Genomic DNA, 72,089 nt, shown 5'->3' on the forward strand with positions numbered 1-72,089 from the left:
TTATTTGATTTAGATTATCTGTGAAGATAAAAAATTAACGTAGACGATTGATTATTTTCTTGAATTTTTTTTAATAGCAAACTAGCTGATACCCGCGATTTCGTCCGCTTGGAATTAGGTTTTTTAAAAATCCCGTGGGAACTCTTTGATTTTTCGAAATAAAAAGTAGTCTATGTCACTCTCCAGGTCTTTAACTACACCCATGCAAAAAACACGTCAATCCGTTGCAGCGTTGCAACGTGATTGAAGGACAAACCAACAAACCGACCAACAAACACGTTCGCATTTATATTTATAACGAGGGTACTGATACTTTTTTCGATAATAATAATTCATGTAACTGAATCGATCATGTTTTTAGAGATCTACAAAGTCTTTAGAAACTTGACTGATTTAGTTCAGTAGGTCTCTAAGTACCCAGATCGGATATGCGTGAAAAATCTATACGTGAGATATATCGTGAGAGTGATATCTACGTAAGATAATAATATGTCATGATAGTGATGTCTCGGCCTCTAGTGTTTATGCCTCTTGGGTAGTGTGAGAGTTATAGTATAAACAGATCGAAAGAAAGAAGACTAAAACACCGAATCAGAAAGCAAAATTGGGATGTTTGAGACAGTTAGTTTAATATTTATTGAAGTAGAAACACCGTATACCTAAAGAATTTTTTTCACTTGGATTTTAATAATATTCAGATATTTTATTTTATCGATGGCTTTACAAAGTCAAATTACCCAAAACAAAAACGCAACATGCTTCCAAAATACAGAACAATCAGATGAAAAGCCCTCCAGGCGACATGTGGCCCTTTAAGTGGCGGTGACACACTACAAATATAGTTACTCTTTTAAGCAAATTCATTTATTAATTTTACAAAAACGATTGTAGAATGACCCTACAAAAAACTTCCCAGTCACACAAATTTAAACTCTAAACTAATTTATCTAAAGTTTAAAATCGCTTGAAGATAATGGGGATGATAAAGGTGGGTTATTCTAAGTTAAGTCAATTGAAATAAAACCATATTCAAATATCGAAAGGGTGGCTATCGGTGAAAACGTATGTAATTATAGGATCGCGGGGTTTTAGAATAAGCCATGCGTGGTGAGTTTAATGAATTTTGCCTGAGTGGGAGGACAATGGTGAAGAAATCGCGTGAAATGATTTCTCTGGAGTGACACTGAGTGGTTAACGTCGTTAGATGATTGAAATTACGTCATTGTTTAATTTTGACTTATGAGTATCTATAGGTTTTGTTATAAGTGCTGCAAAAGCGGCCCGGCAAATAAAAGCAAAAATAATAGTTCGACCTTATTTCTCATTAGTCAAATTTAAGTGTTAAGTCTTGGATGTTCAGTTTTATTTTAGAATAAATATATTACTCGTCATTTAAAAAAATCGATGTCGTTTTGTTTGTGATTGAAAAAAAAACCCACTTATAGAAACGATCACAAAGTAAAGTAATCGGACCGAGTGACGAATATTCAGCGAAATATCAAATTATTATAATACCAGCTTTATCCAAAGCTTCTGCAGAGATTAAGCCGTTAAATTTACTGAACCATCCCAGGTTCAATTCCCAGTTTAGTAGTTTATTTTCAGTTTTTGTACAAAGCTGGCCATGGTTTAAAAATTGATAGTTTCTAACAATAAATGAATAATTATTACAATAACCGTGTTATAATATCATTACATACTAATATCAAATGACAAACTATCTCTCAAATAACATTCACACGGTATAAACACGATGTCACATGTTATAATGTAAATTTGACAGTCTATCAAAACAGCGCCACGCGTCTTCAAAACGAATCACCAAAAAATAGATAACACAACAAAAATATAACAACAAAATTGTTGCTAGTAAAAAAATAACAATACAATGTCACTTGCAAATCAAACCAAATAAAGCTTAGCGCACATCGTGTAAGACATAAAGAGTCACGCTTAACAAATTGTATAAAAACAATCGTCGGCCGTCGAATGTTTTACTATTCCTTTGACAAAATCAGCGTTGAATCAAACGCTCGAAATGGAATGCGCGGATGAAATTATTTTAAACAGGGAAAACTGTAGAGATGTACACCACTTTTTTGTTATTTAATTTTTAGATATTGAAGATATTGTGCTTATTGATCTGACTTTTTCTGTAAATATACAATACGACTAACTGAGGAAATTTTAAATTAATTATTCTTATATTATTGTTTTTGCTATAAATGTCCAAACTCTTTTAATTTATCAAGAGTTAAATATGTAGATACCTTATAAAAATCATAGCTGATTTAATGTTTAATTTAAAAAAATCAAAGATGAAAAGGAGCAGAATAAAATAAAGATTCTTATAAGATTAATAAAAATAGAGACAGTGTCAGAGCTTAACCCCAGAAAGCTCTAGAACTTTATAAAGACATAACACGTCTTTATTTTAATTCAATTTAATAAATTAGTGACAAAATAGATACATTGGCTTATGTATTGCATATCAAAGTACATATTGTAATATTTTGTTTTTTAAGAAACAGCAACTAGGTTTCTTGCCGGCTCTCAATAGAATCTCCATTTCGAACCTGTGGTAGAGTTTTATCAGAAGTGGCGCATGCTGTTCTATCACTACCCCTATTATAAATGCGAAAGTGTTTGTTTGTTGGTTTGTCCCTCAATCACGTCGCAACGGAGCAACGTACCAACGTGATTTTTTGCATGGGTATAGTTTAAGACCCGGAAAAGGACATAGGCTACTTTTTATCCCAGAAAGTCAAAGAGTTCCCACGGGATTTGTAAAACCTAAATTCATGCGTACGAAGTCGCAATCATCAGCTAGTATGAAATAAATTCATTTCATTTCTTTTTCAAATATCGTGTCCTCGTGATCATTAATGTAAAAAGAGACCGCTCTACAGTTTTCTGTCGCAGTCGCCTCCATCAATGCCCATCACTCGCCACGTGCAGGCCACGCGACCTGCACGTCGCGACGCGTCGTGTGTGCACCCCTTAAATGTATTGTTCTTTCATTTGGTACGGGGTGTCCGTGGTATAGAATGTTTTAGTTTTTTTCATCGTCTATTTATGATGACGAAAACTGGAATAATTTCTTGTATAAATCTTAAATAATATTATATTCTAGCTCTTCTAGTACTCTAAGATATTATACGAGTATTAGAAGAGCTATATAATATTTTAATCACAAAGAAAAAAATTCTAAGTGAGTGAAAATTTTGATTTTTGAATTTTCTTTTGCAGATTGATGGGGCTGGTAGGCAGCTACGCCAAGACAAGTTTTCCCATGAAAACTCGGGAAAACAGGCCAACGACACAGGATTTCTGCAGTTTTTCAATGCAAATTTTATTGATCCAAATGGAATGGGAATATTAGTCATCAGTGGCTAATATTCTTTAAAGAAAACATTCATAAATTAATCAACATGGATACAATTTGTTTGTTTTGAACTGGACTAGTCCAATGGGCGTTCTCATTTTCTAAACATATCTGAATCTACCAAGAATTCATCCTGAGTCATATCTACTTCGCCACAGGACAAAATTCGCTACTTATCAACCCAGGGAGTCATCTATTGTAATAATAACACACAATTACTTGCTCTATGCACGCGCCCTTAGGCTATTTGTGTGTTACTCCTATGTTTAAAGATACAAATATAAAAGGGAGAGGTTAGGGGAGACGTACTCATAATAGATGGATAAAGTTGCCAAATAGATATGGATTGAATTTTTTTATACACCCAAACATTATATTTAATTTCTTTCCTTCAGATCTAAACTAGAGTACAAATACATTGTCATCAAGGTATTTATTACAGGATCATTCTGTTATTATTTATTTACGCTTTTACATTTAAAAGTATGAATCAAAATAGAGAAAGATTGGCAGTCAGTGGGGAGTGCCAACAGAGGTGAAAACTTTGAACTATGAAATAATAATGTTTTTTTTTTTGATTTTCAAGTTAACTGTAGTAATTGGGATTTTCAAAAAAGGACGTTAAAATCATTGGCATTTAGTTTTTACATCTATTGGCACACCGAGAACTATTGACCCAAACGACGACATGCATCAAATAACAAATTCAACCTTTATGCAATGATTTTTTTTAACAATATTAGCCATGTTAAATGACTAATATTCCCCTTTCCTATCCAACTAAGGGTCAAGCTTGTGCTAGGATTAGGTACGACAATAGTGCAACGGGCGGGGTTTGAACCGTCGACCTTTCGGTTTTCAGTCCACTTCTTTACCCGTTGAGCTAGTGAGGCTTAACATTAAATATGACCCAATATGTCGTCTGAATGGTCTTCTAAAGAAGCCCCTATCTTGGTTATGAATTCCTGTGAAAAATCACGCAACGCGCTTAAAGAAGTTATCAATTCCCTCAATAGCTCAACCGGTAAAGGAGTGGACTGAAAACCGAAAGGTCGACGGTTCAAACCCCGCCCGTTGCACTATTGTCGTACCTACTCCTAGCACGAGCCTGACGCTTAGTTGGAGAGGAAACGGGAATATTAGTCATTTAACATGGCTAATATTCTTTAAAAAAAAAAATTTAAACATCTGTTAATCAATAACATCTCCCTTTTTATAAACTCCGCAAATATTGTTACGTGAATGTTATTCCATTATTCATGGGAGAGCCGTTTATGTGGGACGTGGCTTCAGGCTACGCGACAATGTTGGCGGAAGTTAACTGTTATTTTGTTTATATTTTTTTTGGAAGCAGATATGTTGCCTCAGGTAAAATATATCATAAAAGTCCAGAATTGCTTTTGAATATATTTTATAATAATCATCATCATCATCAACCGATAGACGTCTACTGCTGAACATAGGTCTCTTGTAGGGACTTGACTTCCACGCGCCACGGTTTTGCGCCGCCTGAACCCAGCGGCTCCCTGCGACTAGTCTGATGTCATCCGTCCACCTAGTGGGGGGTCTTCCAACGCTCCGTTTTCCGGTGGTGGCTATTCCAGAACCTTGGGACCCCAACATCTATCGGTTTTACGATTACCCATTGCCACTTCAGCTTCGCAACCCGTTGAGATGTGTCGGTTACTCTAGTTCTCCTACGGATCTCCTCATTTCTGATTCGATCATGTAGAGAAATATAGAGAAATAATAATCATAATGGAGACAGCATCAAGACCGGGAGCCGCAGCAGAAACAGCTGAAAACGGCAAGCGGCGCAAGTATGCCTCTCTTATCGAGAGTTACATTTTTGTTCCGCTTGCCGTGGAGACCCTGGGGCCATAGAGAGTTAGTGCTAAAAAAAATCGAGACATTTCACGGCGATTAATAGCCTCGTCTGGTGACAGAATGGCTGGCTCATTTTTTGCGCAACGGATCGGCCTAGCTGTCCAGCGCGGAAATGCAGCCAGTATTCTTGCCGTGCTTGGCACCATTCCACGTGGGCATGATTTGTATAGTAATTAGATAAGGCTAGCTTAAGGTTTCAATACAATACTTTAATGTCTGCACTTTTTTTAATTTTCATGGCGGCCATTTTGAATTTTTTATTATTAATTGATGTCATAGCGCGGACGGATGGGTGGACGGACAGCGGAGTCTTAGTAATAGAGTCCCGTTCGGGTACGGAACCCCAAAAACTACAGTATATGTAACAATTTCCCATGAAGCAAAAATAAATAATTGAACCCTCAATTGTGTTAATTTACAAATATTAGCGAGTAATTTGTTAAACACGAGGCCACGTGGTCGCCGCGGGCTTCTTCTGAAACTGTTAACAATAACTAACTTATAAGGGGGTATTGAATAAAACATTTTAATTTTAAGGGCTAACTTTTTAAAGTATTGTAAGTAACAAATTGTAAGCTAACTAAAAAAAATAAGGTGGGGTTTTATATAAATAAATCAATTTTATTGTAGAATAGACCAACTTGGTTAAAAATGGGTTAATCAATGTTTTTTTTAGAATTAACTAAATTCTACTGGATCACAATTTGAGTCAACCATAATTTATTCTAATAAATCAAGTAAAACGCGAGTGTCACATTTTAACATAAGAATAAATTTTAACTTTAGATGACATAAGCGAAAAAATGTTAGCTGTATTTTTATTTGCTTTTATTAATTTGTCAGTAGGCATATTTATTTCTTAAATATAATGTAAGCTGGCTATATACAGCTTGGAGAAGTGTAGTGTCTGAAATCTGCTCCCAAGGGGGGACATGATTCCCACTTCTACATCCTAGCATCCAATTTAAAGCACTGGTTCAACTAAAGCATAAACCTATCCAACCCTCTAATGAGCGCAGTGGTCGATACAGCCCCTGGACATCAAAACAAACAGCGGCACGTGGCCATCCGGAGAGCCGACAAATTGCCGCTCAAGTATATGAATAGTACGAAATATGTCAATTATAATTAATGGCAGATTATTGGAGTTGTATTGTCCAGTCAGATATAATGATCTTTGGGAACGTATTGTTATGATTGCATGGTTAGTTGATTGTTCTTCAGCTGTACTTGATGCTTGTAGGAAATTCGCAAATTGAGTAGGTACTTCTACTATTTTATTATTCTTATATTTAAATAATTATGCATTTTAGGTTTAAAATTTAAATTAATGAATTGCGTGTTCCAATTTCCAATCTATATACCATCAACATCATCATCAGCAACATCATCATCAGCAACCGATAGACGTCCACAGCTGGACATAGTGTTGGGACTTTCACGCCACGGTCTTGCGCCGCCGCCATCCAGCGGCTCCCTGCGACTCACCTGATGTCGTCCGTTCACCTAGTGGAGGGTCTTCCAACGCTGCGCTTTCCAGTGCAAGGTCGCCATTGCAGCCCCTTGGGACCCCAATGTCTATGGGTTTTATTTTAGCAGTACTCTACCCTAATCATTATTGTTTTAAAACCAGTCCATCAAAGAGTCATATGAAATTTAGATCCACTATGATTTCATCTCTATTAAAAATATATATTTATATAAAAATAAAAATGAAAAGAAATTAAAATAAACTACCTGTTTGGAAAATCACAAACATAAAAATATGCGTAAACAAAAATCTTACGAATATTATTAATCTGAAAGTTTGCAAGTTCGTTGCTTCTTCACGCGACAATTTGACTGAAATCGTTTAGGCTGATGGAGATAGCTCATATCCTGAATTATCACATGGGCTACATTTTACTCTCGGAAATCAGAATTTTCAAGGGATTTATCCTTCAAGGGACCTAAATCCACATGTTTGCAAAGTGAAGTAAAGTTACGGGTTTCATTAAACTATAAAAAAAACATTCTAAAATGTTTAATTTTTAACTATTCTCTATCTAAACTACAAACTTACAATACAATGATATAAACTTAACAAAACACAGCCTTTGATAACACAATTGTCACTAGCATTTACATGAATTGAATGTCAACACTCAACCCTTAAACAGTCAAGAGTGTCCTCAAATGTCCTCAAAGACAATATTTGTTGAGGACACGCCTTTCCCTCTTAGACCTCCATTGAACACACACGTGTCTGTAACGTGGGAATATATAATAGTTATTCGATTAATACGTTAGAATACGATAATTTGGGCACACTTTACAACGTGTGAGTTGTCCCTGAAGAGTTTAGACAGACACTTCTGACAGTTTCTTTGCAATATTATAATTATAATTTCTTTATTTTTAATTTCTATATAATTATAATTTATAATTATAATATTATAATTTCTTTCTTCGCTTGGTTTTGACATTTTATTTATTACTCGTACTTACTAAGTTTAATTTTATGATTTGCCTGTATTATAAAAAAATATCTAGTCACACTCAATAATGTCAACTGTTAACTATATTTGTACGCCGCCATGGCTAATGTGCTGGACTGTTTCTTAGATTTAACATCTTATGTACCACATTATGCAAATAAAGAATTATTCTATTCTATTCTAATAGAAAGATTATTATTCAAATTATAACTTTTACAAAGACGTGTTTTCGAATCGTCATTTGAGTCTATCACTGGTTTGGAATTAATAGTTAATAATAATTAATAGTTAATAAAATAAATATTTTTTTTGTTTCTGTTACTTTAATATTTTTTTTGTTTTTTCTGTTATTCTATCGTTCGTTGTTTCTGTTACTTTATATTTCTCTTGTTTGTTTTGTTGAATTTTCAAAAATCCTTTCTTGGCGGATGCCTACGCCATTAAAGCTAACTGCATCCTAAAATCAACCCGATCCGTCCAGTAGTTTGAGCTATACGTTGATAGATCAGTCAGTCAGTCGGTTAGCCAGTCAGTCAGTCACCTTTTTCTTTTATATATTTAGATATGAAATTATGCACATAATTAAGGCATATATGCACAAACTTGATCTGCTACCATCCCTACAGTTAAATACATGCTCAAATCGAGCATATCAAATATTAATTCCACATTCGATATACCTACTAGTGATGTAACGAATGTCATATTTTGGACATAATGCGAATATCTGCTGCCAACATTGCCACGAATGCAAATGCGAATATTCAGTTTTTGCGTAAATTTGGTGCCATTTGTCTATATATGGCTTGGTGACCTTGGCGGCAGTCCCGTTATCAATAATGATAAAGAGAGGACTGATAATGTAATTACGAGGTTAAGTTACTTTTTATTACATTAAAAAACATAAGAAATTAATGGATTTTGTTTTATTAACAAACTATTACATATTTGCAACACCAACCCGTGCTTTCGTGATTCCTTTCGTCAAAGGTTGCCTGGAAGAGATCGCTTTAGCGATAAGGCCGCCTTTACATGCTACAGCTGTTAGATTAAGATCCTTGTATGTTTTTTCAATGTTTACTCTGTGTTGTGTGCAATAAAGTATAAATAAAAATAAAAATAAAACATTCGCAGTAATTTCGCGAATGCGAATGCGAATATACAAAAATATGCAAATGCGAATATTCGTTACAACACTAATACCTACGCGTAATCCGAGGAGCTGTTCTACTCAACGCACAGACGGTACCGTGGTACGGCTAAGCCGATGATATTAGAGATTACTTCGCCCAGAAATTGACCTGGGCTTACGTTCGGAAATGGACAATGATTTACTAGGACTATTGTAGTCTTAGTGCTGGAAGGGACAATCTTGGAGGCAACATTTAAAAGTACGTAATTGGGTATTTTACTACTTTTGAATTTGATAAAATATTATTACTTTATTATAAACTAGGATAAAAATAATGACGTACGCTGAAAAAATATTAAATCCAACAAAGATTTACAAAGTTACAGGCATTTTAATTTTGGAGTGTGAGGGTCTTCTATCCCTTTCTCGCAAAACGAAAATTTGTATGAAACCGCACAAAGCTACTATGGCATAATTCTATATTGCTATCTCTGTCTAATCAGAAATATTTAAATGCGTATGACTTTTTTATTGTTAGATCGATTTAATTAGTTTTTCAGTTTACGTCATTATTTTTATCCTAGTTTATAATAAATTAATAAAAAATTGGAGTCAAATACCCAATTATGATATTCCTTTAGGATAAGTCTTGCGATTATAATGGTGCCCTTACTCAAGCAATTTTAAGCAATTGTTGCTCGACAATACGTATGGATCAATCTGGAGCAATTAGTGGATTTATTTTATTACTAGGTTTTGCAGTAAATTGCTACTTGTGGTCGTGACGTCATAAATTGACCAAATTGCCTGTAATTGCGTCAATTGCCCAACAACAACATCAACGCCCCGCACACCCGCACGTCACCCGCGCTATCCTACATCGGTTCAATGCGGGGGCCTTGCGAGTGTGCGGGACGTCCCCACCGCGATTGCCATCTCAACCTGTCGCGTACTACTAGGTAGTGAAATAATCTGTTTTAGGTTTTAGGCCACATCCAGTGTTAAGATCTTTCCTAGTATTAGCATAAACGCGTCACCCCGGGATTAGTATCCGGTACGTGGACGTCACCGCCCCGGGGCACGGGGATATTGTCCCGGGTTAGTAAGGCATGCATGTTTAATTTGTAGTGGCATCTATGTGAACGTGTATTGGACTATTCAAGGAAATTGAATTGAGATATTTACAATCCATACTCCATACTAATATTAGTAACTCCATACAAAAGCAAAACTGTGTCTGTCTATCTGCTAGCCTTTCACGGCCCATCCATCCAACCAATTTTGACGAAAATTGATACAGAGATAGCTAATATAAATGATTATTAAAAATCTAATCCATTCGAACGAAGTCGTGGGCCGGCTAGTTCGTCATAAAGCCGAAGTAGAGACAATGTCAAAAATGTACAGCAAAAAAAATAGAAAAAGAGAATAAATGAAAGGAAGGCAGGAAACAAATCACGAGATAAAAGTGTATATAATAATAATAATAACTAAAACGGCACGTAATTAAATAATTTTAAAAAAATTAACACAAAAAAAATTAACGGGACAAATAATAATTATGACAGATTGTGAAAATCATTTTTTTATTGCTAACTTTTATTGCTATTGTTAGATGTGAATGGTACAAAATATCGAGGCGAGGCATACAATAATATGAGTAAACATTATTGCTCATGCAAACAGTAGAGTGTAGAGTTGATTGTAGTTTAGAGACAAATTAAAAACATATTTGTAAGGTAAGAACTCTAAAGCAAACGTAACACAAATGTGACACAAAATTTAATGATCCGGTGAAACCTGAATCACCTCGAAAAGCTCGAAGTCGAACCCACTTGAAAAAAATATACATTTCACCACGATGTATTGAAAAATACAGCAAAAAGTCACCGATAGTTTTGCTGTAATACACGATCTGGAGTGCAGGGGGTTGTATAATAGATTTTCCCCGATAGGTACAACATGCATTTGCTCGATAGCCCATTCAACCCCTTCCCTGCGCGCGGCCGGTAATTGCGACCGGAGTTGTAAAAATTTACAACTCTGCTTCCGTACGCAACGTCTGCAACCATTGTGATGCTGATGCGGCTGCGATATTAAATTGTGACAAATTCGAATGCGATTTCCAAACTTCTGTACTGAAAATCTATTTCCACAGATAAAAGACTAAACTGACAGACTGAATAAATCAGCATACTTATATGTGTAAGCTGGGTTTAGAAACTTAAGATTTTGCACGTATGTTTTCTATCATTCAACTCTTCCCTGCGCGCGGCCGGTAATTGCGACCGGAGTTGTAAAAATTTACAACTCTGCTTCCGTACGCAACGTCTGCAACCATTGTGATGCTGATGCGGCTGCGATATTAAATTGCGACAAATTCGAATGCGATTCTCAAACTTGTACTGTATTTCTACTGAAATATCTATACAATCTAAAAGGTTAAACTGACAGGCTTAATCATGCTATCACACTTATATTACTTATCACGCTAGTTATCATCACACTAATATTTGCATGCCATTGCATGGCAAATGTGGTGATACCATTAAAAAGAATTATAAAAAATCTTTATTTACCCATATTCAAAGCAAATGTAAGATTGATTTGATTTGATTAATTGATAAGGTGAAAGTATGTGTGTATTTGTGTGTGTATGCTTGTTACTCCTTCACACAAAAACTACTAAACGGATTAGGCTCAAATTGGAATGGAGATAGACTATATCCTGGATTAGCACATAGGCTTTTTTGATCTCGGAAAAAAGAGTTCACACGGGATTTCGAAAAACCTAAATCCACGCGGACGAAGTCTTGACTAGCGCTTGGCTGCAATCAGACCTCCTAGGAAAATGTCTTTTAACTCTTGACTTGAAGGCCAGTGGTACCTGTATTAAAAGTGGAGAGAAAACTGAAGCTAGTACTACAAATATATTCATTAAAAAAATCACGTCGATCCGTTGCTCCGTTGCGGCGTGATTGATGGACAAACCAACAACAAGCATACTGTATAATTTATGATATATGGGCAGTGAACTAGTATTTTTTTATTGATCAAGTAACTTAAAACTAATTTTAAGATTGATAAAAATAGTAATTTTTTAAATCAAAAATACAATAAAATGTCGCAGATTCTTACCAAAGATCTAAGATCTAAGAAGAACTCTATAATAATATAAGTTTGAGAACCACAGCGCTCGACGCTTAAACTGTTTAAGCTCACATTAATGTCGCCGATAAATGCGACTGATGTTGTTTTTAACGAAGCTAGAATCAACAGAATTTTATAACTGGTACTAAATCGTCCCCAGACAGCAGTTGCAGGTTTAGCACATCTTCGTTTATTAACGAAAGTTATAGATCTTAACAGACATTATTAAGAAAACGTAAGGAAGAAAATTTATTGCTTTAAATTATGCTATGATTAACCAAATCAGTTAAATACTAGATTTCTGGATACAGGATACTGGGCTTGGATTCAAATATTGGAGTACTTAGGTTTGAAAACACAAGAAAAAATACACAAAAAAACCGGCCAAGTGCGAGTCAGGCTTGCGCAACGAGCGTTCCGTTTTACAGTCGTATTTTACCTGCCAAATTTCATGATTCTAGATCAACGGGAAGTACCCTGTAGGTTTCTTGACAGACCGACAGACAGACAGACAACAAAGTAATCCTTTAAGGGTTCAGTTTTTCCTTTTGAGGTATGGAACCCTAAAAATGAGATATTGACAATATCAACGTTGAAAAGAACGACTTACAGAGTGATTTTTATAAAAGCTGAAAGTTTCTCTGCGTTTTGTCCCCAATACAGGGAGGAACGATGAGCGGCTATGAAGTTTGGATCATGCGGTGGCTTTGGGTGATAACAGGTAATAAACGTGTTAAAAATCTTTCAGCTTTCATAAAATATCGTTATTTAAAAAAAAAATAGTTCTGGCACACGCTGGCTTTCTCTCTATAAAAAATCTAAACAAAATTAGATTTTGTTTACTGAAGTGGTCACTGAGTATGATTAGTTAATGATGATAATGATAAATTAATAATTGTGCTATATTATTTAGATCTGGAAACTATAATACCGTTGAAAAATATGACTGTAAATCTAGTAAATAAAGTAAAAAATCTCACTCTACAATTTCTTGTTAGATTTGATGCGAAAAATCGCTAGAGAAATTGCACTCTGATAATAAAAGGATTGGGACATCATACTTCAAGGCAATATGTCGTCAGAGTTGACGTTAATTCGTCGGAAGTCACTCGTAAACTTTTACGACATCGCCGATTGCCTTCCGAGACGACGCCGAGAAAGGATTCCGGTGTTTCGGACGTAGATACTTACATTCATACTCCACAGCGCTAATATTTGCATGCTTGCATTACTTGCAGAAATAATTTTATTTCGTTTGGTATTCACGTGTTTTTATTGTTTGTAAACCAGACGTTTCGTATTAGAAGTTATTGAAGGGTGTCCGCGACACCTATCTACGCAACGTTCATTGGTCTCTAGCGTTAGTCACATGTGTTAATAGTAACATTGCAAACTTTTTAATGTTGGATTTTTTAATTTTTTGCTTTTTTTTTCTGGTATTCTTCTAAATAATTATTAATTTATCAGTGCTATCACTTGTCTTCTTTCTTCCTTTCTTCGTTTTTGCTAGCTTCCTTTTTTGACGACTCGAACACCGAGATAGGGTTCGGGTGTGTCAGACGTAGATACCTATTATAATTATTATAATACTTCCCTTCCACTGATGAGCAATGTCCAAGAGCAACTTGCAGGCCTTCGTAGACCTTGCTATCTGAACGTGGTGCAGAGTTTATCACCAACGTATTGGGCCAACACTGGCAAAGTGGAAACAAAGATGGAGTAATAAAGTTAAAAAAAGTAATTTATATTTGTTGCAGAAAAGGAAAATATTATATTCAAAAGAACATTTGCACCTGAAGCTATTTTGCTAGATTGAGAAAAGGTGATAAATAATGCTTGAATACAACCAATCTCGTTAGAAAAACCAACTCCGATATAACAATAAAATAATAAAAGTGAAAAATTGTAAATAGAAAATCAGAGGTGCTTGACATCTAAACCTCCGACCCTTGGGTGAAGTTCTACATGATCTAAACACTAGGGCATCATCATTCGATGCAATAATTTCAAACAAAATAATGCAGTTGTGAATTACGATATTAGATCTTCTGGTATTGACATAAGATTATGAATACGGTATGGAACTGCATTTATAAAGTGGTTTTGTGTATAAAGTGGGTGGTGATACAATAAATTTTAAATCCATTAGTCGTTGTAAGCAAGTACACATGTTCTGGGTCGTGATCTCACTCCATTTAACATTACGAGGTTTAAATTCGGTGAATTGTTACCTCTCCGATTTGAAATGGTAGCCGCCCCTCGGAATTTTTTATTTTAGTAATTGATTTTAAAAATTCTCCACGCTTCAAAATTTGATAGCTATTGATAGGTGGGTATTGGTATTGTAAAATGGGAAAATATTTATTACTATTGTTTTGAGTAAAAATCTCTTGAAAGAAAATATGCAGCCAGATAAATAGCAGTCGCACTCCAAAAAGAGTTTTTGAGAAAAATAAAACGACTCCAACTAATACAGATTTCACATAATTTATTCTAAAGTAGCGGCTACCAGTGGTTTTGCTCAGCGAAAATATATAAATCCTTTTTATTCTCTTTCCCGTGGGAATTTAAAAATAATCTGGCCTTATGGAATAATTAATTTTAAATATTACAGGTACATTATAAAGAGTCAATCAGTGAGTCAGATTCAGAACTTTTCTTCTTATATATTTCTAGAAGATAATATTATATAAATAAAATGTATAAAAAAATTGTACATTTTTGTTAAAGATTATTATCAACAGATTTTCTCACATTCACACTCAATATACTTATTGAGTGTGAATGGAGGATATTTCAAATTAAATTAACACTTGCCTGCGACAGTGTTTTTTGGGGAAACATTTAAGTACGTAAACCCATTCATCCATTGTAATCGGATAAACACTTTTAACGGTTCCGCGCTCAATAATTTTGTTTCCCTTCGGTCATTCCAATTCCACTAATAACGTTGCGTCAAAATTCGATTTTCGTAAAAAATTGTGTTTTTTTTCCTCCCCTTGCGTATCCGTTCAAGCAGAGAACGCATTAGCGTCATTGCCACTGACTTAACCCTACACCACCCTTACTATTTCAATAATAACATCGAATTCCCATTTATCTTTTCGCCAATTGTCACATACCTTATTTATTTGTATTTTTGGTTATAGTTTTTTTTCTTTCTATGATTAATTGTTTGCTTAGGTTTTTTAAATCGCTTGTTGTGGTACGAATGCTTGGGTAGGTAATTTCAATAAATGTTTTGTTAAAATTTAAAACACCATAACCCTTTGTAATAGAATTGATTAATGGTGCTTAAACGACAAATATTAATATTTAAACCTACCACATTATCTATTATAATAATCGATCTTTTTATGAAGGTACTACCCAAATAACAATACTGCAAAATGGAACCAACATAATATAATTTTAAAAATATTAACGGTATTACCTAAGTAATTTTTGTCATAAGTATATCTATTTAAACATTAAATTTATTATCATTTAATGATATTACACCTAGGTACATACTACACCATTGTTAGTAAGGCAATAAATATGTCAATTTAAGAATGTCCAAAATAGAAAACTCTAAAATAACCCCTCTTGTGACACTGGAACGAATTTTATCGCATCTCCACTTGAACTGGACAAAAATTCCCTTAAAATACATTGCCCGTGAATTCTGGGGGTCATTTGTACCGGTCACACCTAATTTTGGTGTTAACAATGACATTGTGACTGCACTTGTTCTGTTCCTTGTTATTATAATGCTTTGCGGAGTTATGTGCATTTTGAGCAATTGCCTTAAGGCGTTCGCTATGCGTCCCAAAATACACATGTCGGATGTTCAAAAAAATCAAGTTTTGGCCTCAAAAACTACAAATTAGTTTATTTATGTTTTAATATACCGCACTAGATTTAACAACATAACATTTGTATGTTGTACAGAAGCAGGCGTTACTTTGCGGAAGTCCATGATATACAAGGTGCTAGTGTATTGTTTGTTTGGTGGCTGGCTTTTCCTGCATGTTTTAGCAGTGAGAGAGCGGGCGGGGCTTATTGCATGCTGCATGTTACACCAGATAGATATCGCTGTTTCTGCAGATTATAGCTTTTGGTTCCTTTTATATAACATAACATTTGAAAAATAAGAAACACAAAAATGCACAGTCCATAAATGCACATATCCATTGCAGTAAATAACAAAGTTATCTCTCTCTATCTTCGCTCGGATTCTGTAAACAAAGCCAATAACAGATTTTCTAAGTCGTAAAATACAATGTGGCCGATTCAGCATGCGGGATTAAAATTTAACTACCCATTTGCTAATGGACAGTCACGGCCATAAGATGTTATTGTTGCAATATTGACCACGTGACAATGTAAGTGGTCAGGGTGATTTGGGAAATTTTGAATTTGTGTTTCTAGAATGAAGGGAACTATAAAATTGGATACATTTAATTTTGCGTGAGCGTTGGCAATTGGCATCCCTAATACAATAAAAGTCGGTCAAGTGCGAGTTGGACTCTCACACGAAGGGTTCCGTACCATCGTACAAGAAATATCGCTTTTTTTAAGGTGGTCATTCTAAATTTTTTTATTATTTGTAGTTGTAGCAGCAATAGAAATACACATTCTGTGAAAAATTCAATTCTTTACCTATTGTGGTTCACGAGTTACAGTTCACTGACTAAGTAGCAGCGCGGAGTAACATGATCTAATGGGGATTCCAACATCAATGATCTTAATCGAATATCTATACTTAATGAATTAGGTATATATTATTGACATTTATTGTACCTACTTAATAACATCGCACGCCATACTTGGTAATACACTGTTTCCAAAAAAATATTGTAACACCACTACACGTGTATTTTTTGCAATAAAAAATTATGAATTATGAATTATGAATGAATCATTTTTCAGTCAAGTCAAAGTATACTACTCATTTGCTAATGGACAGTCACGGCCATAAGATGTTATTGTTGCAATATTGACCACGTGACAATGTAAGTGGTCAGGGTGATTTGGGAAATTTTGAATTTGTGTTTCTAGAGTGAAGGGAACTATAAAATTGGATGGATGTATCTTTCGAGCGTTTTTTTTTCTCTCTTTATTTCAACCAAATAATAAGACGTAATTGTACATTTTTCCGCTTGACATCCAGAAACTCGCTTGAATTTATGCGGATGTTGCACATTCCTCTTATAGTTTGACGACCTTTGACGACCTCCCTGGCGCAGTGGTGAGCGCTGTGGTCTTAATAGTGGGAGGTCCCGGGTTTGATTCCTGGCAGGGGTTTGGAGTTTAATAATTTCTAAATTCTGGTCTGGTCTGGTGGGAGGCTTCGGCCGTGGCTAGTTACCACCCTACCGGCAAAGCCGTGCCGCCAAGCGATTTAGCGTTCCGATACGATGCCGTGTAGAAACCAAAGGGGTATGGGTTTAATAAAAACTGCCATACCCCTTCCAGGTTAGCCCGCTATCATCTTAGACTGCATCATCACTTACCACCAGGTGAGATTGCAGTCGAGGGCTAACTTGTATCTGAATAAAAATAAAAAAATAAAATACTGAACTAAGCTAGATAATTGGCATCCCTAATTAATTTGCTCGAAATGATTTGTTCGACATTTCTGAAACAAACCGCTAAACTTTGGAACACCCTTTCGAGGTCCGGGTTTCGGTTTCTACTGTATTATGTAATAATATATTAAACTTGAATAACTTTAAGAGTGAATAGGCGCCATCTCTGAAAATGCTAAAACCAAGACCTCTATCAGTACCCATCAGTACCCTTATTATAAATGCGAAAGTGTGTTTGTTTGTTGGTTTGTCCTTCAATCACGCCGCAACGGTGCAACAGATTGACTTGATTTTTTGCATGAGTATAGATAAGGACCTGGAGAGTGACAAAGGCTACTTTTTATTCCGTAAAATCAAGGAGTTCTTGCGGGATTTTTTAAAATCTGATTTCACGCGGACAAAGCTAGCAGACATAGAGACAGACACATTTTCGCATTTATAATATTAGCATGGATACCGGTTTAATAATTTTCATTGACACGCACGTACGCACTAATATCTATTAAAAGAGCACTTTTTTCAAACACATCGCTTAATTGAAACGATAATCATCTATCGTGTTAAAATCAAAATTGCTCATTCTATACAAAATTTCATATGCGTGTGGAATTGGTAACGCACCATCATCAGTGAAAGGGTTGAGTTAATTAAGACCAATTAATTAATATGCAATTCAATTTAATCCTTGTAAAGTAGCGTTTACACGACATTTTTGACGCGATGTGGGCCGACGATTATTATCTGTGAATGCATCTTTTAATTACCGCCTAATTGGTGGTTTGCTACTTAATTACGAAATTAAATTAATATTTCATCGTGTTTATTTATTCAGTTACTGTTTACGTGAACATTAATTTATTCACCATTTATTAATCACTAGCTTATTCTCGCGACTTTGTCCGCGTGAACTACACAAATTTCAAACCTCTATTTTACGCCATTAGGGGTTGAGTTTTCAAAATAGCGGATGTCTACGGTATAATAGCAATCTACATACTAAATTTCATTTCATTTCGATCCGTCCAGTTGTTTGAGCTTTGCGTTGATAAATCAGTCAGTCAGTCAGTCAGTCGGTCAGTCAGTCACCTTTTCCTTTTTTAAATATAGACTAGCTAGATGATGCCAGGGTCTTCGTTAGCCTGGATTTAGAATTTTTAAATCCCATGGGAACTCTTATTTTCCGAGATAAAAAGTAGCCTTTGTTCATCTACAAGTCTTTAACTACATCTATGCAGAAAATCACATCGGTCCGTTGTTCTATTTCCGTGTGATTAAAGTACTAGCTAACAACAAACATACTTTCGCATTTATATTATGTTATGTCTTATCAGTGAAGGAATCAAGAATATTACACGAAAGTTGTTATTCATTCAACTTAATTTCAATTGAATGGTGTAACAAGCAAAAACATTATCAATCTTTGAACTTGAAACTCTATTAAACAACATTAGACACCATAAAGATGACATCAACTGTAAAATGCGACTGTCAATAACACTCAATCGATCGATCGTGAAACTACAAATCCTTTGTCATGACGTAATGGTCTGTCACAACATATAACTTTGTAATGACGTCCAATTGTGACGTTTATAGACGCTGCGAATGATAAATTGTGTGATGAAAACTATTGGCACTTTCTCAGGGTTAGGATCCAGGATGTTTTCAAATTAAGCATCGATATAAATGACAAGATATGGTCAAGCGAACAAAATTTTTCACGGTTTAGGAACCAAATAAATCAGCGCCACCTCTTAGATACTAATCAACGACCCGTTTGAAATCCAGACGTCACTGAGGTTGCATTAGTGCTATAGCACCAATGAGTCGGTGCCATTTTGTTTGTTCAATAACCCTGTCCATACGAAGTAATATATAAGTCAATGAAATTAAGGCAGTTTCGTCCAACTGCTGACGATTAGTGAGAAACGACTTGAGCTAAAAATTTGAAACGAGTTAACGAGTAACGAGAAGCGAATACTTATGTACTGTGTAGTCGAAATAGTTTTGTCGCTGGCTGTCGATTAATTAGTGATAACGGGCAAGTAGCCCGTTATCACTAATTAATCGACTTCATACAATTGTTTTTATTTCTTCATAGAAAAATAAATACACTTTTCAGGTTTTTTCAAACTATTTATTCAAGATACAAAATATTATCCTCCAGCCAAAAATACATACCTTCGGTTTATTATTCAATAGCGACCACCCGCCGCTTTGCTCCTGTGGGAATTTCAAAAAGTTCAATCAACTCAAAAAACTCAAAACTCAAATTATTTATTCAGAATAGGTAAAATTTTACGGATAGTCACAGAGTTCTAGAAGCCTTGTCTACATTTACAAAGGGAACCACTTTAAAAAATTTCAGCTTTCTAGGTCCAAGGGTCTGGGCTGGGCGTTCATGTATCACTCAGTGGCGATTTTCTTTTTGTAATATTTATCTAGATTGTTTTTAAAAATAGTCCTAATTAAATCGACAAAATTTCAAAATACTCAGCCAGTATTCTTGGCACCATTCCACGTAACTTTAAGTTTAGTAACATTTCAATAAAAAATGATTTAAAAAAAATAAGATGAAATACGATCGTAATCTTCTATAATATAAAAATGAATCACTAAATGTGATGCTCATCGCAAATCTCGAGAACAGCTGAACTGATTTCGCTAATTCTTTTTTTATAATATTCCTTGAAGTACGCGGATGGTTCTTACGGAGAGAAAAATTTAATTCAACCTCCCCCTCAATTTTTTAAACTCCACCCGAGCGAAGCCGGGGCGGATCAGCTATAGTAATGAATAAACAAGCACACTTTAATACAATATTTTCCAATTAAAAGGAAAAACGGATACGCTTTACGACCGCGAATAAAAATCCGCGGACATTATTGAGGTGGAAAATAGGGACGTAAAAATTTAAGGAGTTTGCAGGACTCACTCAAAAATATGACGAGTGATGGCTCGTAAATGTGGGTAAATAATACAAAATACAATAAGTGGCAATATTGAGAAGAAGAAAATATATCTACGAGCATCTCTAAGATTGGGGTACACCGAGTACTAAGATGATCTTGTTGTGAACCGGACGAAATATTTTCGTACCTAAAATTTTGGTTTTACAGGTGACTTTATTGGTCTGTTTATAGGACGTAACGATGATGAAATGATCATTTTGACGACTAAAATATAGAAAAAGGTTCTCCCAAAAGTTCAGTAGACCTGATATTTAGGTAGTTAAAAGAACCAGTGAGAAAAATGACTTTAAGTAATAGCTCGTTGATTTTCCGGGCCAAAAAGGTTTCCAGGAATTCTCTGTATCTTTTATCAAGATTAGTTTAACGGATGCACCACGTAAAGCTGGCAGATAGATATAGACATATTTTCGAATTTATAATATGTATTAGTATCGATGAATTTGAATTCCCAAACTGCTATTCTCCTATCCTATCCTCCTCCGGGTCTTAACTGAAAATCAACGTCCTGCATCTTATGCGTGTTAACCCATATTATGATGCAAGACATTATGCTGAACTGTACATTGTAGACCCATTTGGGGTGGTGTCACAGATGAAAATGTTACATTTGTACTTTGTTTTCATCTGTGACACCAACAACAAATAAAAGTACTTTTCTTTCTTTCTTCTTTCTTTCTATTTATTATTGTTCCGATCTGTTGTTCCGTGCTTAAAATTATAAAATGGAACACTCACGGAATCACCTCGGTGTACACACATTCGTCCGTCCATCAGTCACATACGTTTACTGTGGCCTAGGTGTGCCCCAGGTTTTACCCCTCGTTGTCACGATCGAGGCGTCATAAGGGCGCGTTCGCACCGCGCGAAGTCTCGCTCGTAAACATTTACGACCCGAGGGGATTAAACGTACGAGATAGTTTTATTAAAAAACATCTATTGCTATTGTTTTCTATCTATTTGGAGGACAACTTGATAAGATTGTGTTAAGTTTCTTCGGTAGCTTTTTTTTTTGAAATATCCACCGGGCAATAAGCTGTTACAAAATATAAACTTAAGTATAGTCCGCGACAGGTTGAGATGATAATTAGGGTATGAGGTGGGGGGGCGCCCCGTACACCCGCACGTCACCCGCGCTCGCCCGCACTGGGTTAGCTCGGGGTTTGTGTGGGTGTGCAGGGCGTTCCCTCCCAGATTTCCATTTCAAACTGTTACTCTATCCATGGAGATCAGTTAATAAATATAGGATAGGACTCTTTCTGTTACGTTATCCCATACAAATGACAAAGACAAAAAACTCAGTACCAATGCTGCTCTTTCCGGTGCGAGGTTACCTTGGGAATTCGGTTGTGGGTGGTAATTCTTCCTCTTCTTTAAGTTAGTCCTACTAATCCTCAATTTGCCAGCTAACAGAAATTAACAATGATAGACAGATAGTAGGTACCTAGTGTGTGAACTATGGTGTGAATCGTGTGTAATGGCAGTTCACAACGTCGCTAACTTCATTATCAGCTCAACCGCCGTAACCGCGGTAGAGTGACCAGCGCGAAATCGCATTACTGACCACCGGCCACCGGTCACTCGTATGAAATCCGTACAAATTAAAGGCCTAATAGGTCATCATCAACCGATAGACGTCTCGTGTAGGGCCTTCCTTACGCCACGATCTTAAATCGATAAATAATTACGAATCCAGCTCTCTTAAATTTTCTACAAAACCTGAATCCACACGGACGAAGTCGCAGGCATAATCTAGTGCATAATCCATACTTCCATACTAATATTATAAATGCGAAAGTGTGTCTGTCTGTGTGTCTATCTGTCTGTCTGTTTGCTAGCTTTTCACGGCTCAACTGTTCAACCGATTTAGACGAAATTTGGTACAGAGATAGCTTGCATCCCGGGGAAGGGCATAGACTACTTTTTATCCCGGAAAATCAAAGAGTTCCCGCGGGATTTTGAAAAACGTAAATCCACACGGAAGAAGTCGCGGGCATCAGCTAGTAATTAATAAGTATTAGTTTTTGATTTATCGAGCAAAATGTCGAAAAAATACAACTGTAGTGAGGAACCCTCGTTGCGTGAGTGTTACTCGCACTGGGCCGGGTTATTTTTAAATTTTGTCCCAAACTAGATAGCTAGTTCAATCTACTTATACTACATAGGGCCGGTTGTTTCAACAAATTTTGACGGACACGTAACCTTTAAATATGGCGCTAACGAACGTAAGAAAAGAAAAAGCGTTGATTCAGCATCTATTAGCGCTAACGTTCGTTAAAAAGTTACGTTTACGTTAACCAGTGCTGGCGCCATTGGTGATCGTCAAATCAGTTCGTAACTTCATACTTCTTACAAACGGAATATTTTATTTACAAATTATAATGGAATCAATTGAATTCAATGCTTTTAATGGCAGTTTTTTTGAAGATGAAAGAGAATTTTTTAAAAAGAAAAAGTGTTTAAAATGCGAAGTAGCAATATCAATAACTATATAATTTAATATAAAATGAAATAAAAAAGGATACGGAAAAGTAAGTAAATTTTTAGGGTTAGTTTCGTAACCAGAATAACAATGACGAACAGTTTTTTGTATAATGAAGCAACGCTCTTAAATTAACAGATGTTAAAATTCGTCTACGTCTGTTAAATTTTAACGAACGTATCTTACGAAGACCAATGGTTTGAAACAACCGGCCCTTAGACTATATCAATTTTGTAGGTAGGTAGACAATATTCTCACCAGTGGCGTGCACAGGGTTTGAAGCCAGGGTAGGCATTAGTTAAGTAGGAGCGTGTTCACTGGCAGGTCATTATTATAAATATGCATTGAGCTATTACACCTGCGGTAAGCACTGTATTTATGCCTCTATGACCTGCACGCCACTGATTCTCACGTATATTTGCAGTAATGCGATTATATGCTGACCAGCGGGATCGTAAAGGGTTGTCCGAAAATCGTGTTAACGTGGTAAATTGGTTAAGTATTTGCTGTCGTGGGAAATAATATTAAAAGTAAAATAATATCTAATGGTGTCACTCACTCAGTGATGGGACGGAATTGACTAATGCAGAACCTATCTTATCATCTATGACACTCAAATATTCTTCTTTGTCATAGAAAAAATTCCTAATCGACATTTAGACACAATATTTCTTCTTCCTTTAAGGTATTGCACATCATCGTCATCATGATCAACCCATCACCGGCTCACTAGAGCTCACTCAGAGCACAGGTCTCCTCTCAGAGTGAGAAGGGTTTTGGCCATAGTCTACCACGCTGACCATGTGCGGATTGGTAGACTTCACACACCTTTTAGAACTTTATGGAGAACTCTCAGGCATGCAGATTTCGTCACGATGTTTTCCTTCACCGTTAAAGCAAGTGATATTTAATTAATTAAAACGTACATAGCTCCAAAAAGTTAGTGGCCCGGGATCGAACCCCCGACCTTCGATTAAAAGGCGGACGTCCTAACCACTAGGCTATCACAGCTTGGTGTAGCACATAGTGAGTGTTTATTTCATTGCACATCTCCTAAACAATTCCCAGATAAGAGGGATATCGCTAACAATAAAAGCTCCACGATAAAAGCAGAAGGTGGAAGCACTGCTACGGGTCCAAAGAAATGTACGGATAAGACAATTTTCCCGAACTTTATTTTATTTTCTTTTGAAAAAAAAAAATTATTTAGTTGCTTTGTTTGTATGTTGTCATTCCGTAGAAATTTTTCAGTTATTGGACTACCTGTCCGATTGAGTTGAAATCTTTATGGTTTGGATGACAAGAATGATTCAATGATAATTTTTAAAAAGGAAAACAATACATGATGCAGAGGGTAAGCCTGGCTGGCTGTCCAGCGCGTAATTGCAGCCAGTATTGTTGGCACCATTCCAGGCGGGCATGATTTGTGCAGCAATTAGATTAGGCTGGCTTTAAATTTTATTATAACTAGCTTAATATGCTCGCGACTTCATCACAAATTTCAAACCTCTATTAATTCACCCTCTTAATGGTAGAATTTTCAAAAATCCTTTCTTAGCGGATGCCTACGTCATAATAGCTATCTGTGTGTCAAATTTCAGCCCGATACGTCCAGTAGCTGTGCGTTGATAGATCAGTCAGTCAGTCTTTTCCTTTTATATATTGAAAAGATTTTAAAAAATGGCAGATGCAGAAGAAACTATACAGAATGGTGAACAAACTTCATTATAAGAATCTATTCTATATACATAGTTGGATCGTGCAAGACGTAAAAGTAATAAACCTAAACAAGTATCATAAAATTAAAGAAAAATCTTATCAACACTAACCTTTCTTTGCCGCTTCGATCCTAAAAGGAAAACGTTCATCGAAATTCTAAGAAAATATTGGATAGAGATTAGGCCATACACTTTTATTGGTTTTTCCACTATATTTATTTTACGTTCTTTCACCGGATTGCCGTGGAAGCTCCGAGGAACTTATCAGCCACTTGAAAATAAATCTTTTTGTTTGTTAACACACTTTTTTGTTGGTAATGCCTATTGCAAACCACCGAAAACAGTCCACGAAACATTCACAAAACCTAAGTTTTCTTTATTTTTCGTTATATCTTTTGACGACAGAGGTACATACTGAGTATACTGTTCTCCAAAACTGATTCTACTCCATTTTGCTTTAAAAGTAAGTTATTTTTTTTATTTTATGGACATACTAGCTGATGTCCGTGACTTCGTCCGCGTGGAATTATGTTTTTTGAAAATCCCGTGGAGACTCTTTGATTTTCTGGGATAAAAAGTAGCCTATGTCACTCTCCAGGTCTGCCTATACCTATGATAAAAATCACGTCAACCGTTGCACCGTTGCGACGTGATTGAAGGACAAACCAAAAATCTAACAACAAACCAACATATTGTCGCATTCATCATAAGGGTACTGATTAACTATACTTTTATGCAAAACTAATTCTACTTCATTTTGCTCTAAAAGCCAAGTTTTTTTTTAATATGGACTTGGCTGCAATGAAGCCTGCTGACAAATATTATGATGTAGCCTAAGGTAAATCGCTTACCTAAAAGATTCCTAGAATGACCAATACTCGCCTAAGTGATACAATATTTTGATTTTAAACGTGCTAGGGCAGACGGACAGCACTTTTCCACCATCACCATCTACAGTCAGCCGTTGTGGAATAAAAATCGGTTTTATCAAAAATCAGTCGTCTGCATTAGCTCTAAGACACTTTTTTGCCAGTAAATGTACCGGGGGTTTTCGGTACAATATGAACCGGATTTTTGCGGCTCAATTTTCTTTTGATAATGTCCGATTCATACGAGTAATTTATTGTTGTGTTTTTTGGTTGTTCCTTTTTCCTTATGTTGTCTTAGATTTTTGGGGGATGATATTACTTGATAATGTCATAATAACTTAGGTAGGTATGCTGGGAGGAACGGAAAAGGAAATTGTTGGTTATTTTTAATGCATTGTACAAATATAATTTTGAATTGAATATCACTTGCTTATAAACATCATTATTGTTAATGACGGTCTCAAGTGGAAACACGCCAGTTTATTTTGAATGCACTATACCAATCGCTGTCCATTAGGCTCGTCGTAACCGCACAAACAAAAGCACGGCCGCCCGGAAGCCGTGATCTTGGATCGTAAAATTTTACGAGGACGCGTGTCCTTCCCACCACTACGACAGTGATGGCCGATCATATTTATGATGACAATTTATTCTATTTACAACGATATTGGTTATTTAATAATATTTTTTTTAGTTTCCATTTTATTTTTTCAATTGCAGTAGGTATTCCCACAGGACGAGCATAGCCGTAGCCAGGAATTGATTTCGGGAGAGATTTTTTTATAGTATCAGGGCCTCAACCGAATCCTTTCATGAGAAAAAAACTTCTGCACGACTTGACGGGGTAATTTACCTTTAAATTTAGCAGACATAGAATATAACAATAAAAGAGCGCGAGCGCAAATTTTTTATATAATACAAAAAAAATTAAAGCGGGTGAAGGAAAAAACGAGCTTAGCCATAGCAAAATTTTATATTTTAAAGCATTCTAATTTTATCCATACTGATGCTAAAAATCCAAAATCCGTCAGCTCTACGTGATCAAATCAGAAAAGAGGAGATCCGTTGAAGGGACATATAATTCGAAGAACCGATAGACATTTGCGTCCTAATGGGCATTGAAATCACAAATTTTAGAAAATCTAAGTAAAACTAGCCCACTATAAGTTCTCAAAACTCGTAAACATCGTAATCGAGTTAAATTGTTTAATCCTAATATTATATCAATATTATAAATGTGAAAGTGTGGATGTTTGGATGTTTGTTGCTCAATCACTCAAAAACGGCTCAAAGGATTTGGATGAAATTTGGAACGGAGATAGATTATACCCTGGACTAATACATAGGCTACTTTTTATCCCGGAAAATCAAAGATTCCCGCGGGATTTTGAAAAATTTAAATCCACTCGGACGATGTCGCGGGCATCAGCTAGTCAGAATTACATTTCGGACACTCCATTTTTATTTGGAGTTAGGTAATTAGGTAATTTCTGACAACAATTGATTTAAATCTAATTTGTAACACTTACTACCCTCCAAAAAAGTGAAAATAAAATTATTATTCAGTTATAATAACGCACCATATGCCGCCAGTTACCAGTGTGATAAGACATGGAAATTAACTATTACGTCGAGTTTGTCACGACATTATCAAATAAACGACGGGTTACAATTTATCAAAGTGCAATTACCCAATGAACTACACGATATTTACTTTTGGTAGCTTTTGTAAAGCTCTAGCCAAGTTAAAGAGTAGATAATATAAAGTAATAAGTCATTCAAAAAGTTTTCAAAAAACTTGACTGCTGCGATTTGTATTGCATCATATTTCTGCGCAGTAATATCTCTTCTTAAACCGATGATAGCCTAGTGGTTAAGACATTGGTCTCCCATTCAGGGTGTCTGGGGTTCGATCCCGGGCACGCAATTCTAACGTTTGAAGCAATATCACTTGTTTTAACGGTGAAGGAAAACCTCATGAGGGAACCTACATGCCTGAAAGTTCTGCATAATGTTCTCAAAGGTGTGTGTTTGCCAATCCGCACTGGACCAGCGTGGTAAACTTTGGCCTAAATCCTTCTCATTCTGAGAGGAGGTTCTCTGTAGTGAGCTGATCGTGGATTGATCATGATGGTGATGATAAAAAAAACGACTGCTGCGGTTTGCACTGCATAGGTAGTAATTATATCTCTTCTTAAAGCGATGATAGCTTAATGATTAACGTGTCGGCCGCCTACTCGGGGGTCTGGGGTTCGATTCCGAGCATATACTTCTAACTTTTCGAAGTTATATGTGTGCATTTCGAGTAATTATAGGTGAAGCAAAACATCGTGAGGGAACCTGCGTGCCTGAAAGTTCTCCATTAATGTTCTGAAAAGTGTGTTAAGTCTGCTAATCCGAACTGGACCAGCGTAGCAGACTTTGGCCTAAATAGCTCACATTCTGAGAAAATACCCGTTCTCTGTAGTAGGCCAGCAATGGGTTAATCACGATGATGATGATTCGAGGGGTTTTCTTGAGTGAAACATTTGCCCGAAAATTTCACACAGCTAGGTAGTTTTCTATACCGTGAAAACTCCGATTAATTTGTGAAAGTGGTAGGTATTTGGACGCACTTCGGTCGAACGGCCACATCAGAGGTCCAATAATCCAATTTGGGAAGCGTTACGAATGGCGCGTCATTGCACACCTAATGGGTTGAGCCCATATCGCTCCAACGATGCGGTAATTAGATTATGTGTCAATTCCGCCGTGAATGGGATGGATTGACCAGAAATATATGTTTATTATCTAAATATATAAAAGGAAAAGGTGACTGACTGACTGACTGACTGACTGACTGACTGACTGACTGACTGACTGACTGACTGACTGATCTATCAACGCACAGCTCAAACTACTGGACGGATCGGGCTGAAATTTTGCATGCAGATAGCTATTATGACGTAGGCATCCGCTGAGAAAGGATTTTTGAAAATTCAACCTCTAAGGGGATGAAATAGGGGTTTGAAATTTGTGTAATCCACGCGGACGAAGTTGCGAGCATAAGCTAGTTGAAATATAAGTCTAAATGGGACATAGTAGGAATTGAGTACCATACAACTGCCCAAAAAAAAGGAGTGTAATGTTTTCAGGGTTCATGTATGTAGTTCTTCTAATGAATAGGTACTTAAACAGACGGATGTATGGGGTATCGTTAGAATTTTTACTTTATAGCGAGCGACATTGCCTAAAATTTTTTTTGAAAAAAAAACAACAAAATGGTGGCTGTATGGTGCCATTTTAAAATGTGAAAAATTTTACTTCTTAGTTTGTTTATTGGCATTGGTAGTTTGAGCCAATGATATTTAACATACTCTCCGAAAAGTTAGAGGTGTGTGTTCAGGATCGAACTCCCGCGCTCTCGAATAGGAAGTGGACGTCTTAACCACTAGGCTCTAAAATATCAAAATTCTTCTTCTTCTTCCCACGCTACGTGGGGTTGTCGGCACAACATGTCTTCTTTTTCCACTCACTTCTGTTATCCGTCAACCTATTATCCACCCCTACATCCTTCCAGTATCAAAATTCGATACATGGAAGAGAATTGAGTCAATATTAATAAAGGAAGAAGGCTTTAACGGTTACAATAAAGAAGCAGAGCTGGCGAACATTCGGTTTGTGGGCAATAAAACAAAATAGAAAGGAGTTACGACCCAAGCCGTGCCAACATCTGGCTGGCTTAATTCGTATTTACTTAATGTTTTGCGACCTAATGAAAATGTCAGGGGATTACAACGTTTAGTGAAAGAATTTGGAGACACTGACTGATAGATGTGACATGCTATCGAAACCTTGATTACGATATAACTGAATTCTGACGGATAGAATTTTATCACAGGATATAACTAAATTTTAGGTGTTATATTCTCTCACATAATATGGTGCTCAGACTTAGTCCCTGACGAACTCTTAAGAGTCCAAGCTCAAGGTTTACCAAAGGGCCATTGAACGCAGCATAGTTGAAATAAAACTAGCATATAGCGTAAGGAATTCCGCTATAGGTACAGTCCAAAACACGAGTAGCCGACGTTGGCCTTGCAGCCGCTTTACTTAAATGGGACTGGGCAGGTCATGTGTGCCGTATGCCAGATGACTTATAGGCAAAATCTGCTTCTTTCTGGACTCCCAAGAATCATCAACGCCAGCGTGGTAGGCCGAGGTGACGATGGCGGGTTGAATTAGATATGTTTACGGTTACGTGGCCTGAAGAGGCAGCAATAGGGAATGGTGGAGGGATCGGAGGGAAACCTTTGCGCAGACGTGGGACAGTGCAGGCTGATTCGTAGCTTTAGTTTTAAGTTTGCGTAATAATTATCGCCATTGAATCTTACAAATCTTAGTGCGCGTGGAATTAGGTTTTTTAAAAATCCCGTGACAACTTTTGATTTTCCGGGATAAAAGTAGCCTATGTCACTCACCAGGTTTTTACGCAAAAATCAAGTCAGCCCGTTGCACGTTGCGACGCGATTGAAGGACAAACCAACAAACCAACAAATCAACAAACAAACACCTTTTCATTTCATTTATTTCTTTAATAAATATTCCAAGTAGGTAACCATAACCAAAATGAGTAAAATGCATAAAACAATGAGTCGGATAGGTTAATCCATTACAAAAGGTATAATGCCAAGCAATTAGAAGCTGACTATAAAGCTGGTGCTCGTAAAAAGGCACTAAGTTCTTTGTTTCGTAACCTCATGGGAGATAATGGCGATAAGAAAGGGTTTACTACTTTGTTCGGTAGGTACTAGCATCTCGCTCCCGCTTCGCACGGGTAGCTTATTATTTTAAAATAAAATACAGCGTAGTCACTTGGAAATAATGTAGCTTTCTTCTGGTGAAAGAACTTTTAAAATTGGTTCAGTAGTTTCAGATATTATTTCATACAAACGACCCGCCCGCCTTCGCACGCGCATTACAATTTTCATAGGGATATCAAATTTAAAAAAAATATATATCTGTAACACTCAGGAATAAATAATTTTCAAAATAGTTTTAGTAGTTCCAGAGATTGCTTCCTACAAACAAACATACAAACTTTATCTCTATTTATTATTAGTACCTAATAAAGATGGATAGTGCGGTGTAATTTGTTTCTGTTGTTGGGAAGTTCATTAATTAGCAAAGTGGTCATTTTTCGTTAAGTGGCTGATAAATATTAAGTGTTTTGTGACAGACATGACTATGATTGAGGACGCGAAAAACCCAGAAAACGATGACGAAGTTATTTATTCAGTTTAATTTACAATTTTAACGGTTTTACTACAGAATACTTTTCGTATGTAGCGCTCAAAATCTATACTTTGCCATAAAGTTCAAGTAAGAATTAGGATTGTAATGATAATATTATTAATGATAACCAACCACTCAATATTGTGCCGGAAACCCGAAAATCTGTATCACGTTTTCCTTACGTTGTTTCACGCTAAATCGCTTGGCGGCACGGCTTTGCCGGTAGGGTGGTAAATAGCCACGGCCGAAGCCTCCCACCAGACCAGACCAGAAATTTAGAAATTATAAAATTCCAAACCCCTGCCAGGAATCGAACCCGGGACCTCCCACTAATAAGACCCCAGCGCTCACGACTGCGCCAGGGAGGTCGTCAAATAATAAAATTATATCGCTAAAGCAAGTGATATTTATTTGATTAGACGCCTTATTAGATTAAAAGTGTGTTATATCTATGCCTCAGACCCCGCAAATGGGAAGCCGAAGTCTTACTCTACTTACTAACCACAAGGCTATCACCATTTTTTTCTCAGCATCAATTTCAGAGTTCCAGCAAAATTAAAATAATTTCGTCCCAACAATTAAAATTAATTTGGTGCCTCTATTGCACAAATGAAAAATTCAATGGGCTAAAACAATTAGTCACACCATTCCCAACTCTAGCATCAGTGTCAATATGAAAGTTTCGCACGAGCCCCGACAGTCAGTCAGTCAAGACTTTGAATTTTATATATATAGATAAAACGCCTTATTAGATTAAAAGTGTATCTATGCCCCAGACCCCGAAAATCGGAAACCGAAGTCTTACTTACTAACCACTAGGCTACCACCATTTTTTCTCAGCATCAAATTCAAATTTTCTGCTAAAATAAAAGAATTTCGTCTCAAAAATTAAAATTAATTGGTTTCCCTATCACATCATATACGGTAGATATTAGTGATGTAACGAATACTCGCATAATTCGCACTCGCATTTGCATTCGCGGATATTCGATATTTTTGCATATTCGCATTCTGAGAATGTTTTGCGAATATTAAAAAAAATGATGTAATAGTTGGTTAATAAAACAAAATCCATTAATGTCTTATGTTTTTTAATGTAATAAAAAGTAACTTAAACTCGTAATCACATTACCAGGCTTCTCTTTATCATTTGGTAACGGGACTGCCACCAAGGTCACCAAGCCATAGACAATTGGCGCCAAATTTAAACAAAAACTGAATATTCGTATTTACATTCGCGAATGTTGGCTGTTGAATCTGCTGATATTCGCATTCTCATCCGCGAATGTCCAACATATGACATTGGTAACTTCACTAGTAGATATACTTAGTACTTACATAGCTCTATTGCACAAATGAAAAATTCAATTGGCTAAAATAATTTGTCACACCATTCCCAACTCTTGCATCAATGTCAATATGAAAGTTTCGCACGAGCCCCGATTGTCCACACTCCTCAACTGTCACTCGTAGTTGACGCAACTTGAGTGTTCGCCTTTCTGTTACACCAACCATGGCGAATCTTGACGCGATTTTAAAAACGTCACTTTAAAATTAACCCTTTACAAAAGACATACAATTGTTTAAAATGCTTTTGCCGTGGGAAATTTTGGAACACAAGCGTAATTGATATTTAGATCTGAATACAGTACGTGGCAGAAAGTAATGTACATCGTACATCTTTAGAAGGAGATAGCAGATTTGGAGAGCGTTGTCTCTGTCGTTAAGACCGACAAAACGTCATATAGGTATCAGTGATAAAGATAACGCTCTACAAAGCTGAAATGACATTACTTTCTGCCGGGTATCTACTGTATTTTAAACCAAGCAAAATATTGAAGTAAAAACGTTGAAAAAAAGTTTGAAATCCGATGAAACGAAAAAGCGACTCTAAAAAGAGACAAACACATACATCTATAGTATTTAGCCTACGAGAGAATGGAATAGAATACATAAATACAGTATTTTCCATTATTCCATACTTTAGTTAACCTCTCGTCATTTAATGAGAACATTACAATAAAACGTGGAATGGTGCTAAGAAGAGGAAGAGTACTGGCTGCATTTCTGCGTTGTACAGCCAGGCTGATCCTTTGCGCAAATAATGAGCCAGCCCTTCTGTCACCAGATGAGGTGTATGTCATTAGTTGAAATCGAAAGCTTGGAGTACTCTGGATACTCTGCATTCGTCTCTTTCTCTCAAAACTTAGTTTTCTGCAGGTTTCACATCTACTGCGCGTGAACTGCACGATTTTTTTTTATTTAGCTATTATTTTTAATTTCCCTGGGGGTTGATTTTTTATAACCAGTGTTTATAATTTTATTATCTAAAAGATTTAAATTAATCGCAACTATTAACGTCGAATTTGAATTTCGAACCGCAGATGCGCCTAAAGCTACAGTTTCTCAAATAGAGACATTATGCCATTTAATAATGGTCGCACATTAACTTTTTAGTATCGATACATCACAAAACTAGTAAACGTCATCCCTTCAGTCATTAACGGGTGAATCCGGCGTTTTCCCTTTGTGAAATGCACCGTGATTATGCAAATAAGCTTCGTATATTAACAAATCAACCGTTACAAATTAATGTTTACCATCATTAGCATATTTTTCAATAAAAACGCGTGTCATCTTTGCGAAAAAAAATTAAAAAAGTCATTCGACGTCACTAATTCTTTTGGAACGCCACGGCCGATTTATTTTTACGGCATCAATCAATCAATAGTGTTAACTTTCATGCAAATTTCTCAAAATATATTTTCTAGTTTTAAATTATTTATTACTAGCTTATGCTCGCGACTTCATCCGCATGGACTACAAAAACTTCAAATCCCTGTTTCACTCCCTTAGGGGTTGAATTTTCAAAAATCCTTTCTTAGCGGACGCCTGCGTCATAATAGACATCTGCATGCCAAATTTCAGCCCAATCCGTCTAGTAGTTTGAGCTGTGCGTTGATATATCAGTCAGTCAGTCAATCAGTCAGTCACCTTTTCCTTTTATATAATATATAGACTAGCTTATGCTCGCAACTTCGTTTGCGTGGATTTATGTTATTAAAATCCCGTGGGAACTCATTGATTTTCCGGGATAAAAGTAGCCTTTGTCACTCTCCAAGTCTTTAACTTTAAAAAATCACGTCGATCCGTTGCCCCGTTGCGAAGTAATTGAAGGACAAACCAATCCACCAACAAACAAACACACTTTCGCATTTATAATAGTCTGGGTAGTGAGGTAGCGCTTATCTTAACTTGATGATGCACGCTACTTTGTCCGCAGGGGTTTAGGTTTTAGGTTAAAAAGCCCGTGAGAAATCTTTGATTTTTCAGGATAAAAAATAGTATCATATCCATTCTGGAAATGCAAGCTATCACTGAACCAAGCAAATTATGTCCGCTGCTACGCCTATGTGGATTTAGGTTTTTGAAAACCCTGTGGGGGACTCTTTGATTTTCTGGGACCAAAAATACCCTATGTCCTACCCCGGGATGCATAAGTTATCTCTATCCCAATGGTTAAAATTTTCAATCGGATGGGCCATGAAAAGCTAACAGCTTTCCGGGACTAAAAGTAGCCTTTGTCTTTCCCGGGGATGCAAGCTATATTTATACCAACTTTAGTCAAAATCGGTTAAGTGGATAGGACGTGAAAAGCTAGTAGACTGCCAGACACACTGTCAATTTAAAAATATCAGTATGGATTATTCAGCGTTTATCATAAATTGATGTTTTATGACGTCATTTTCGCTATAACTTTGACAGCCGGCGATATCTTCCGCGTCACTTGATTCCTTGGTGATTTTAAAAGCAATAATTTTAATGGTACGTCAAATTAATGTCGATTTCTTTGTTATGTGTTTTATCGACAATATGTCGATAGGGTTCAGATGTATAGGAGATATTCGATGTTGTACCGACCAACCCTTTTTAATTTCATGCTCAGGCTTTATGTTACAAATTGAATCAGCACAATGCGACTGTACCCCTTTAAAATTCGTTATTTCTGTTGTAACAGTGCCAAATGTGTATATTACTTTGGGAATCGGAGATCTATTGTCATTGATTGTATCTAAGTATTACAAGTTAAAAACACACACAACAAGTTTTAAATAAACACATTTTAAAAAAAGTATTAAAAGTATGCTCCTGAATAAAGCATATTACACAATCAAAGATTATGTAAATGATAAAAAAGCGTGGATTTGACCTGCATCTCGTTCCAGCAATGCGCCGGACTGCAATTACTTTTTTATACATCTAAGTACCTATGGCATAATATTGTAGCTACCTATATCAAATCTTTAAAAGAGCAACCGCCGAGTTTCTTGCTGGTTCTTCTCGGTTGGAAATCATTCTGAACCAGCGGTAGATGCATATTATGACGATGCAAAAGCTCTTGTAAAAGTTTAATTGAATATTTTTTTCCACAAAATCACTTTATTAGAAGAAACATGAAAAATCTTCTATAATGAGCGACTGATATTACTGGCTACTACTAAGACATGCGATGGTCATCTCTTCCATAGAAGTAAGTATTCCAAATTATTATAAAATCCTTCTATCCAGTCATACTTTAGACGTCCAACCAGGTCTTAGGTTTTATTATTGACTTTCTGAAACGAAAAACTAGCGTTAATCATTTTGACTTCTATGACTTTGTCCGCATGGACTGGACACAAATTTCAAACCCCTATTTCACTCCTTTAGGGGTTGAATTTTCAAAAATCCTTTCATAACGGATGCCTACGTCATAATAGCTATCTGCATGCCAAATTTCAGCCCGATCCGTCCAGTAGTTTGAACTGAGCGTTGATAGATCAGTCGGTCAGTCACCTTTTCCTTTTATATATTATTTAGATATTATACTATACCTACTCTATCTCCGAATAACAATTTATCTAATCTTATTAATACATATAACAATAGCAATACAAGTGCAGGTTCAATTTGTTAGGAAAATATGAAAGCACTTTCGTATCGTGCAGCGAATAAGATACAAACATGGAAAATGAAAGGAAAATAAGCGAAGAAAACTTCGATACCATAAATGTCGGTTCATTTGCTGTAAACAAAACACCTTATATTATTATACCTATATTTTTGTACATTTTTCTATCAAAAATGCATTCCTGAAGTGGTTTCCTAATAGAATTTATAGAATCACTACCCGCATTATAAATGCAAAAGTGTGTTTTATTATCGGTTTGTCCTTCAATCACGCCGCAACGGAGCAACGGATCGACCGACGACGTGATTTTTCTTGAGACTTCATCCGCGTGGATTTAGATTTTTAAAAATGTGGGAATTCCTTGATTTTTCGGAGTAAAAAGGAACTTATATCACTCTCCAGGTCTTTAACTATATCCATGTGATAAAAATCTGGTTAATCTGTTGCTCTATTACAGCGTGATTGAAGAACAAACCAACAAGCAAACACACTTGATTTAGTATTTATAATATGGGTAGTACTTAACTATTGACTTACATGGTTACATATGCGTCTAGTTTTTAGGAAACATTCACAATATAAAAAGTACGTTTGACAAAAATGCGGTTTCGAAATGACAGATTAAACTTTTTTGTCTGTCAATCTGTTTGTTTAGGTTAATCTTCGAAATAGTTGCACCGATTTTAAAGAAAGTAGGTACCTACATATAATCATAATATGAGCTAGAAACAACTTAAAAAAACCGGCCAAGTGCGAGTCAGACTCGCACAATGAGGGTTCCGTACTATAGTCTTATTTTTTCGACATTTTGCACGATAATTCAAAAACTATGATGCATAAAAATAAATAAAAATCTGTTTTAGAATGTACAGGTGAAGACCTTTCATATGATACCACACTTGATATAGTCACTCACTTCGAAAGTTGAAAATACTAATTATTAGTTTTTTTTTTAAATTCTTTATTTAGCCAAATAATAATTATACAATTTTACGCTTGACATCCTAAAACTCAGTTGAGTTTGTATGAATGTTGCATATTCCTCTTATAAAACTAAACTAAACTAGATAATAACTAAGTACAAATCAAAACTGATGAAATCTATAATATTGGTAGATAAAATGTAGGTCGGTAGGTAATTAGCGAAATGTAACTAAATGCTCGCGATTATGACTTCGCACCGCGCACCGCTATTAGCAAGCTGAAGTGGCAGTGGGCAGGTCATGCCTGTCGTAGAGGCGATGGCCGTTGGAGCCGGAAAGTCCTTGAGTGGAGACCGCGTTTAAGCAAGCGTAGTGTGGGACGCCCTCCAGCACGATGGACCGACGATATAAAGAGGCTGGCGGGAAGTGGCTGGATGAGGAAGGCTGAGGACTGGGTGTGGTGGCGCTCTTTAGGGAAGGCCTATGTCCAACAGTGGACGTCCACAGGCTGATGATGATGATGATGATGACCGCGCACCGTGCAATCTAATAGCCACTCGCCAAACCGGTTTGTGCATCGCGGAGCGCCCAAGCTCATGACCACAATTTAAAATTTTTTGTGTAATCTAACCCTAAATTCACGGTTTTCAGATTTTTCCCCAAATGTCAGCTATAAGATCTACCTACCTGCCAAATTTCATGATTCTAGGTCAACGGGAAGGACCCTGTAGGTTTCTTGACAGACAGACAGACAGACAACAAAGTGATCCTATAAAGGTTCCGTTTTTCCTTTTGAGGTACAGAACCCTAAAAATAACGTTAATTCGTGTCTCTATTTTTCATGACAGCAGACTTAACAAAATGATAAAGTTAAAATCACTTAACGTACATAAAGCGTATGCAAATTGCGTAACAAAAGAGTCCCTCATGTCTTCCATAGATCGCCTGCATACTCCACACCTCTCGACGTTGATCTCAAGGATAAAACATAATGTACCTCATAATGCACTAACGTCTAAGCATCAAAACTTATTGAGTACCCTCGACGGGTTTTATTTTAGCATCTTGTGAGTACTTAACCTTATTTTTGTCAGAAGGTACGCTGGTACTAGAGAAACTGAGGGTATGGTTATTGCAAAGAATTTTTAATTCATCTAAATATATAAAAGGAAAGGGTGACTGACTGACTAACTGACTGACGGACTGATCTATCAACGCACAGCTCAAACTACTGGACGGACTACCTAAACCCTTATTTCACCCCCTTAGGAGTTGAATTTTCAAAAATCCTTTCTTAGCGGATGCCTGCGTCATAATAGCTATCTGCTGGTCGAATTTCAGCCCAATTCGTCCAGTAGTTTGAGCTTTGCGTTAATCGATCAGTCAGTCAGTCAGTCAATCAGTCACCTTTTCCTTTTATATATTTACTAGATGATACCCGCGACTTCGTCCGCGTGGATTTCAGTTTTTAAAAATCCCGTGGGAACTCTTTGATTTTCCGGGATAAAAGTAGCCTATGTCCTTCCCCAGGATGCAAGCTATCTCTGTACCAAATTTCGTTAATATCGGTTGAACGGATGGGCCGTGAAAGGCTAGCAGACGGACAGACAGACACACTTTCGCATTTATAATATTAGTATGGATTATTATTAGGAATCTATTTTTATTAACAATTAGAAAATACAATGTCCTTCCATTGAACTGTACTTATATTTTTTTCAAAGACATCAAGTCATCTAAATTCTGAACATCTTTAGATATTCACAAAGGCAACCCACGTCAAGACCTAAATCTCGTACTTCCATCTTCAGGCTGTATTACATAGGGTAGGTAAAATTTAAAACAACCAATGTCAAGTATCCATTGCTGCATGTAAGCCCACAACACTTTTTTTAACAGATTCCGAACACTCAATGGATATAATATAAATAGATGTTACCATGTTCGTAGTTGTTGGTTTCATTTGCACAATAGTAGGGGTAGGAGCCTTTACAGCATTTTCATAATACGAATGGAAATGCTCAGTTTGAAGTGTCAAAGGGCGTTGTAGCGTCAAAACCAATCTCACTTGTGGGTTTGCCTTTTCAATGACGTCACGTAGGTAGTCAAGTGTGGTTTGTTTGTGACCAAGTTTTGGATGTGTATTGTATTCCTAGTATGAACCATAATCCTTATAACCCTTCTCTACATAGTATAAAACAAAGTCGCTTCTCGCTGTCTGTATGTATGTATGTATGAACGCGTAGATCTTTTAAACTACGCAACGTATTTTAATGCGGCTTTCACCAATAGATAGAGTGATTCAAGAGGAAGGTTTATAGGTATAGTTTAATATTGGTTTGTGTTAATTTGTTGAAATATGACGATATTTGTACAAAATGTCGGAAGAAATCAAGCTTCCATCGAAAATCATCAAAATCGGTTGAACAGATATTGGGCCGTGAAAAGCTAGCAGACAGACAGACAGGCATATTGTCGCATTTATTTAGTATGGAATGCATTTACGTAGTATGGAAGTAGGTATGGATTATTAATAGTGTGATTGTTTGTTGGTTTGTCCTTCAATCACGTCGCAACGGTGCAACGGAATGACGTGATTTTTTGCATGGGTATAGAATATAAAGACCCTAGCTGAAGAGTGACATAGGGTACTTTTTATCCGAGAAAATCAAAGAGTTCCCACGGGATTTTTAAAAACCTAATTCCACGCGGACGAAGTCGCGAGCATCAGCTAGTAAATAATAATTAAAATTAAATAAAATCTTTGATATTTTATCCTCACATACTTTGAGGAAAGAAAAAGTACCTTATACGATGTTCTTTTAAATTTAGATTATTTTATTTAGGTGGAGATTATTAAATTTATTTGTTACAGTTACATACCCCAGTACATTATAACAGTAATTTATTTAAATTATCTAATTATTTACTTCATCAAGATCAACAACAAACAAATCGTCGGCTCACTTCTGAGCACGGGTCTCCTCAAATAGAAGGATTTGGCCAAAGTCCACCACGCTGACTAGTGTCAGCACACCTTTGAGAAAATGGCAAACTCTCAGGCATGCAGGTTGCCTCACAATATTTTCCTTCACCGATAAAGCAAGTGATAGAAATGCACTTAGCTCCGTTAGAGGTGATAGCATAGTTGTTAAAACATTGGTCTCTTTATTCGGGGGTTCAATCCTGGGCACGTATCTCTGACTTTTCGGATATGATAATAATATATTATATTTATTTAAAAACCATTTACTATTCACCTTGTTTATATTATACTACAACAGATTAAGACGGTGACAAAACTTGTACACAACTTACATCTTCTAAATCCAACCTACATCAGGTGTCTCAAAACTCGCACAATTAATCAACGTTCCATAATCCGAAACTAATTAAAGCACGCATGCTTCAGTCCACTGTAACACCATAATACCGTGGGGCCCAAGGGACCCTATCAAAATAATTGCTAAGACGCAGGATTATCTGTAACCCTTACGTCAATTAATTTCTATCGACTTTTTGTGCGTTAATTACGAACTATTTGAGGGTTATCGGACCAGCCTCGTATGAAAGGGTTGATTATGTAAGGCATCGTTGATGATGGGTAAGAGGAGAGCATGCCCATGAAATTATTTGCGGATAGCTGTGATAGCCTAGTGGTTAGGACGTCCGCCTTCTAATCGAAGGTCGGGGGTTCGATCCCGGGCACGCACATCTAACTTTTCGGAGCTATGTGCGTTTTAATTAATTAAATATCACTTGCTTTAACGGTGAAGGAAAACATCGTGAGGAAACCTGCATGCCTGAGAGTTCTCCATAATGTTTTCAAAGGTGTGTGAAATCTACCAATCCGCACATGGCCAGCGTGGTAGACTATGGTCAAAAACCCTTCTCACTCTGAGAGGAGACCCGTGCTCTGTAGTTAGCCGGTGATGGGTTGATCATGATGAATGGTAGCTAACTATGAGCCTCATAAGAAAGCTCAGAGTTACTACAGAGTTATGCTTGGAGTCTCTCTACGTGATCAAATCTGAAATAAGGAGATCCGTAGGAGAATGAAAATAACCGACTTCGCTGAAGCGGCAAATGAGAAGGGCATGTAGTTCAAAAACCCAATGTATGTTGGGGTCCCATTGTCCCAATGGTGAACTCGCACTGGAAAGTGGTGTTGGAAGACACCTCACTAGGTGCATTAATGACATCGAACGAGTCACAGGGAGCCGCTGGATTCAGGTGGCGCAAGACCATGGCGTGTGGTGGAGATCTATGTCCAGCTGTGAACGTCTGTCGGTTGACGATGATGATGGATATTTTTTTGCTGTCATAAGTTATTTACTAAAATAAATTTTGATAGAACATTCTTGTTTTCGTTTCTAATGTAGGTACATCTTATGTTATCACATACGTAATATTATGTGCACTGAAATAATTATGTTTAATTAAAAGCAATTAGCTAAAACTCAATTAAGTAGCAGCATAGTATTTGATAGCAACAAATCCTCTTTGCTACAGTAATTAATTCTCGATAATTAAGCAAAGTTCGCGCTAAGTCGACTTTGTGATGCGAAGGGGTTAACTCACCCTGACGGTATTGTATTTTGATTCCAAATTTCTATTGCTAAAGATATTTACATAGCTCTACCTACTATTTTCGAATGTGTATCTATTTTTTTTTTACGGAATAGATGTTTTCGGAGAAAAACTTAGTACTACGGGGCCGAAAGTGATGAACATCGGCCTTTAGAATGACATTAATTCACCTTTGTAGAGCGTTGTCTCTGTCACTCATAACCATATGACGCTTTGTCGGTCTGAACGACTGAGAGAGTGTTCTACAAATCTGCTGTCTGCTTCTAAAGATCGATGTTCATCACTTTTGGCCGCGTCCTGTACAAGTTTTACCTACCTACCCACATACTATTATTTTTTAATAAGAATATTAGCCTTGTTAATTAGGCGTAAAGCTTGTGCTAGGAGATAGATTATACCCTGGATTAACATATAGGCTAATTTTTATCCCGGAAAATCAAAGAGTTCCCGCGGGATTTTTAAAAACCCAATTCCATGCGATTGAAGTCGCGGGCATCAGCTAGTATTTAGATAAATACAAAACTAAATACTCTAAGCAAGATTGCTATAAATAAAAGCATAAAAAGCTATAGTTACTGTCGCAGCAAAGTCATAATTGTCACTCATATCAAAACTTCAGTTAATATCTAGCCGTAAGAAGCGGAAGTTTCAAGAGAAACGGATTCCGAACTGCATAAACTAGCGAAACACATGAAGTTTATTCTCTAAATATTCTCCAGAGACGGGTCTGGCGCTTCTGAACGGAGGTGAAAATCCCTTACCATTTGCCAGAAAATTGGGTCTCGAATTCTCCCGATTGGGTCCGAAAATTAAATCCCGTTAGAACTCTTTGATTTTCCTCGATAAAAAGTAGATTTCATTCCTCCGTTTCAAGAGAAACGGATTCCAAACTGAATAAACATGAAGTTTATTCTCCAAATATTCTCCAGAGACGGGTCTGGCGCTTCTGATCGTAGGTGAAATTTCCTCACCATTTGTCAGAAAATAGGGATGATGACTAGTCAAATCAGCTACTTTTTATCAAAACGCTCGCTTAGTAAGGAAGCTTGTATGACATACGCAGATGTGAGATGTGACGTCATAAACAGTTGACGTAATTTCAGTTAATTTGTTAATTTAAAATGGCCAGCCAACTTACAATTTTATTACTAAGAGCGGGCGTGGATTTTACGAATTTGTGGAGGCTTTCTATTTAATAATTCCTTAAATTTTAAATAAGTAATTTATTCTTGACAAAGGCATCATCCCAATTAGCTACTAACTTTTAAGACCATACCAGAAGAAAATAGCACATTATTTTACAAAAATTCGAGTAAACCTTTTCGTTTTAAAATGGATTTCTATTTCAACTTTATTACTTTTAAATAAAATAAAGTTATGTAACTACAACATTTCCTAATCCTAAGGCTGCCTGGCGTACTAGATCTCTACTTGATGATTTTCTCACTAGTGACGATAGAGCCTATCTAGATGTCGACGGCGACTTGGATAGGCGTTTTCCAATGGATAAGTATTTCCATTGGAATTTTTATATGTTTATTCGAGTTTATGCGTTATGAAAAGTTTTGTAAACACATAGTAGGGGTATCTCATGCAATGCTATTATCATATGTCCCTGGGAGAAGTAACAAAACGTTTGTCTTTTTAGCACATTTGTTTAAGCGATAGTTGTATTTCTTCTCCCGTATATTTCCTTGAGAAATAGCAGAGAGAAGAAAAAGAACACGGTAAGGAATTGGACACTCCGTCTATGTAAATAAAGATACTAAACCACTGTGGTTACAGAAAATATGATTTTGCATTTTCAAAGGTAAAATTTTCAGTTGTTTTTTTTTGTACCAAAAACATTTACAGTAAAGAAAACAAGAGAGTAAAAGAGGATAGAGAAGCACTTATCTCTATGAGAGATCTCTATCTGTTTTTAGTATAGGTACGTAAGTATTTAGGTAGGTACACATTTTTTTACTTTCTTAATTTTTATGGGACTTTTGTCCGACACGAACACGCGAGCCTAATTAATTGTCTACACAATATGCACCTTTCTGAAAAAAAAGTTAATAGTAATTAGTAGCCTGAATTGCTTTAATGGTAAAACAAACCGGCAAGCCTGAGAGTTTTCAATAATGTTCTCAAAGGTGTGTGAACTCTGCGAATATGCACTGGGCCAGCGTGGCGGACTGTCGCCCAAGCTTTTCTCACTGTGAGAGGAGACCCGTGCTCGTTAGTGGGTCGGCTATGTGTTGATCATGATGATGGTGATGACGAATCGGCCTGAGATAAGACGAAATCAATTTATTATGACTTTTAACATCTTTGCTACTTTTGTAACTAGAAAAACACTTCAAATTACAAAATCTCATATTGTTCTATACTAATGATTGTCATTATTTTAACTAATGACTGTAAACCTAATATATTGACTTGTGCAGAGGAGATTTAGAAGGAAATTTCAAATTAAAAATCCAAATTTTAAATAGGATTGAACTGTTTAATCAACGAAAATCATCTCAATAATCGTTATAAGCAGCAACGCAATTATCATTCGCAGTAGGGTGACCATGACCATTCAATCAGCAGCGGGACATAATCGTAAACCGTAGACTCGCGTCCGACGAACGTCCGCAGACATTTATTGCTTATACGCGGATGTTATGACGGTAGGGTGATTGTAATTGACGGAGAAGCGGTGTTTTGAAAATTATTATGTAGGTATATATATGCAATATGCATTGTACAATTGCACTATACATAAATATATGGTACAGTTTAACACACATGTATGTTTATTGTTAGGGAAAATGATCTTGTATATTTTTATGTTATAAAGTCACTTAACTGTTAAAGAAATGCGTGTTAAATATAAAATTAAATTTATTTTGTTTCAGGAAACTGGAATCCCACAGTGATTCTGCTGAATTTCTTGCACCAGATGACCTAATATGCAATAACCTATTTTAAAACTGAGATATTTTTCTACTAAAAAATAGCGAGACAAAAAGAGAGAGCTGGGGGGGAGAGAGTTTTGGTCTAAAAAGATCCATATTTTCCACCTAAGTTTATTATCTAAATATTTTCTAAATTTTCCATGAATAAGATTGCCTGAAATACAACACGTATGAATTATTAAAATTATTCTCTTTTACTTATAATTTTGAAGCAATAAAAATTATGAGAGATCAGCTCTGTCGTCTAGGGCTGAAGACCATCCCATACTTATTAAAAGCTATTCGAAATCACCTCGGAAATAGGGCAGCGTAGCGTAAATTACGACTATCGATAAAACGTAAACCGTACAGCACGAACGACGTCGAATAAACGTCAGGGGGATGAGGACGGACGTCATGAGCGCGTTTCCGAAATATTTTTACGAATGTACGCCGCGCTGGTCGTAAAAGGTTTATTGTTAGGGAACCTAGGTTTATTAATCTTCACTATTATGCTCAACAATACCCCTGTGTGTATTAAAAGTAACGATATCGGTTTTGTTATGAACGTTAGTAATAAATTGAGACATTTCTTTGTTTATTAATGGTTTATTTGCGAAATTGACCAATTACGTTTAAAGAGGTTATTCACTTGAAATTAGTTTTCAGAGATATACTATCTCCAAAAGGGCATTTATATATCACCATCATTGCAATGACTTCGTCAACTAATTTTACATCGAATTCAGAACTTTTTTTTTCAGCTCGTCATTGTCTCAACTGAAAAACGTCCACTAAGTCGTAGGGACATCCAGTGCGACTCATTTGTTGTCTTCTGTCCTCCTAGTGGGGAGGTCTGCCAACGCTGCGCTTTCCGGTGCGAGATCGCTATTCCAGCATCTTGGAACTGCAATGTCTATCAATTTTTCAAAATATGTTTTCATCTCTAAAGTTAAATATTCAAAAAGAAATAAAATCTACAGTCTAAGATAAAATGTACTGAACATTTTGTCACATGGCATTATATATTATAGATTATATTAATAACTAGCTTCCCCGGCGAACTTCGTACCGCCTAACAGTCGATTCTTTTTCAGGATTAAAAAAAAAATTATCTCCGTAAGAACCATACTTCAAGGAATATAATGAAAAAGAGTTAGCGAAATCGGTTCAGCTGTTCTCGAGATTTGCGATCAGCAACACATTCAGCAATTCATTTTTATATAAGAGAAGATAGCAATCAACTCTCAAAGCCTTTGACATCCGTAATTAAATACCAGAAGCACAGAAATCACCAATAGACAAGCAAATACCACCTAATGAAAGACATGAAATACTATGTAGATAGACGATCTTTAGTCATGAAAAAAGGAAACCACATAGATATGTGTTATGATATACAAAATAATTATATAGAGCCTTATTAATAACAATCGTCTCTGAAACCCTTTGACATGGTTCTAATAAAAGCCATCCGTAATTAAATACCGGAAGCACAAATGCCAGAAATCACCAATACACAAGCGAATAGCACCTAATGAGAGGACAAGCAAACAAACAGTCCGGCTATTTCCATTCCTTAATTAAGTGTAATTCAAAATTATAGCATTCAAATCGGGTCGCAAATCAAAATGCCCGTATCTTGCGAGCTATGGCGGCTATGGGAAAGTGGACGGTGAATAGATGATTATTATTTGGGGTCATTTGGGTGGGACAAAGAGATGGACGGCGCACACCCCTTTATTGAGATCAGTTGGGATGGGATGGAGTCGCTGATATTGAATTTTATTTAAGTTTTTACATACCTATTTAAAGTATTATTCTAATTTATAACCCGTCAGGTCGTCAATAAAAGAATTGTGCATGCTAATTGTTGTAGTACACTATTTCATTTTTATTTTAGTAAAAAGGCACACAAAATATAAAAACAATAGATCAGGATCTAACTAACAACCCCTAATAATATAATTACATAAATACCTATGTGCATTAAACAAGATTCAAACATAGGATTTGTAAAATGTAGGCTTAAACTTCTTTTTAAAATAATTTTGACTATGAAATGGTTTTTAACATGATTTGAAATATTAAATAGTAGACAAAAATATTAGCATAGCAATGTAGGGATCCAAACAAAGATTGTTGCAAAAAAACAGAAGAAAGTAGAAAGGTGCAGTCTGAAACCACTACAAACTCCGTTGTTTGAATTTTTAGTGTCTTCAAAGTTTACAACCAAGATACGCTATTTTTTTTTTCTTGGTCTGAACTATTTCTACCCAATTTTTAAGATCTTAAAGTTACTGAAGAAATTTTGTGTACCTAGTAAATTTAAATTTTTGATACTAGGTAATGCTCATCGCTTCGCCCGTGTTGATTAAGATTTTTAAAAATTACCATGCGAACTCTTTGATTTCCCAGGACAAAGGATTTTTCCCTGGATGCAAGCTATCTCTGTACCAAATTTTGCGTAATATTCTTATTTTTCAAATTGTTATAATATTGATGCCACTCAACAGATTTCCCTGTGTAAAAATTCCTAAAACTCATTCACAACAACCAATGGAGTGGACAGTTTTTTCCTATTTCGCAATTGATAGCCAGCAAAGAGCAATTAAGAGAGCGCGCGCCGCATATTTTAAACTTTCCTTTTATTATGTATATTAGCGTATTGACTCGCCACGCCTTATAACCTCGGACTTAATGCTTTGAAAGTGACCTAACCTAAAAATATAAAAAATAGATAATCATCAGAACATGTTGATAAGTGCCATGGAGTGGAAATTATGTGTCAATGGATGCAGATTTTTTATTATTAGGGAAAAGCTGCATCAATCTCAATTGTTGTGATTGGCTGAGTTCATGATATTCTCATTACAAAAATTAATTTTAACCAATAGGTAGTGAGAGAGTGTCGGCCAATCGGAGTTGATTGGGATCATCGCATTGCAGGTGTTAATTTTTTGTGGTAAGCCGTCGACTTACTTTTTCTGGTGACAGCACTTATTTTTGCACAAAGCAAAACCTGACTTATTTAGTGTAAAAATTAGACTTATTTAATCTACGTAGATTAATTTATAAGATAATATTATTTTGAGTTACTAAATACTATTAATAATATTGTAAGATGTCATAATATTTTTATTCAAAAAGCGAAGAAGCAACGTGGTTGTCACTTTTGTTTATGACAAAAACTGACAGAGAATTTTATTTTTGGTTTTAATCACAATATCTTAAAACAAGTTAAATTGGCGTTAGGTCACTTTTGTGCTGTATTCGGTCACCTCTCGATAATTCTGACCCCTGTTCTACTTTATTGTTCATAATATTCTTGTATCTATAGAAATAAGGATGATTTTAGCATAATAATTGATCCGCTAATTTATTTTTATTATGTCCATTTAGAGATGACTTTTATCTGAATAGTTATTAAGGGCAATGTTACACGCAAGTATGTTATGCCTGCTTCTTTGGGTATTGATTTATCCAATTTTTATAATTTTTTAAAACCAACGAAAATATGTGTAAGGTACGGGAGATAGTATTTAAACCTTTCCGATAAGTGTTGAAAAGTTTTCAATAATGAAAAAGCTTTCACGGAGGACATAATATCCTAATTATTTCATTTTATTGGATGAAGCGACTTCTATCTCACGACGTTCCCTTGACTGCGATCTCACGGTGGTTATAGAGATGATACCGTCTAAAACGTAAGCGGGCTAGGATAGGGAATGTCAATTATATTAAAGAATGCAACACAGTGCGAAACTGAGGCGTGCAACGGAGTTACATGCAACGAAAATTTAGTAAAATGTAGCAAGAATCATCGGAAAACTATCTTACCATAATTTTCCAACTTGCATCACGATATTGCCTTGCAATAATAGATATTGTCCCATGTTATTGTTCCACTGCAAGTGAAAGTAGTGAAGTACGAGACGTTCAAAAATTAAAAACATATTATTGATACTTTACAATCCACTTTTACAAATTATTATGTAATACAGTACCCGGCAGAAAAAATTGTACATCGGTCTTTGGAAAGAGATAGCGCTTTCGTAGAGCGGTGTCCCTGTTGTTGAGACCGACAAAACGTCACATAGGTATGAATGACTGACAGAGACAACGCTCTACGAAGCCGAAATCCCTTTCTACATTTTTGCCGGCTACTGCAGTATAGTAATTATTCAAGACGTTGTAGTTTAACAAGATTTTGTTTCACGCAACATTGATCAACAAAAAGGTGACCACGTGCCGTTTTGACCTTAAGAACATGGCATGAGTCATAACAATATGCACCCTTTACTGTGTCTTACCGACCGTGAATGCACCTGGTCACCCTACATATACCCCGCCATTTGAATTTAGACTTTAATGCCGAACATGTTAAAGTTTGTGTTTCTTTAAGAAGAGCATAAACCTTTGTTGTTTGATTTTAGACTTTAATCTTAATCATTAAGGTTAATTTTTTGTTATTGCTAAGATGTTCATTGACAGGTGTGAGGAACAGAACTTGAATGGACGTTGGAAAACTATGAGCAGGAAAAGTATGCGCATTTTTTAGAAATTTGCTTTTTATGGTTCCGTACCTCAAAAGGAAAAACGGAACCCTTATAGGATCACTTTGTTGTCTGTCTGTCTGTCTGTCAAGAAACCTACAGGGTACTTCCCGTTGACCTAGAATCATGAAATTTGGCAGGTAGGTAGATCTTATAGCTGACATTTGGGGAAAAATTTGAAAACCGTGAATTTAGGGTTAGATCACACAAAAAAATTTAAATTGTGGTCATGAACTAATAATTAGTATTTTCAACTTTCGAAGTGAGTGACTACATCAAGTGGGGTATCATATGAAAGGTCTTCACCTGTGCATTCTTAAACAGATTTTTATTTATTTTTATGCAAGTTTTTGAATTATCGTGCAAAATGTCAAAAAAATACAACTGTACTACGGAACCCTCATTGCGCGAGCCTGACTCGCACTTGGCCGGTTTTTTTATTTTAAATTGTAATGGTGATAATTCATTACGTAAACTTAAAACTAAAGCTACAAAGGTTCCAAACGCGCCCAGGTTTGAGAACCTGAATATGTCCACACACCACCAGTGGACGTCTATCGGTTGATGACGACGGGAAACACAAATAATATAACTACTCATAATATTAGTCCCGCAAATAGATAATGCGCGTGGCCGCCATTTTAGTGACGTCAGCACTAGCTGATGGTATATTTTTATTTCGGCTGACGTTAAAATGACGTCATTTCGCTGTTAATGAGACATGGTTCCAGCGCAATAACAATTAACAAAATAAATATAATATATATAATTTTAAAAATAATAACAAATAAGAAATTCTGTAAGTTTAAATATCGAACGAATAACAATCTAATAACGAAGAAAAACGGTCAAAGAAAAAAGCAAGTGAACCCGTGCGTTACGTGTAACTTTACCGTGGCGCTAGCATCTGTCGTGACCTTTACCCGCTTGACCGGGCCACACCACACCTTGCGGTTATAATTAATGGCACACGCTTGAACCTATGTGGGCAAAAACGTTGCGAGAACTAATAGGAGAAATTATAGTCAATTCCACGCAGTATGAAGAAAACTGCAGATCTTTTTTTTAATATAAAAATAGGGAGCATTCGAGCGAGTTTGTGTGTATTTGCAGGATAATCTCCGGAACTTCTGCATATATTTGAAAAACTCTTTCACAGATGCAGGCTATTATTAGTAGATAATTGGTCAACCTGAGCAAAATCGGGGCGGGCCGCTAGTTTTCCAATTAAAGTGAAATAGAATTATTCGTTGGTACCTATTTCGTAACAAAGAAGTTAAGAATAGAAAAAAAAAAAATTTTCGTATAAAAAATATTTATTCTAATAAACTATGTTCAAGAATTTACAATTTAAAGAAAAGGTACATTCCAATTTGATCCTTCCCTACCCGCGCCCGCAAAAATGCAAAACACAAAACGCGCAATCAGCAATCCCGCCTAGATTAGTCGCCCCAATGCAATCCCATCCCAAATTAAATCCATCCCAGAAAATTGTGACAAACGCCATCCGTCATCCGACCCCTCATTTGCATGAGAAAAACTGTTGAAGAACAACTATTTATCAAATGGCAAGAGGACTTCCGGCGGCCATGACAGTAGGCGCGACGTGTTTCCGGCAGCCATCTTTGCTACTGCGAGGCTGAACGCGACACTTCCGGCGAAGCTGAAATTTTTGTTTCTAATGAACACTGGAAGCGGCACTGAAGTTGCTACAAATAGGGTTTTGGACTGTAGTAATAAAATGATGTTTTTTCTTGGATACCGTCTTTTGAATTCATTATTAAAGAGGATATTTAAAAAAACATGTTTATTTTTAATTTTTAACATAATTAAGTACTAACGTCACTCTTTACGGAAAGCGATTAATGAAGTCACAAGGCATGAAAAATAAATAATTTTCAATTTTTTTACATAAAAATATTTGAATTTTCGAACCGATTTGCTAATCGGACTGATATTCGATAGAAAAGGATGAGGTAGATTTTTTTAATAGATACATAAGTTAGTCCAGTTGTGTGTCTAACTGCTAAAAAATGTCCCTACATATTGTAATATCTCATTTTGTTTTCCTTACCACTCCTAGATCTCTAACTCATATTGTAGTGAGTGATTGGGGGGCGCTCTCCATTTGGATAATTTAGTATTTCTCTCGCGATGAAATATACGCGCTTCCACGGGCCCCTGACTGCGGCCTGATGTTGTTATCTTGTTGTTTGCCATTTTGCTTCTACCTGCTTTCCTAATTGGACCGATTTCCTGATCAGACCGATTTCCTAATAGGACCGATTTTCTCATTGGACCGATTTGCTAATCAAACCGATGTCCGGTAGAAAATGATTTGGTAGAAAAAAAAATTTCTAACAGATACTTAAGTTAGTCCAGTTGTATATCTAACTGCTAATTGCTGAAAAAGCCCCTACATGCAATATCTCGTTTTATTTTGCTTACCACTTCCAGATCTCTAACTCATGTAGCGTTGATTCTTGTGATTGGGGAGCGATCTCCATTTAGATAATTTAGTGTTTCTCTCGCGATGAAATATACGCGCTTCCACGGGCCCCTGATTGCGGCCTGACGTTGTTATCTTGATGTTCGCCATTTCGCTTCTACCTGTTTTCCTAATCGGACCGATTTCCTAATCGGACCGATTTCCCGTAATGATCTGACAGCTCTCTTCACTAATTCAATTTTAACACGGAAATATCCTTAGAGTTCGGCAGAAGCCAAACGTATTTGTGCGTTTATTTAAAGAGTTTAACAAGTACCATAGCCATACTAATCACACTAATAGGTATTATAAAGGCGAAAGTTTGTATAGTACGCTATAGTTGAGATGGAAATCGAGATGGGGATGCCCCGCACACCCGCACAGTCCCCGTGCTAACCCAGTGCGGGATAACGCGGGAAAACTTCTTTATTGCTTAATACTATGGCAAATAAAAAATACAGGATATGCTTAAAAACAAAGGGCGACCTCATCACTACCTTCACCTTATCATTATGTTTGTTACTCTTTCATACAAAAACTGGACGGATTTTGCTGAAATTTATAATGGAGATAAATTCTTTATCCTTTTAGTTATCCTGACTTAATAGGCAATGTTTTATCCCGGTAAATCAAAGATCAATCCCGCGAGATTTTAAAACTCAATAGGTATCCAAACGGACAAAGTCGCGTATATCATCTAGTTTATACTGTAAATCTGAAAGTATGTCTATCTGTCTGTTACCTTTTCACTATTTGATACAGAGATAGCTTGCAGCCTGGATACAGGAATAGGCTACTTTTTAACCAGCAGGGTTCCCTCGGGAGTTTTAATAAAACTAAAATCCACGCGGACCAAGTCGCGAACAGTAGCAATAGTAATGTTAAAAAAATATTTAAATTGTAATCATTAAGACTCTTTAACGACATTCTAATTTTAAATTAACACGTTTTTATTACTTATCTCGGTTTATTATTTACGTAACATCCAGTTGACCTCAAGTGGAACACACCTGTTATCAACGTAACGTAAGAAAGTAAACTGTAATTTCGCCACCACTTGCAAGCCTTCGATAGCTCAGTTGGTAGAGCGGTGGACTGTAGTTGGTCAAACATTGGATATCCATAGGTCACTGGTTCAAATCCGGTTCGAAGGAGACTTTTTATAAAAAATCTAATAATTTATTTTATTCTTGTCACAACTTACGGTGATAGCCTAGTGGTTGAGAAGTTGGCCTCCTATGCAAGGGGTCGGAGGTTCAATTCCAGGTATGCACACACTATGGCCAACTCCTTTCCATTCTGAGAGTAGACCCGTACTCAGTAGTGAGCGGGTGATGGGATGATGATGATGACAACTCAAGCGCCTAAAGGCATTCTCATTTCTCAACAACTGTATTTTGTATACTGCTCATAAACATATTATTAGCTATTTATTACTATAAAGATTCGCTAACTATGGGCGTCATAAGAAAGCTCAGAGTCACTCAGCGGGCGATGGAGAGAGCTATGTGCGGAGTTACTTTACGTGATCAAATCAGAAATGAGGAGATCCGTTGGAGAACTAGAGTAACCGACATAGCTCAACGGGTTGCGAAGCTGAAGTGCCAATAGGCAGGGCATATATGTAGTTCGTACGTTGGGGTCTCAAGACCCCCCACTAGGTGGACAGACAACAGACGAGTCGCAGGGAGCCGCTGGATTCAGGCGGCGCAAGACCGTGGCGTGTGGAAGTCCCTACAAGAGACCTATGTCCAGCTGTGGACGTCTATCGGTTGATGATGATGATGACTAAAGATTCTGTTTATTATTTACTAGGCGAGGTTGCCTATTTAAATTAATTTAAATCCTTAAAACGTCTGCAATCTTCAACGTAAAAAAGGAACCACAATTAAATTACCCAATATTGAATACAACAGAATATAGACGCAAAGATCTTAACCCTCCAAATGCGACGGCATTTCTGACTCTCGCAACCATGAGAATCAATTACAGGAAAATACGAAAGACCCCATTATGGCGGATGTCTCTAGAAAATTGATTTAAAAAGTAAAAGATTTTTGTGAATGCTTTTGGTGAAGCTCTTTAGTATTCACGTTTAAATTAAAATTTAAATTATTATTTTACTTCGTCCGCGTGGATTTAGGTTTTTTTTAAATCAAGTTGGAACTCTTTAATTTTCCGGGATAAAAAGTAGCCTGTGTCCTTCCTCGGAATATAACTCTCTACCAAATTTCATCAAAATCGGTTGAACGGTTAAGCCGTGAAAAGCTAGCAGACAGACCGACAGACAGACACACTTTCGCATTTATACTTAATATTAGTATGGATTTATAACTAACTGATATACGACTTCGTTTGCGAGGGTAAAAAGTAGCCTATGACACATCTCCATCCAAGTCTTTAACTATAACCATGCAAAAAATCACATCGATCCGTTTCTCCGCTGCGACGTCATTGAAGGACAAACTAACATACAAACACACTTTTGCATTTATAGTATGGGTAGTGATGGAACTCTTACAAAATTTTGGCACTGGACTAATAATATTATGATCTGATAGGTGATCAAATGTATGATAATGATAATATCTCTATTGAAACTATAATAATATTATAATATGAGATGATATTGAAGTCCACAGGAATTCATATTAGACATGGTGAAAATAGAAATTAACCAATTTTACCATAAGAAAAAATCCTTCATATATTCTCTTATTTTTATATCTTAAAAAATTCTTACTTCAAGAGATGTGAGGTAATAATAATATCATCTTAAATCTTCTTGATCGTATCGTAATCTTTTCTTGAATATAAAAGTGAATTCCCGCCAGTGAACAAGACCAATTATACGCAAATGAAGTTAACCCTTTAGATGCTTTGTAGAACTTTTTAATTGCTGCTAAATCGAAAAGGGATCGCACAAAAAATGTCCATTGTTGGTCGGTATGTCATTAATCTATGTGGGTGGGTACAATTTCATGCCATTGAGTATTGTTATGTGATTTTAGATTATTTTGGGACTTTGATGATGTTTTGGATTAAATGACACTTGACTTACAGTTTTTATTATTTTATTTTAACAGTCTGACGGCAACAAGTAATCTCTATTTTGACTTTTGTATGATCATAAGATAGTATAATGTACGTAAATAAGATATTATTATGATATTTATGGTAAGGTAATTAGTACATAATTCTTCTATTATGTACTAATTATTCATTTTCTACTATTTTTATTTGTGAAATATAAAGTATTTTGTAAATCCTATTGGTACCTACCCTAAGTTTATTACCGCTTTCAAATTGAATATAGTCCAAATGTATTGTATTGTAAGTAATGGTATATACATACTTACTTAAAAAAAATTACTATTTTAAGTTTTTTTCAATTTTTGTATTCCTATTAAGGACTAGATACTATAGATTTAGATTTTAAAAAATCCCTTGTTAACTCTTTGATTTTCGATATAAAACGAAAGAAGTTCTATCACTCTCCAGATCTTTTAAACAAGATGCAAAAAATCACCTGCATTGATGTGATTAAAGGACAAACTAACACACTAATAAACAAACAATGAAACACAGTTTCGCATTAATAATATTGGTAAAAATATTCATTTTGTATGGTTATTCGAACTCCCTAATTACTGCAACCTTTCAAAAAGAATCACAGCCATCAGTCACGTGTTAGCATACAATTAATATGCATAGAAAGGGTTATCGTTGGCCAGATTCGCCACGCATTCGGTATTAATATCTTGATCCATCAGCGGTGACGGGTTAAGATGAATCAGTGGCAATGCCAGGGTATTGAGGTGCTCAAAGTTTATATTTTTCAACCGGAAAGGAAAAAGAAACCCTTATTATAGGATCACTTCGTTGGCTGTCTGTCTGTCCATCTGTCTGTTGTGTTTGTCACGAAAATCTATATGGTATTTCCCGTTGACCTAGAATCATGTAATTTAGCAGGTATTTCGTTCTTATAGTACAAGTAAAGTAATAAATCTGAAAACCGTGGATCTGTAGTTACATCACACAAAAAAAATTAAAATGTGTTAATGAACAAATAATTAGTATTTTCAATTTTCAAAGTAAGATAACTATACTAAGTGGGGTATCATATGAAAGGTCTTGACCTGTATGTTCTAAAACAGGTCTTTATTTATTTTTAAGCATAATGGTTCTTGATTTATCGCTTAAAATGTCGAAAATAATACCTGAGTACGGAACCCTCGGTGCGCGAGTATGACTCGCACTTGGCAGGTTTTTTTAAATAATAATTAATTATTAGATGTATGAAATAACATTTACTTACTAACGAAATGAAATGATCCTCACATAAAACTTTACCAATAAGCATTAAAAAAAAATACTTAGTTGATTTTTTACGGACAAGTCACGCTTGACCAAAAAATTATACTATTCCTGACGTAGGCTATATTTTTTTTTTTTAAAAGAGATCCCTACGAAAATTGTAATATTAAGCTAACCGTGCGAAGGGGTAGGTCACTAGTAATAAATAATTGAACATAAAAGTTTGGAAACCATTGATGACTGGTGATTTATTTGGCCCAGCAGACGAAGGGTTAAGTCGCCATTAATTAACGGGATTCGCGCATCACTTCGTCAAAAGAAGGGATTATAACTGTAATTTGATAGAAACTTCTGTTATTATGCGGAAAAAATGACAACTTTTTTATTCAATGACTTGCGAATTTAAAGTTCAGAGCACAGAATAATTATTTAATTAAAGAAAAAATACTTTACTATTATACTTATTTATTAGTGATCTTCCTTTCCACAGGAGTATATTATCAGTTTTTTAATTAAAAGAATTTATGACAAAATATCGCCTGAAAAAATATTAACAGCAATGTTATACCACAACGATTACACTAACAAAGAAATTGTTAAAAAATATTATTATTTTGAATTAATATTAAGTGTGTTCATAAAAGTAAATCATATTGTAATATAAAAAGAGATTTTTATTTAGTTGACAAAATGAAAAAATACCGAATTAAATAGGTCAAATTTGACCATCCTCGATGAAAGGGTTAAAAATAAATTGATCTTGACGTGAATGGGAACATAATATCATGAGTATGCAAATGAGCTAAATTAGAGCATATATTTTGATTGACTGGTTCACTACTGGAGTTTAATAGACCCGCATGCTATGAAATTTGCTCATTATACTTACTACATAGGTACTTAGTCATGACAACGTCTGATAATAATTATTTTGCGACATCAAATTCTAGATGGGCTTTTTAAAATTAATAATTAATCTATCTGTAGAATCATACTAATTATAAATAAACCAGCCAAGTGCGAGTCGGACTCGCACACGAAGGGTTCTTAGTTCGTACTATCGTACAAGATATTTTATCATTTTTATGTGCAACACTGAAACTGAACAAAATATAAAAAATAATATGCATATTATCGGATACTGACTGTACGACTTACTACGTACCTATATTATCAAAGTGTCAAATGAATAATGATACTGATACCAATTTGACTCGGATGTCAAAGAAAATTTTGAATAAATTTCGAATAAATAAATAATTTAACTATTTTTTGAATTAATCATTCAAATAATAAAGTTTTGACCCTCGCCTCATTAATAGAGGGTTAATAAATAATTAATACTCGTATAATTATTATGTATAAGAATAAACTAATACAAACGGTAAGTACTTTATAAAAAGTATGTAAATCCTATACAAGCCATAAAAAGGACAAAAAGCCAACATCACGCGGTGTTCCCAGGCGGTCACCCATCCAAGTACTGACCGCGCCCGATGTTGCTTAACTTCGGTGATCGGACGAGAACCGGTGTATTCAACATGGTATGGACGTTGGCGATTGGATTGCTGAAAATAAGTAATGGAACGAAATAAATCATGATTTTAATAAATAAGTTACAAGTAGCCATAAAAAAAGCAAAAGGCCAACATCACGCGGTGTTCCCAGGCGGTCACCCATCCAAGTACTGACCGCGCCCGATGTTGCTTAACTTCGGTGATCGGACGAGAACCGGTGTATTCAACATGGTATGGACGTTGGTGATTGACACGCTGAAAATAAGTAACCAAACAAAATGAATTATGAATTTTCTGCAACGAGGCAACAGGTTAGTTCACTCACAAATCTGAATTCAAAATCTTCTCTTTTTTGCATGCCCTTTGAAAACAGTTATTTCATTTGATTTAAAAATAAATAAAGTAATATTTATTTAATTTAAAAATAAATAGTAAAGTATTTATTTCATTTTTAAATAAATAAAAAGTATGCTCCGCCGTAACAGTGTACTACACTGCCGTGACCAGGATTCGAACCTGGGTTACTACGGCCACAACGTAGGGTCCTAACCACTAGACGATCACGGCTATCGGAGCGGTGGTCATGCCGGCGAAAATACTGTAAGCACTCTATAGCAACTTTTTTACCGTTCATATTGATATCTCTTTCATGATAGTGTTGCTAGAAAAGCTATTTTATTTCTTAGCTACCTATAAAATTATTAATCCAATCGCCAACGTCCATACCATGTTGAATACACCGGTTCTAGTCCGATTACCGAAGTTAAGCAACATCGGGCGCGGTCAGTACTTGGATGGGTGACCGCCTGGGAACACCGCGTGATGTTGGCCTTTTGTTTTTCTAGTTTTTTTAAGGTTTTTGTTAATCTTTTTTATATATTTTTGTTCCTAATTTGGATTCTACACTTCAATAATAATTATAATGATGCTAGGCAAAATACCTACTTATCTGCTATGTTCGCCAAAGCTTTTTTATAACTTTATTCCGAGTCAAATTATTTATGACGAATAACAAACGTCAAACATTCCGAGACAGTAAACTACCGTTATAAATAAAGGCGGCAAAATTTATCGAAAACCATTGCTTCTCTTTACCTATCACAGCGGGACGGTTATGGGCCAAAGTTGAGAAGCCAAAACATAGTTTACCAACTTTATTTTGCATCCCCAAAACTCCATCTAACAACCTTATTTATTCAGCATAAGGATAAAATTGCCAAAGCAAAAGATGCAGCTGAAAGCAATGAAATAAATTCTTTACCAATTACATTTTGCGTTACTAAAACTGAATCTAACAATCGTAATGCTAATAATAATAAAGCTGAAATTCCAGCAGCAAAATATGTAGGTAATGGTAAAGATAAAGTTGTAGCGATATAATGTGTATCATTTATAACGTATTGTGTTTTGATAGTACACGTCAGTGCAGACTAGTTTTGTTCGACGGATGGCTCTCATATGAGAATAGGAAATGGTTATGTCTTGAGATCTACGGCCAAGTTTTGAAATGTCCAAATGGTTTGGTGTTATCGCTACGTTAGGTAGCTCACTTTATTGTCTCTGAATGGGTATCCAAGCGAGAAATCTAAGGGTTATGGAGGCATTGATATTTCAGATAGATTTATCTTGAAGTATGGGAAGCTTAATGTTCCAAGAGACAATATCTTGCAATTTCTTTTGTACTTACCACTTTTGTTTCTGTTACTTCAGTAAAATTCTATTCTACTTTAGATTCTATATTTACATTATTCAAATAAATAAACGCAGTATGTCAGATAGGTAGCTATCTATGAAATCACTACAAAGTCTGGCAACGTCCATACCATGTTGAATACACCGGTTCTCGTCCGATCACCGAAGTTAAGCAACATCGGGCGCGGTCAGTACTTGGATGGGTGACCGCCTGGGAACACCGCGTGATGTTGGCTTTTTGTTCTTTTTGTGTATTTTATTTTTCGTTAAATTCAATTTTTTTTTCAACTGCTTTTTTATTTACTTACCTAATTTTGGTATCTAACATAAATTCTAATTGTTTGTATATGTTTGTATCTATGTTTACTTGATTTGTATATAAAACGATTTACAGTAGATATTTTTCATCCCGATAAAGCAGCGAGCTCCCCTTCAAAAACTTTTTTATTAAAAAGATTTCATACTAACTGACGGCTCCGGCATTGTGGAACCACCAACAAAGGACCACAATCCACAGCCTTGGATTAACAACCGTATTTATTTGAGCGATTCAATTTTTGATATCGGTTAAATTTTGGCACCGAATCCTATAGAAAACACACCCCTCGAAGTGAACTAAGCAAGTATCATTTTAGATCAAACACGTGATAACGACCATAAGAACACCCCTATTATTTGATACAATAAAAGTGAAGTGTCGACATATTCCGCATTCTACTACGAAATTACTGGTAGGATGATTGACCAAACTGATGCTAGATACAAAAACCAAACTAAACCCTATTAAAAAGATGCTAAAGTTTAAATTCCAATAGAGTTTCAGGAGATTGATGAAAGGTTTTGGGGTGACAAGCATGTTGGTACCACGGTATCGCTAGTAATGTAAAGGTCGGTAGGCAGCCAGATACGTACTAATGGTGATTGAGAAAAATATTGCACTCGTATATCCCGGTAGGTCCCGGATAACTCGTGAATGTCTTCATGAATATTGAAGATGTATCTCCGATATTTTATTTGATTGCGCTTTTAGGACCACAATGCAGTGCGTTAATGGTAGACATAAAATAGGACGTATTGTGAAGCTTTATTCGTACGAAATGATGAAATGGAATGACAATAATAAAAATATCATTTCTGGTAGATGTATTACTAGCACGTATATACCTACCTATCTAAACTTTGTGTAGATAACGTAAAAGGTGTGAGAAGGTGAACTTTAGAATAAAAAAGAAGAAAGCAAAAATAAAAAATAAAAAAGCAAGTTAAAGGGTGTAATAAATAATATACGATTTTACCAGTACGTATTATTCAAAAATCTATTAAAAATAAATAGAAATCAAGATGTTTTCAATAATATCTGCAACAATAAATAAATTTATGATCAGTTACTCAACATGTAAAATTAAGTAATTCTAATAGCTGCAAAATTAAACTTTACCTACCCAAAGTTTTACGTTAACTTAAGGTTGAAACACATCAGTAGTTGTTTACAATAATTCAGACGATCTCTAAACACATAATATTATTTATATTGCAGAAAACACAGTCAGCTGAACTTAAATATCTCCTCACTAAAATAAAAACAAAGCAATATATATTATGCTCACATTATTACCGAAAATACATTTTGCAGTCAGCAAAAAGACCTTAATATTTCAACACAACTCATCCATATATGACACAAAACATTAATCGTTGAAGATTACCCCTGCAGGCCTAGCATGGGCCGGGAAATTTTCTCCCCGAGGAAAGGATAAAATTTTTATCCCCTCCGATAGTTATTTCCACTCTCCGAGCATGGGCACAGGGTTGGATATAATTATCCCCGGTGATAAGGCGGGGAAAGACTAGTCCTCGGTTAATGTCAAAGTGTTATTATTTTTTATCTGTGCTTTTGATTTTGCTCGTTTTCGTTACTCGTAACTCGTCTGTGGCTGCTTTTTATTTTAAAAGAGCTAGAAGCCGGAGCCGTAAAATAGTTTAAAAAACATTCACAGAAGATTATGCACGTAAGTATTGTTATTGTTTGTGTTTACCTAACCTAACTCCACTTTTGAATTATCCAAATTAAAAAATTAATCGAATAGTTGAAATTCCTAGCTATCACAGTAAGTATCACAAAGACAATTTGTGTTAGTCAGTACACAAAATTGAAGTGATAATATATTGATATTGTTAGCGACAAAGAAATGCATAAATTGTTGTTTTATTTGCAGACATGGAAATATGTACTTGAAGAAGGGCACTGGCCACTGACTGACAAGTATGATGAGGCAGCTCGGGATGTAGGACCACCGGGAAATGTCTCAATAGTGCCGTCGGTCACATATATGAGCACATAAGTGTTCAATATTAATTATCACTGTTGGGCATAAATGCTCAACAGGAATTGGACCTGAAGACTCCATAATGGGCCAGCCAGAGAGATGCGTGTATTAATTTAGTTCTATTAAATGTGTGTCTTGTATAACAAACTCAAAATAACTTTAGGTACCTACCTATTGGAATAGGTAAGTTAGGTACACATCTTATCAACATAAAATATTTTCATTATTGTTTGAGATGATGATAAAACTAACAGTTTAGCACACTGCACTGAGAAGAGTTCAATATCACTTAAAATTGGTTAAGCTGGTATGGTTTGAGCTATTAAACTAACCTAATTTCTTTATAAGCATGTCAAGCCAATGTTTTTTATCTTATGGCAGGAAATCTTTGAAGTGTCGGTGGTGGACTATGGTGAGACTGTCGTTTCACCCACTTTGTACACACTGGGTACTTTATAAAACCAATAGCCCCGAGTAGTTTTCCTATAAATGCCAATAAATAAATAAAAAGTAAGTAGAGGATATGTACATTTTTGTAATTTGTAAATAGTTATGAATATAGGAAGGTATTCTATGGCAGTGTGGTTTGATTGAACATTAAACTTGTTACTTCCTTTTCTTAAGGATAATAGCACTACTTTTAGATCTGTTAAGTTAACATCAGAGATTTGTGTACATCCAAATAAGCATTGTTTTAATTGGTATTCCTAATATTATGCCTAAGAGTTTGTGTTTGTTACTCAATCACACAGAAAGAGTACTTAAAGCAAAATTATTTTTTGAAGAAACTTATTTTTTGTTATAGCAGCAATAGAAATAAGTACAAAATTTCAACTTTAACCTGTTACGTTTCAGGAGACAGACAGATGGAGAGCTGAGACTGTAATAGGGTCCCATTGGTACCCTACAGAACCCTAGTAGTAGTAGTAGTAGATATAAGGATGGGTTTGCACAAGGTGGTTTTAGGTAATAGGTACTTAAAGAAATATATTTTAATGCAAATATGTATTTATTATTCCATCCCTTTTTCCCTTTTATTGTCGGGCAACAGTTACCAGTCTGGTTTGATCCATAGATATGTGAGATTTCTTTATTTGTTACATTTTCTAGTCTGTCCTTTGGTTGTTCCATTGGAATTCTGAAACATACAATTTATACATTAATGATTTTCAATAATAATAAATTAAGAGTAAGAGGATATACTGAAATGGTCTATAAAGTATAATAGGCTAACATATTTACTCTTACAAAACACTTATGATGAACCATTATAATTTGTAAAGTGTTATTGTGTTTGTGTATCATTATGTATTTAACTATGATATAGGTGTGTATTTTAATTTAAGAATTGTTTTGTTAAATTAGACTCCTGCCTATTTTGTTCAAATAAATGATTTTATTATAATGAGTCATTGTGTTATTTTATATTTCCAATAATCCATACTAATATTATAAATGCGAAAGTGTGTCTGCCTGTCTGTCTGCTAGCTTTTCACAGCCCAACAGTCTAACCGATTTAGATGAAATTTAGTACCTACAGAGTTAGCTTACATCCCGAGGATGGACACCGGCTACTTTTTATTCTGGAAAATCAAATAGTTCTCACAGGATTTTCAAAACCTAAATCCACACAGATGAAGTCGCGGGCAATAGTCATCCCATGACCTTGACTTGTATCTCACTGGTAACTACCATCTGCCAAGAGTCTTATAGATGTGAGGACGTAGAATAAATAGCTAATAGCCGCATGTAGGACCTATTTGTAGGTACCTACTACCTACCTAAGTAGGTACCTATTCGTTTGCACAAGATGGTTTTAGGTAATAGGTAAGTACTTAGGTACTTACTTTTATGAATCCATCCATCGAATTAATCGGCTTTAGTGCTTCATTAAGCTGCTCGCACAAGTACAGCACATAATATTTGTCCATCCGAAACAAGTGTCGGAACTCAGCGTCGGGAAATTCAAAGGGATTACTTCCATCACTAATTACGTGCTCATGTTATTTTCGTTCTAAATTCTCTATTTCAAACTAATAAAAAAAGCGCGAGACATGTTTTTTGATCTTTTAATAATTGAGTTAAAGTTCTATGAGCATTATACCCACCTCAAATCTCGAGGATAAAATTATCCCTCTCAAATGTCAAAAAAGGACAGTTTATCTTCTTTTATTTGGCCCCATGCTATAGACGGTGGATAAATAGTCCCCCGAGTCCCCGTGAAATGTCAAACGGGGATAAACTTCTCCTCTCCCCTGTTGCCGTGCTCTGAGGGGTGGAGAAGTTAATGTTATCTCCTGTGCAGTGGATAAAATCGGGGGATATAATTTTTATCTTCGGCCCATGCTAGCCGTGCTGGAATATTAATATTCAGTCAACTAGCCGAAAGGGGTGAATACATTGCAACGACGCGACGCGTCGCGGGCAGGAACGCGTGAGCAATCCCGATAATTAATACGAGGAATCATTTCAAAGAAATAGCTAGAGAAATTTTTGAAGGATAAGATTTGGGAGCACATTAATTAGTTACATAAAATCAGTTAAAGTCTGTTCACTAACATAGTGTCGCTACCCAACTAGTGTTTATTATTTATTTTTATTTATTACAATAAACATAAGAATAATATAGTAGGTATTCTATTTTATTCTTAGAATAGACACCATTTATTTAACAACCACAGTGAAAAATTATATAATAAAAGCAAAATAATAAATGCGGACTTTAACAGATGAAGTACCTATAATGAAAATCTGAAATTAATTAAAAGTACTTATCTGTTAACTGATTTCATGTAACTAGATGCTTTTTTTTAACGCTGGGAAAAGCGTTTATGCATCCCCACCCCCCTTGGAAGCCAGCCAGCTAACCAGCCAGCCAACTAACTGGAGGGAAGGTATGCGTGAAATCAAAGATTAGTTATCTTTGATTTCACGCATGTCGTTTCATAGCTTACCTAGTGCCAAATATAGGTAACATTTGACGCCTGAAGTGTAAGTGAAGCCTCGATGTTTTGTTGGAAGACGTTCTAAACTGTGTGAACTGTAGCTCTATTCCAACACATCCTAAAGCATGCACTGTACACTGTACCAGCAACATGACTAATTAAGATTTGTATTGGCACTTGTATCAAGCCCTAGCCGATACATGTTCAGATACGATTGCTGCCCAACATGTCCTGAGACGGATAAGCATAATCTATACCGTTGTACATCCTTGCGGTTTAGTAATTAGTATTACTAGATTCTACAATAGATACCTACACCAGAAAGTTAGCTTTGCCTTATATGTATTTTCTTGTTTCTTCTCGCGTCGGTCCCTTAATTTTGAGGATCGTGAAACTTCTTTACGATGTTGCGCCATTTTTCCCTGTTGGAGGCCGTACGGAAGGCAATGCAGAAGGGAGTGTCGACCGCTTCTCGTATCTGGTCGGACCAACGAACGTCTCGGGCTTCGTCCGCGGGGTCTCTTTTCTCCGCCTTATAATATCTTAGACGACTTAAAATGTAAAATAACTAAAGCTAATATGAGCTTAAAGTTAAATAGATCTTAAAAAAAACCGGCCAAGTGCGAGTCAGGCTCGCGCAATGAGGGTTCCGTACTAGTCGTATTTTTTCGACGTTATGCACGATAATTCAAAAACTATGATACATAATACCCTTATGTCTGCTATAAGACCTACCTACCTGCCAAATTTCATGATTCTAGGTCAACGGGAAGTACCCTGTAGGTTTCTTGACAGACAGACAGACAACAAAGTGATCCTATAAGCGTTCCGTTTTTCCTTTTGAGGTACGGATCCCTAATAATATGATAAATTTGTCTGAAGTATATTACGAGTACAATATTTTTTTCATGTCTATGTTTCTGTCCGTTACTTTATTATTGTTTCTTTGTGTTGCAAGTAGCTGTTTTTTTTTTTCAATTTTGCATGCCAACCGAGTTCAATTTCAACTTTCAAGTTCTTTGTAAATATAAGTTTTCAAAGACTTATTTTATTTATTAGGAATAAATAAAATAAGTCTTTGAACATATTTTTTATGGTATAAGCTGTCGCTTAATTATTATTTTTAACCTATATATTTATTTTTCTACTTGTATTTAATAAAGCGGTTGTCTGTTGTAATCTGTAGTACGTTATCATAACTTTTTTATTTATTTATTTTTTATTCAGATACAAGTTAGCCCTTGACTGCAATCTCACCTGGTGGTAAGTGATGATGCAATCTAAGTTGGATGCGAGCTAACCAAGGGGTAGGTATTGCAGTTTTTATTAAACCCATATCATCATATTATGCCGTGTGGAAACCAAAGGGTTTCCACACACATCGGGCATCGTACCAGAACGCTAAATCGCTTGGCGGCACGGCTTTGCCGGTAGGGTGGTAACTAGCCATGGCCGAAGTCTCCCACCAGACAAATAACTCAAACTTTATTGGGGTAACAAACCATCCCCTTTACATTTTTGGTTCCCTTTTAAACGTAATCTAATTAGAAACATAATACGTCCACTTCACTTTACCAAAATAAGTGGTCCAAATTGGTATCTTTTTTCCGAACCCCATTTGAAATTCGAGGTATCACTTCTATCTAAAATCTGTCGCGGGTAAACAGAAATACGTACAATGTGCACAAATCGATTTTATTATGAACATGTGAACAGTAAAATGGAAAAAAGTTTTAATATCTGTTATCGATCAATTCAATATCGACTGCCTTTTTTATCTTCATTAGGGTTCCGTACCTCAAAAGGAAAAACGGAACCCTTATAGGATCAATTTGTTGTCTGTCTGTCTGTCGGTCTGTCAAGAAACCTACAGGGTACTTCCCGTTGACCTAGAATCATGAAATTTGGCAGGTAGGTAGGTCTTATAGCAGACATAAGGGGAAAACCTGAAAACCGTGAATTTGTCGTTACATCACACAAAAAAAAATTGTGGCCATGAACTAATAATTAGTATTTTCAATTTTCGAAGTAAGATCACTACATATATCAAGTGGGGCTTATAAAAGGGCTTTACCTGTGCATTCCAAAACAGATTTTTATTTATTTTTATAGTTTTTAAAATATCGTGCAAAATGTCGAAAAATACGACAGTATTACGGAACCCCCTCGGGCGCGAGCCTGACTTGCACTTGGCCGGTTTTTTTTCTAAGTTCTGTGTGTGTGAAACGAGAAACGAAAACGAAAGAAACGATGTTAAATTTTTTATAAGTACTTTTTGTTACCTTCTAACTACACTTGGTAATTTAATGGATTATTTTTCCGACCCAAATGTCGACCAATAGAATTGCACCATTCGACGTCACGTGGTACAACCTACATGGTATTATACTGATAATTTTTTGAAAATTTTCTCTGGTAGTTGCTATATATAAAAAACAAAACATGATCCAGTCAAATTAACCACACGTCAAACTGACAGGTTGAATTCAATTGTGAAAATTGGAGATTTTGGCCGACATTTGGGACGGAAAAATAATCCCCCGAATACCACACGAGCTTCAAAATTATCTGGCATTTCCCTCAAGTTCCCTGCAAACCTATCGGGAAATACCCGATAATTTTGAAGCTCTTGTGGTATTATAAGTGAACATTTATTAAACAAATTTCTACATTAACAACATTCCTAACTCTCTGTCCACAATTCGAAGCTGTCAGGGGGTGAATATATTACGGGTTCCAATTTGAAAATTGTCAGGCCCAATATCGTCCAATATCGCTTCCGACAATCGTATAGTAATGCAGTTAGAGCGCGATTATTTCCAATTAGTTATATTATGATAAACAATTTGACATCCGCTACTGGGGATTCTTATTTAATTTGGGAGTTAAATTAAACTGATTCTATCGTTAAAATTACAAACTACCCCAGTTTTACTTGAAAGACTTTTTGAAAAAACCGGCCAAGTGCGAGTTAGACTCGTACACCGCGGGTTCCGCACTCGGGTATTTTTTCCGACATTTTGCATGATAAATCAAAATCTATTATGCATAAAAATAAATAAAATGTTCATGTAAAGCCCTATGATATATGATACCCCACTTGGTATAGTTATCTTACTATAAAAATTGAAAATACTAATTAGGTATATGTTCTTAAACATTTTTTTAAAATGATATAACTACAAATTCACGGTTTTTGGATTTATTCCTTGTGCTATAATTTATCTACCTACCTGCCAAATTTCATGATTCTAGGTCAACGGGAAGTACCCTTTTTTAGGTTTTCCTAACAGACACGACAGACATACGGACAGACGAACAGACGGAAAGATGGACACACGCGGATGGTCAGACGGACAGCCGGACATTTTACCACAATAAATATGGTTTCACCTAACTTTGACTGACTAACAATAATTGCTACTACATTCTAGTAACATAATAATATACCCAGACTTAATAGATTTACAAGATAAACACAATCTTAGTAGTGATATTGAAGATAAGATTGGTTAATTAGGAGCAATTAAGCGTCAGATATCGGACGCTAATTAAGCCAGATAATATCGCTTGATTAACAATATTGTGACGCAACTGTGAATGTGTCAGTTTCTGTGGTTGACAGTTCATTACAAACATTATGCACACTTGATTGGTGATTATGATTAGTGGCCTGCGTTGGCAGACCCCCCCCCCCCCCCCCCACTAGGTGGACAGATGATGTCAAATGAGTCGCAAGAAGTCGCTGGTTCAGTGGGGTGATTCTCTAACTCAGTGTCTAACACTGAACGATAGCCACCGAGCTCATTTTTTAATCCATTGAAGATTTTTACGAAAAAATATTTTACTACCACCCAGTGAAGCAGCAATGTAGAACCAACCAACCTCGGTGGCTATCATTATGTGTTAGACACTGAGTTAGCGAATCACCTAGCAGCCTACTGATTCGCTCACTCAGTTTCTAACACTGACTGATTACCACCGAACCGTTGGACATTTATTTTTAACTAGCTGATGCCCGCGACTTTATACTCGTGGATTTAGGTTTTAAAAATCCCATGGGAACTTCTCAAGTTAAAGGACAAACCAACAAACTAACAAACAAACACTTTTGCATTTATAATATGGGTGCTGATGGGTACTGATTCATTGAAGGTTTTCTACGACAAAAGATTATTTTAATGTCACTCAGTGAAGCAGCAATGTAGAACTAACCAATGTCAAAATATGAGCTCGGTGGCTATCATTTCAGTGTTAGACACTAAGTTAGCGAATCACCAGCGGCGCGCAAGATCGCTGGGGCATGACCTGCAAGCGACTTAGGTGTGTCCAGCAGTGGACGTCTATCGGTTGACGACGACTACGACAGTGCTTAATAGCCTAGTTGTCTATATTAATTAGCTATGTTCTAGTGTATATTAATTAGCGCTTTCGTGATTTCTTTCATCATAGGTTGTTAGAAAGAGATAAGACCGCCTTTGCACGCTGCAGCTATTAAGTAGATTAAGATCCTTGTATGTTTTTCGATTTGTTTACTTTGTGTGTATTAAAGTAAAAATAAAAATTAATTAAAAGTTATAGCTAAATCATTATACCTTCTGGCTTCTATTAAGGAGGGACGGCGCGTACGCAGTCCCCACTACCAAAAATTACGCGTCCGAGTTATCCACATTAGGGATAATCGCAGAGGTCATCCCAGCCGCAGTGCAATGGAAGGGCCTCGCTCTGGGGGAACCGCCTTCTCGATCACGGTGTCCCCTACGCCAGGTAAGTATGCTTTGAATACATTGCCGTGAGTATTTACAGTTTTGAAAGTCGTCTGACTATAACGCGCCGTAGGGTACTAGTAGCGACATCTATTGGAAGCTTTTGCCAACACATAAAAGTTTCATGTTAGTAAAACGTAATAGAACATAATAATATTAAGATTCATAGTCAGCAGGGTCTTTGATGAATTAATGGATGGTGGACTTATGTGCGTTTTAAACAGTTATAAATATCACTTGCTTCAACGGTGAAGGAAAAATTGATAAGGGAATCTGTACGCCTGAGAATCCTCCATTTAGTCAAAGGTGTCTGAAGTCTGCCAATCTGCCCTTCTCATTCAGAGAGGAGACCCATGCTCACTAGTGGGCCGGCGATGGGTTGATCATGATGATGAGGATGATCATTGTGCATTATTCAAAACTTATTCAGATGTCAGACCCATTTGGTCAAGCAAAGCCATAAATTCTCGGTGTCACCCGACCGTTTCATTAACTCAATCACTCGTATCACTCGTATTCTAACCCTTGTTAATGCACCAGATATTAAGATAGAGCTAATCTTCACATAACTTAGGATCAACGCAGTTACGGCCGCCGTTGACCATTGTCCCGCTTTAATTTAAACCGGGAGTATCCTCACAATTGATTGTGGCAACCCTGAACAATAGTACACCCGTCTGTTTCATTTATTTGGCATACATTGCTGCTTTAATTGACCAAACATTTTTATTTGGTTATCAAACTCGGCAATGAATGCTATGCATTGAGATAGTATTGAAGCATTGTTGAATATGAGGTGGTATTTAGTTCCATTCAGAGCAATGCTGTAATGATTTTAGGAAAGTCCGACAAAGTTTATTTTGCGTTTCATATTTTATTTATCAGCTCTTATGCTGTAGTATTTAGGGTTGATATTTTAATGGAAAATGATTTGTGAAGTATTTTTAACTTGTTTAGTATTGTCGTAAGATTTTATGTTTGGCTGTATTTATGCAAAGCGGTCCTTAGGGTGGTGTTTTTGGTTTTTGTCAGCTATTGAAACTTGACCCCGTCAATTTCACAATTTCCTTAGTCCATAAAGGATTATTATACGACTATCCGTGTCCGTTTTAATATGAGTTGAGATTGTTATCATGATAGGTGTAATTATCGTTTATGTAAACGTTAGGTATAATATCTGATATCGGGTTGATATACAAGCGAGGACTTACCTACTCGGTTTCAAACATTTGCAATTAAATTATTAGTAGGTGTAATACCTTCCTAATTAAATAACATAAAAACATAGGTAGGTATAATGCGTAAAAAGTGAGTTCTCACGCGCCATTTTGAAGTTAAAAAACTTTCAAATTTTAAGAGGATGTATTTACACGAAGTTGTCAAGCTTTGTTTTGTCATATTGCCTTTCAAAGTTTAATAGCAATAAATCATATTCAGTGAATTTGCTAAGAATTTAACAAACGGATACAAAGATAGTATTTCATTATAGTTCTAACTTCTAGAAGTTAGAACTTCTAGATAATACCTGCGACTTCTAATTCAAACACACAAAATAAAACTGAGAATAATTAAGTTACTTTTACTTTTACTTTACTTTTACTTTACCTTTACTTTACCTTTACTTTACTTTTACTTTACTTTTACTTTACTTTTCCTTTACTTTTACTATTACTTTTACTTTTACTTTATATAAAAATTGTATTAAAAGTTTGATAAATTTTTAAAAGTTTGATGTTCTTGAAGTTTGTTATGACCCCAATATCAACTGAATATCACCTAACCCTAGTTAACACGATTTTGCCAACAATAAAAGGGCTGAAGTACAGAATACTGATTATAAATGACTACTATTAATAATGCATTGTGCTGATCTTATTAACAATGTCAACAGTTCAAGTGACACTTATAAAGATATTGTAATAAACTCTAAGTATATTGAAATAAAGTTGAAAATGAAGTAGCACAAATTAATTTCGTACCTACAATGGTAACAATGGTACGAAATGATATAATGCGTATTGAGATACTGTCCAGAAGTTAATAGTCACAATAACAAGTTCCTTTTGATAGTTTTGAATGATTAATTGAAGACATATTTTACTTTGTTATCAAGTGATGGTAAGTACTTGATATACAATGAATGAAACAGAGGTAGTAAGACGATTTAAAAATGTCAGTGTAACATTTGGATTTCAATTTTTTTAAGGTAGGTAACTACATACTAGGTATTTGACAGATTTTAACTTGATAATGTAGGTATCTAATTACTTAGTAGGTAGGTACTCATCTTTTGAAATGAGATCAGTATCATTATTAGTGGTATCCGTACCCTTATATAAATGCGAAACTGTGTTTGTTTGTTGCTTTGTTGCTTTGTCCTTCAATCACGTCGCAACGGTGCAACGGATTGACGTGATTTTTTGCATGGGTATAGACTATAAATAGACCTGGAGAGTGACATAGGCTACTTTTTATCCCGGAAAATCAAAGAGTTCCCACGGGATTTTTAAAAAATTGAATTCCACGCGTACGAAGTCGCGGGCATCAGCTAGTTATTTATAAAAGCAATTTTAATTCAAATAAATTATAGTTAGGTACCCACGGAGTGAGTTGATAGCATTTTAATAACTTAGCGATAGACGTTTGAGTCCCAAGGTGTTGGAATGGCCACCTCGCACCGGAAGACGCAGTGTTGGAAGACCCCCCACTAGGTGGACGGACGACATCAAACGAGTTGCAGGGAGCCGCTGGAATCAGGCGGCGCAAGACCGTGGCGTGTGGACTGTGGAAGTCCCTACAAGAGACCTATGTCCAGCAGTGGAGGTCTATCGGTTGATGATGATGATGATAAAGCGTAGGTCTCCAGTCTTGTCATTTTAGTCCAGCGTGTAGATACCTATGCATGCTAGTACCCAGCTTTAAAAGAGCGTGTAGATTGAACACGAGCAAGAGAACTTGGGTCTTGGGTTTTGCTAATTACACAATTTATAATCCCAATTCCCAAGCAGAGATTATAACCCCCCCTTTGGTAACAAATAGAGATGTGCTGATAACTTATAATCCCGCGCACTGACAAATGGTGTTAATAAGAAACCTGTCGCGGTGGGATTAGGCAGTGTTAATTGCAGTTTACCGCGCTTGGCTCTAGTGATGCGACTACTTTATCGATTATATTTT

The 72,089-nt window shown here is 35.9% G+C and overlaps 7 non-coding genes across 7 annotated transcripts; 3 read left to right on the forward strand and 4 right to left on the reverse strand.

Moving 5' to 3' along the window:
• The first annotated feature begins 52,412 nt into the window (after positions 1 to 52,412).
• On the forward strand, positions 52,413 to 52,502 carry TRNAY-GUA (transfer RNA tyrosine (anticodon GUA)). The gene is given in 2 exon segments: positions 52,413 to 52,449; positions 52,467 to 52,502. It is a non-coding gene; the product is annotated as a tRNA-Tyr (tRNA).
• A 4,602-nt stretch (positions 52,503 to 57,104) lies between these two features.
• Positions 57,105 to 57,223, reverse strand: LOC117992637 (5S ribosomal RNA). The gene has a single exon (XR_004675083.1). It is a non-coding gene; the product is annotated as a 5S ribosomal RNA (ribosomal RNA).
• Positions 57,224 to 57,308: 85 nt separating this feature from the next.
• LOC117992623 (5S ribosomal RNA) lies at positions 57,309 to 57,427 on the reverse strand. Its single transcript, XR_004675069.1, has one exon. It is a non-coding gene; the product is annotated as a 5S ribosomal RNA (ribosomal RNA).
• Positions 57,428 to 57,677: 250 nt separating this feature from the next.
• Positions 57,678 to 57,749, reverse strand: TRNAH-GUG (transfer RNA histidin (anticodon GUG)). Its single transcript has one exon. It is a non-coding gene; the product is annotated as a tRNA-His (tRNA).
• A 145-nt stretch (positions 57,750 to 57,894) lies between these two features.
• LOC117992625 (5S ribosomal RNA) lies at positions 57,895 to 58,013 on the forward strand. The gene has a single exon (XR_004675071.1). It is a non-coding gene; the product is annotated as a 5S ribosomal RNA (ribosomal RNA).
• Positions 58,014 to 58,991: 978 nt separating this feature from the next.
• LOC117992624 (5S ribosomal RNA) lies at positions 58,992 to 59,110 on the forward strand. The gene has a single exon (XR_004675070.1). It is a non-coding gene; the product is annotated as a 5S ribosomal RNA (ribosomal RNA).
• A 9,649-nt stretch (positions 59,111 to 68,759) lies between these two features.
• LOC117992628 (U1 spliceosomal RNA) lies at positions 68,760 to 68,921 on the reverse strand. Its single transcript, XR_004675074.1, has one exon. It is a non-coding gene; the product is annotated as a U1 spliceosomal RNA (small nuclear RNA).
• Positions 68,922 to 72,089: the final 3,168 nt, after the last annotated feature.

Source organism: Maniola hyperantus, chromosome 21 (genome assembly GCF_902806685.2).
Source record: "Maniola hyperantus chromosome 21, iAphHyp1.2, whole genome shotgun sequence".
NCBI classification, from domain to species: Eukaryota; Metazoa; Arthropoda; class Insecta; order Lepidoptera; family Nymphalidae; genus Maniola; species Maniola hyperantus.